Source organism: Magnolia sinica, chromosome 3 (genome assembly GCF_029962835.1).
Source record: "Magnolia sinica isolate HGM2019 chromosome 3, MsV1, whole genome shotgun sequence".
In the NCBI taxonomy this organism is placed as follows: Eukaryota; Viridiplantae; Streptophyta; class Magnoliopsida; order Magnoliales; family Magnoliaceae; genus Magnolia; species Magnolia sinica.
Window position 1 is genome coordinate 120273428 of NC_080575.1, and position 72089 is coordinate 120345516.

Sequence of the window (72089 nt, forward strand, 5' to 3'; positions counted from 1 at the left end):
CTCATGCCTGGGAGCTTGGGCAGAGGGACCAAGTCAAGTGTGTGGCGAGACACTCGTCAGTAGATAATCTGGAACGGTGATTTTCCTGTCGAGCGGTTCGCCATGTTGTTAAATGAAAACTCTACTTGAGACAATGCCAAATCCTACTACTTCGATTTTTCTCTTGAAATACATCAAAGGAGGTTTCTCAACATGTGATTCACAACTTCAGTCTGCCCATCAGTCTGTGAGTGGTAGGGGCTATTGAATTGAAGTCGTGTATCGAATTAAGTCCAAAAAGTCCGCTAAAAGTAACTAATGAACTTCGTGTCATGATCAGAAGTAATGGTCTTGGGGACCCTGTGTACTTGTACGACCTCCATGAAGAATAGATTCGCCACGTGTGTTGTATCAAGGGTCTTCTTGCATGGGATAAAGTGCGCTATTTTGGAAAAACGATCTACCACCACAAACATAAAATCCATACCACATTATGTTCGTGGGAGACCAAGCATGAAGTCTATAAATAAATCCTCCCAAGTACCATCAAGCATAGCTAACGGGGTGTAGAGGCCCGTATTATATATGAGATTGCCCCTTGGAGGTCTGACAAACATAACAATGTTGTATGACTTTTTCCACATCACGTACCAATTGTAGCCAGTAATACTGCTCTTTCAGAAGAGCTCACGTCTTGTCTTACCCAAGGTGTCTATCGAGGCCACCTCCATGTAACTCCTGCATAATCCGCTCTATTTTAAGAAGAAACTGTCCTGTATATGAAAGTCATTGGGGTGGCCTTCTTGACACTTCATCCAAGAATCTTTAAAGTCCTCATCCTTGACATACAGCTCCTTGAGACAGTCGAAGCCGACTACCTCGTTGCTCATCGTAATAAGTAGTGATGCACGATGGCTAAGTGCATCAGCCACCTTGTTCCGCTGCCCTGACTTGTGCTTCAAAATGAATGTGAATTCTTATAAAAATGCAACCCATCTAGCATGCACACGATTCACGTTAATCTGATTATTAATAAACTTTAATACTTGATAGCCAGTATATAGAACAAACTCTCTTTGAATCAGATAATGTCGCCAATGTTGCAGTGCCTGAACAACTGCGTACAACTCAAGCTTATACGTCGACTACTTCTTTTGGGCTTCGCTGAGCTTCTCACTGTAAAAGGCTATCGGCCTGCCTTTCTGTAATAATACTCCTCTAATTTTGACATATGAAGCGTCACACCCAACCTCAAACAACTTGTCGAAATTAAGAAGCATAAAGACCGGTGTTGTGGACAAACGATGCTTGATCTCATGAAAGCTCTTGTCAGCTTTATCGGTCCACTGAAATGGTCCTTTTTCATGCAATCTGTAATAGGCGCGACTATTGTGCTAAAATTTTACACGAATCGACGATAGAAGGTTGTCAACCCGTGAAAACTCCTCACCTCATAAATGTTTGTCAGGATCGGCTATTCCCTAATAGCTTGTACCTTTTCATCGTCCACATAGATGCCCATGGATGTTACAATAAATCCTAAAAACAACAGGCTGTTCGTTAAAAAACTACACTTCTTCAAGTTGAGGTACAACTTGTTAATTTGTAAGACCTACAGCACCTGCCTGAGATGTTTCCCGTGCTCCGTCTCATCCTGACTATATATATCAGTATGTCATCAAAATATACTAACACAAATCAGCCAGTGAACAATTTTAGAACTTGATTCATCATACGCATAAAAGTACTTGGTGCGTTTGATAGGCCAAAGGGCATGACCAGCCACTCATACAACCCTTCTTTAGTCTTGAATGTTATTTTTCACTCATCACCGGTCGGATACGAATCTGATGGTACCCGCTCTTTAGGTCTAGTTTAGAGAACACTTTAGCCCCTTCTAGCATATCGAGCATTTCGTCCAACCGTGTTATTGGAAACCAATATTTGATAGTAATTTTGATGATTGCCCGGCTGTGGATACACATGCGATAACTTTCATCTTTTTTTTGGCGTTAATAATATTGGTGCGACACATGGGCTCATGCTCTCCCTCAAAAGACCCTTACGGATTAATTCCTCCACTTGCCCTTGAAGTATCTCACACTGCTTCGGACTCATTCGATAATGAGGGCGGTTGGGCAGGCTAGCCCTAGGGACGATGTTTATGTGATGTTGGATCTCCCTCATGGGGGACAATCCATGAGGTAAATCTTCAGGCTAGACTTCTTTGAATTCATTTAGCAATAGTCTTAAACTTGGAAGAATGTTTGAATGTTCAGATTCCTCGCCCTTCACCACTATGGCGTATACCTTGCCGGTTTCCTTGAATTCCTCCATGAAATTTCGAATGGTCAAGAGGAAACTTCCCTCCACTTTAGAGGCTTTATGGTGGTTCTCTGGTGCCATAGGGGTAAGGATTATTTTTCGACTATCATTAACGAATATGTAGACATTGTCTCGTCCTCTATGGGTTGCATCACGGTTTGACTACCAGAATCGACCGAGTAACATATGTCATGCTTCCATATCACCTACATCACAAAGTATTTGATTCTTATAATTTTTGCCAATTGAAAATGAGATAGTGCATTGTTCAGTTACCTTGGTCTCATTCACCTTTTTTTATCCAGCCAATTGAGTATGGAGAATGATATTTTATCGTTCATAGCTGCAACTTGTCCACCATCACTCTTGAGACGATGTTCTCGCTACTACCATTGGCTATGATCACATCACAGACTTTCTATTGACAGTGCACCTCGTATGAAATATATATGTTGCTGTGGATGTAATTCCTTCCGTGGGGTATACAGTAATTGCCTCACAACTAGAGATTCACCACGATCCTTGCCCATCAATTCATCGCCATCTGTTATTTCCTCAGTGGCTTGTTCATGTTCATTAAAGTTAGGATCTTCTTATACGGCCTCACATTCAATGCCCCTTTCGTTTATGATCAAGTGTGCTGTGGGACGTTGAGGACAAGTGTTTGATAAGTGGCTTTATTGGCCACACTGATAACAATTGTTCGACCTTGGTCGAACGTAAGGATTTGGAACTCTACTCAGGCCTGCTGTTATGGGTGTTACACGTTAAGGCCTAGATGAGCCGCTTCTCATATCACGGTTTGCGGTTGCAGAAGGTTGATAACTTTCTCCTACTGATTTTTTTCCTCGTGTTAATACTGGATCCTGCGCGAGACCCATTATGAGGGGTCGAGTTTAAGGATAAGCTGATTCGAAACTCTCGCAATCTGCGTTTCTGCCCTACCTGCCAAATGAATTGTTTCACCATAATCCCGACTGGGTGCATCTTAACTCAATCTTGAATTGTCGATCATAACCCTCCTATAAATCGTGCCATATTATGTGACTCAGATTTTAACAGATCGTTTCATGTTACCAACCGCTGGAATTCTTTAGTGTAATCTGTGACGGTTCGATTTTCTTATCGGCAATTCTGGTATTACTGAAATAATATCTGCTCATAATCACTCAGAAGAAATCATGATCGAAGAAGATATCTCATCTGTGGCAATGATGAAATGGGCGCCTTGTTTTGGCGAGCTCGTGAAAGTTGTAATCGCTTCCACCATGCAGAAGCACTGGATTTTAATTTAAGGGCATGTTTGGGCAGTGGGATTAGAAGGGATTAGGTGGGATGAGATTCATCTGGTCCTGTGCCAATTCCACTCCATGTTTGGGAAGAATGGAAAAGCTTGGAATTAGATTAGATGGAATTGCATTGGGTCTCGTGCCAATTTCACTCAATTTTAACAAGTTGTGTGGGTCTCACCATGATGTGTGGGCTATATCCACAGTCCACCCATTTTTCGAGATTATTTTAGAGCATGGGCCAAAAAATTAGGTAAATCTAAAGCTCAAGTGGACCCTACCATAGAAAGCAATGAGGATTGAATACTTACTGTTGAAAACTTCTTTGGGGCCACATAAGTTTTGGATCTACCTCATTTTTAGGCCCGTGCCATAAAATGAGGTTACAAAACAAATGAACAATTTAGATATAATACATGTGTTATTCTCATTAATTTCAAATGATGGTGGGTATATCCATTCAATGTACCACCGTATTACCAACAAAGCATGGAATTAATCTTATCCCATGGCAACAGGGGACAATCCCTGCCATGGGTAGTAATTATGTTTTCTGAATCCCATCCCACCTAATTTCTTCTAATCTCATCGCCCAAACACGCCTTAAACGCTACCAATTTTACCTTTTTATGATCTAACACGTTCATATAATCAAAATATCTCTCTACTTCGGCTAGCCAATCGAGGAAATCTTCTATGCGTAATGAACCATTAAAACTAGGAAGTTCAGCCTTACCTAGATAGTTTCTTTCAGCTTGATCTAGATGATCGCTTCCATGGATTGGTCGTCGGGCAAAACTTTCATTAAGGTCCTCGTCGCTAGAAAAATTCCTACTTAGCCAAATTTCCCACAGGACGAAGCTGGGAAGGAGACCGGAAAGGGTGGAAGCTCGGGATGAACAAATGGTCGCAAAATATCGTTGCCTGATGCGAGGAAGAGCGGATTGTTGGGGGATAAAAGGGATGCCGAATAGGTGATGGAAATGCTTCCAAGCTCTGTTTGCAATTGTCCCCTGACTGAAGAGATGACCAAAGGATTCCACCCCTCCCCCTGTTTGGGCAGCAGAGTCTCCCTGTTGCTGACCGCCTGGTTAAGCAGATTAAGGAGACGCTACGGAATAGGAGACAAGTGTTATACAACATTCGCACGTGGAAACCATGTTGACGCCAAACCTCTGCACTGCTAAGTCAACTGGGACTGCTCTGTGGACTGATTTCCATATAAAAATAGAAATTTTCGGAGGGAGAAGTTTGTGCCAAAGCCACTTTGACCAGGGGACTTCCAACTAGTGCACTCTCATAGTGTTCCAGGTTGATTTTAGTGAGAATTACCTACCTAACAAGGCTAACTCCCAAATGAGCTAGTCTGTTCGGTTGGACAGGGCCACCTAGGTAGCTGGTAGCTGAAATGGACTGCATACCTGAAGGAGAGATGTAACCTTAGATGTCTGAAAGCCTCCATCAGCCAATCGCTGACAATAGCTGATAGAAGATGGGGAGGAACGGCTCTGATGATTGCACCAACGAGAAGACCACAAACCGACCAGTTGTGGATCCAAAAGCTAATTTTTCCTTCGCCAACGAACCACTTGGAGTGATGGAGAGTAAAAGGGAGAGCTTTGAGGAGCTCGTTCCAGGCTGGCAATGATGCCGAGGATGGAGCTCCTTTTTTGAAGATAAACTTCCATAGATATTTGGCAGAAAAGAAAGAAGCCCAAAGAGATTTGCTCTCCAAAAGATTCCAGCACATCTTTACTCTGAAAGCAAGCTTGAAGTCTTCTATTCGCAATAATTCAAACTAGAAGAGATGTGTGTTTGTGATTGTCACGAAGAAAGATAACGAAGCCCTTTTCAGAAAATTTTAAACTTCTACTGAGAGTAGAAATTAAAAATTGCCAATTTTCAATCAGTATGAATAATACGGGGAGTTACTTGTTACTTGGGCATATCATAGTTCATGTGCAGGCACTCAAAATTTGTATATATGACATGCATTAATACCCCAATTCTGAAATTACCTATGAGACTAACAAACTTGCACGACAACAAATAGGCAGCAAGAAGACTAGAATCTTTCTAATTCTTTGGATAAATGGTCTCACGGCAATTTGTGGGGTATACATGAGAGATATATCTCTGCCCAAATCTATGTGGAATTATTGACAAATAATCATGGTTAATTGTTAGTATTATACACAATCATCACATGGGATATACCAGATCAATCAATGATCCATCCTTGCTACAACGTGTAGGCTAACATGATGTGCTTCTTATCATGTTGATCATGATCATCTCATAGATTCGAGCACAAATCTTATGTATGTACATGTGCATCTCATCACGGGATGTGGATTTCCTACAACTACGATTGCAAGGAGCCCCCTAACCCTAAGCTCTGCAAGGCCTAGTATTATGTTCACGTGACATCATCTTCGTCCATGATTTAATGCGATGGATCGACAGTGGGCCTTACAAAGCTTAGGGTTACAAGGGTTCCCAGTAAGCTATAATTGGATTGCAAGCAGTAATTAACTCCCTCAACATGCCTTACTCTTATTATGCATACTTGCACAATGGTCTAAGCTGTGCGAAAAATACATGAAGCTTTTAAATGACGATAATCTGCTACATGTCATTGTGTTGACCACGTCAAGTACACACAATCCTCGCATGTATGAATAGTCATATCTACTTATGGAAACGCATGCATGGAATAATCAACTTAATAATATAATGAAAATAGCATGTGCCGACAATATTGATATGATGTACCACACATAATCTGGAAGTTTCTCCTAATATTAACAATTGTACTTGTGGGTCCATCTTTTATGAAGGTCGAGGGTCGTTGTTTGGTGGGCCACCAGACAATTATCAAACTTTTTCCCGAGCTATCAAGAGGATGAGTATGAATAGGAATTGCATTTATGGCATACAAATAATTTAAATAAAATTTCCAACTTACTTTCATTACCTGACTAATCCAATTGGTGGACATTCAAATATCCAATGATCCTATTGCAAGGACGCGGATTAGCTCCTGACAAGCCGAGTAGCGAGACTTGCTACTGAAGTAACGTCACCATGATGTATGAGTTGTATCCACACCATCCATCCATTTGGATGGATCATTTTCGATCAAGCTCGAGTGGACCCCACCACAGAAAACAGTGGAGATTGAACTCCTACCGTTAAAAGCTTCTAGCGGCCATGGAAGTTTTTGATCAAGCTGATATTTTTGTTTCCCCTTCGTTCATGTCTGTGTTAACTTACGAACAGTTTGGATCTCAAATAAAAATGATGGTGGACCTTAGGAAGGTTTCAACGGGTATCACCCTCCCCGCTTTTTTCTGTGGTAGGTCCATTGGAGCTTTAGATCTGCCTCATTCTTTGGCTCATGCCCTAAAATGATCTCTCCAAATGGATGTACAGTGTGGATATAACACATACATCATGGTGGGGCCCACAGAACTTGGTGACGTCACTTCAATGGAGAGTCTCGCTAATCAACCTGTCAGCAGCTAATCCGCGTCCCTAATGCAATGAACAAGTGTCTTATAATCAGAGGCCAGGAATGTTCAACCTATCTAGTTTTAGGTCTGTGACTCAGCGTCAGTGGGTTGTTTAACTTTATTGGTTTTAAGTGCTCGAGTATCAAGCGTCGTACTCCGTCCGAGTGTGAAATAACTCCCCGTTTCCTGTTGTCAAAACATGATCTGTAAAGCAGACCCCGAGTGACTAGGACAAGTCCGTGATAATGACAATGATGATTGATCACAGCGTTGGGCCCCAAATCTGTAACTGTATCCTTATCACCATGATGAGATTGGATGGACGGCCATTATTTTTCTATACAACGCGACTGGTAATAATATACGCTATACGTTGGAATCATTCCTTGCCGAAGAGAGTGGAAGCATAGACGAGCTAATTAGGGATTAGTGCCTTCTCACGTCATTTCTAAAGCTCTATAGTAAACATGGGATTGTCTTTAATAAACGAAGAAATATAACATCCAAGAAAGGGACCGGAAATTTCGGAGCCTATGCAACAAAGAGGTGTGGGCCCACCGTGATGTTTGTGGCTTCCACACCGTCGATCTTTTGCAATAACTCATGTTTGGACGTGAGCCCATAAATCGGGTTGATTCAAATCTAAAGTGGACCACACCAAAGTGAACGGCGGGGATGGGATGCATACTACTGAAACTTTTTTGAGCTCATCATGATGTTTATATGCCATCTAACCCATTCATAAGGTAAATCCCACCGAGATGAAGGGAAAAACCAAATATCAGCTTGATCCAAAACTTTGGTGGGCCCCGAGAAGCTTTCAACGGTGGCTGTCTCCATCTCCATTATTCTCTACGGTGTGGACTAATTGAAATTTGGATTGGCCTGATTTTTGGGTTTACTTCCTATCATAATCTAGCACAGATGATGGACAGGTGGATGTCACACATCTCGGTGGGCCCCACATGCACGGTGGAGATGCTGGAGACAAGCAAGCTTCCGTTAGCAAGGTGGGGAAGCTTCCAAGCTTTTTTAAGATATACTGTTTATTCTTTTCAAACGAAATGTGGCATAAAAGGAAAATAAAAGTTGTTTAAAAGTATTTTTAGCCGTTGCGTTAGACGTTAACAACTTTTTCTTGTCAAAATGGATAAGACTGATAGTTCAACACCATTTAATTTGTGGTGTCTCCAGTTGATTGCGATTCAATGGACAGTGAAAAAATAAAATGACCAGCACCCCAGATGAAATGAGATAAATCAGATGGTTATGATGATTCGATTAATTTGAATTAACGTCTTCTTATGAATATGCATACAAACATAAAAAGGCTTAATACAGGATGAGAGACCGCCACTTATAAAATGGTGTTGAACGGGCACCAGAGTCTAGACGGTCAAAGATATTTGAGAGGTAAATACATATTTATTCTAATGCCGCCTCCTACGGAGCCCTTGTGGAATAAGCTTAGTCTACATTTGGGTGTATGTGGGCCACCATGATTTAGGGACCACATCTAATAAGTCTGTAAGGTGCATCTCTTCAAGTTCACTCCTTATAAGTAATAATAATCAGTGCAATCCAAAGCCAGCGGAATAGAAAATAAATAGATCAAGGAAAGCAGTTTCAACGAGGGTTACGGAGTCGCTTTCCTTTAAAAACTATTCACTTCCTGTGCCAATTGAATAAGAGTCTTCTTATCCAGGTCACAAGCAATATGTCCCCAAGATATAATAAAGCCCAATTCCATGTAACTGATTTATAACGATCAGCATTGGTAATCAAATCCCAAACACAATTTTTGCTACATGCGGCTTATTACTTGTGAGTTTTTTCTTTTGTTTGATTCCACTGTAATTCTGAAAAATCCTTTCTTGGGGAAGGCAGGCGTCACCCATTTTTAGAGGAAGAATCCCACCCTTCAAAAATTGCCTAATTATTATAAAATGTTATAAGTAACTCAATAAGCGATTCATAATGGGGTCTTATATGTTCACGTTGAACATATCTGCCTATTTTGACGCTTGGGGTCGAAAGTTGTTTGGTTTGAATTGAGCTCTTATATCAATTCAAGCGCGCCTGCTCATTTAAACACTTTACAGAAAACAAACTAGAAAGAGAGCGCGAATAAAAAGTTTTAAATCAATTCTTTTTAAAAAAGAAAAAGTATAAATGAAAATTTTAAAAATATATATAATTTTTAAATTTATACCCTCATTTTTAAAAATGAACTATCAAAAATATTTTCTTATGGTGAGAATGCCCAAATACAAGTGAGTTCCACCCTGGCAAAAATTGCGATGTCAACACCCACCGTTAAGACCTTTCAGTTTGTAAGTGGGGTACCATGTTTTTTATATTCCCTTAATTCCATTGAGAAGATGAACCCCACCGGAATGAATGCACACTCCAAAAATGAGGCCATCCTAGAGCTGAGGTGGCCACACAAGTTGATTTCAGAAGTTTCGTGCATGATTTTATATGGTTTGGTCCACCTGAGTTTTGATTGTCCTGATGTTTGAGATCCAAGGTGAACAAGAGCAGGCACACATGATAGATGGATGGACGGATAGGATGCATTTACAGATCATGGTGTAATAAGCTTATTTACAAACATTGTAGAACCCGCATCACTCACTATTAAAGCGTAATTCCCACCTTAACTTCCTTACGTACGGCACCTATCACGAATCGTCTTTTGATTTTTCCCGTGCGTCCCTCTGATGATATAATTCGCATTTGTTCATCTGGAGCTGGAAATGGAAATAGAATTTCCATCTAACCACATTAAAAAAAGGACAATCCATAGTCCTGATGCCTCGATATGAAATATATAAGGTCTTGTTGGCCGCATATTAAAAGTCTCCCATGCACATATGCTGGGCCCCACGTGTTAGGTGAGTTCACTATTCTAATGTTTTGATTGATTCCTAACACAATCCAATTGTCGAATATTTTTCCACTTGGCCAACCAGGTGGGGGCCCTCTCATTCCTTTCCACCATATGCTATTTTTCACCGTGCATAGGTAGGGGCCCACCATAGATGGAGATATCTTGAAAACTACATTGGTCAAAAACTTCTAACCATCGAAATAGGTGAATAAGTGATGAAGCCAGTCCATGTGGATGGACTCACGTTGCCCTGAGTCCTACAAACAGGGCCTGAGACTATTTTTTTTTAATAGGGCGATTTCCATTCAAGTTAGGTCCTGTGCTTGACTCTTTCTAAAGGCTCAAAAGGATGCATTGCCTCAGTCTAATCCACGCAACTCTATCAGGCTCAGCAATGGCAAAGGTGGGTGAGGGCCCTGGGAACGGGCAGCAGCTTTGAGTAGCCACCGTGATGTATGGGTCTTATCCACACTGTCTATATATTTTTTTCGTATAATTTTAGAATATGAGCCCAAAATTGAGGCAGATCCAAGGCTCAAGTGAACCACACCACAGGAAGCAGCGGTGATAATTATTCTCACTGTTGAAACTTTTCTGGGGCCCACCGTGATGTTTATTAGCCATCCAACCTATCCATAAAGCTACATAGACCTGGATTAAGAGAAAAAATAAATATCAGCTCCATTCAAAACTTCTGTGGCCTCCAACAAGTTTTCAATGGTAAAAGTTTAATCCCCATTGTGTAGTCCACTTGAGCCTTGGATTTGACTCATTTTTGAGCCTATATTCCAAAATGATACGAGAAAAAAAAAAAGATAGTGTGCATAAGACCCATACATCACGGCGGCCACTCAAAGCTGCTACCTGTTCGCAGCTGGAGACAGGCCACGGTGGCCACTCAAAGCTGCTACCTGTTCGCAGCTGGAGACAGGCAGGGGTGGGATGCAATCCGCATCCTTACACTGCTAGCCCATCATGCACCTCACGTGTGGTCACGTGGAAAAATTGCAACGTGTGTGAGGAATATGAGCCACTAGGGGTGCACATCAAGCTGAGCCGGGTCAAGCTGGCCTCAACTTGACTCACTCGGCCACTACCTGCCCTTAGATCGAACTCTGCTCGGCTCGGTCCTTGAGCCCAACTAGCCAACTTAGCTCAATTTGGACAGCAGCTCGGGCATGATCAAGCCAAGTTTGTCTATGCAACATTTTCACAAACACATGGACTACACCTTCAAATTCTCACTAAATGCAAAACACAATAGCCACACATCAAGTGGGGCCCACTTCATACATGAACTAGCATAGAAGTTGCAGCCATGCATTAGGTAGGCTAAGTAATCTGGTTGGTGACACATGCAAAGAGAATAATGGACCGTTTAAAATCTTTCAAACCACTTTCGACGGAAACATGCCGCATGCCTGATGAGTGGATGGACCTAAATTCTTTGCCAGCTCATCCACGCGGTTAGGGCTACTTAATGCATGGCTCGGATGTTACATACAAATGCCATGTGCGCACGTGCAGTAATAACATGGTCAGTCACCAAATGGTACCCACCAAAATTATGCTCTGGTCTGAAAAGGTGGGTCCACTCATCAAGTCGGCCGCAGTACGCACGTGTCTGTAAAAACTAAACGGTTTGTGAAATGACCATCGGACGCAGATTACCCGCAGTGGGGGCTGAAAGGGGAGTAGACGGCCCAAAGCTCGGTGGGGGCCACTGTAATGTATGCCTTCACTCCGTTCATCTGTTTCGCCAGCTCATTTTAGGACATTAACCCAAACATGACCCAGATACAAAGCTTAAATGGACCACACCACAGGAAACAGTGGATAAATAAACGCCCACCGTTGAAAACTTTTTAATGGCTACAAAAGTTTTGGATGAAGTTGCTGTTTTTATTTTTTATTTTTATTTTTATTTTTTTTAAAGACTCTTTATCGAGGTTGGAGTCAGCTTATGAATGGGTCGGATGACATATTACCATCATGGCAGGCTTAAGAAGGTTTCAACGATGGGTATCTTTGTACCCACTGTTTCTTTTGGTGTGGTCCAGTTGAACTTTGGATCTGTCTTGAGTTTGGGCTCATGTTCTACTATGAGCTGTCTTAACGGATGGATGGAGTGGATAAAACACGTACATCATGGTGGGCCTTACAAAGCTGGGGGCTGCAGACTCCATGACCGACAGCCTGTATCCATTACAAACGGTGCCCACCTGGTTAGTAAACCATGGCAAGTTCCAACGGATTAATAGCTCGAACTTCAAACGTGATCCAGGTTGGCACGCCAATCCCCTCTTCATTCCATCGTCGCCGGAATTGGCCAGCTTTAGTCTTTTTCTCGGGGAGCAGTTGGTGGATGGCTGAGAGCACTTGCATATGAAATCTTGTGCATAAATTTCAGTCAAATTAAACCGTCCAAATTACATAGATTAAAAACCTAAAATAGTATGAATTTAGCAATTGTAATTGTAATTTTTATGATTTAGATTTCGGGTATGTAGTGTACATTTCGGACCCAAGATCCGTGTCATGAACTTAACAGTACAGGGTTTAGTTGATATGTTTACATAAAATCTCACAACTAATATTATTTACATAGAATCTAATTTCTATTCATATCAAGCTAAATTTCATATGCTAAAAAATTAACCATCCATTTTAATCATTTGTTATTAACTCAGTTAAGGATCCTCGTATTTGGGATCTTAAATAACTAAACGTTAAACAATTAATCCAATAAACAAATTAAATCATATTCAACATAATTCAAAGAATCAAATAACATCCCAAAAATATCAAATGAAAATAAGAAATATAATCATGGCTAATCCAAAGTAGCAACATCTTCCACTGTTAAACAGAGTCACGTGTCCCATGATTCCTTTTTTGTCTTGACCATGTCTTCTTGTTCTTGAGCCAATGACTCATCTTCAGTCATACCTGTAGAGTTTTACATCAATACAAGGTAAGTTGACTAAGCCTAGTAAGAAGTTGCGACATGGTTCTTCGCATTAATTTAAAATATAGTAGCAAGTAATCACATATAATATAAGTTCAAAATAAATGCAAATATGATGTAATACATGAATGCTCAAGTGGATTATAGTCCACCTACTTGAGTTGGAAACCCGTCAACCCACATCCACCCCTTGGCAAGTTTCTACTACTTGGTAAGCATGTGCAAGAGCCGCATCTACTCATTAAATACGCTTTCACTAAAATATTGGGCATCTGGTAACGATTCTATCATGTATACCATACAGGGAAATCCCTTAGGAATTCAGGCACATATTATGCATGCAGGAAATGGATGCACAATAAAGTGCTTGTAAATTGCGAATTGTAAAGATTGTTCTAATTCTCATATTAGGATTAACACAATTTTTATGGTAACTGATAACATCATTACAATCATCAATTCATAGTTATATCAATTCAAAAAAATTAGACTTTAAGTTGTATTTATATAGAATATTAGATCTTTAATTATGTCAATATGTTTAATCAATCATACATCTAGTTATAATTATGATTCCAGTTATCAAATCAATGTCCAATCAAATCAAGTAAAAGAACATAACAACAATATTAAAGTAAGCATATAAACACATTAAACAATCAATCTATTTTAACTTAATGGAGGAGAAACACATCGGAATCACTAACCTCAATGCAGTGGAAATGATTCTGTAAAGTTGATTTGAATTAAAATTTTCTAAAATCACATAAATAAAATTAACAATTGATATTACTGGTTCACAAGGTAAGGCCCACTTTTAATTGATCTGGATCCCACAACGGGTTCCACAAAAGAATCAATTACGATTGGATTAGATCCTTTAGACCCAACCCTTAACTTAGGGTTCTCAATTCTCACAGGTTGGTGTGGGACCCACTTAATCAATTAAAAGCAGTTGACCACCTTAAAACAATCCATTAATAGTCCATTTGCACACTATATTATATGTATCATAAATTTACTAAACTAATTATCAAAGTTCGAAAGTTAACAAAACTGTCCAGATGTTTGTCGATCGAATCGATGAATCTGTCGATTTAATTGATTTTGATTGAAGGTCTGTCGAACATACTTCGATTAAATCGAAAAAAATCAAATTTCATATAGTTTGGTTGCTGGCGAAGCTCATATCAAAGAAAGCCAAACTTGAATAAATTATGACAGATTTAATAATTAAAAAATTGGGGATTATTTATCTACTTTAATGATTTAGGATCCAAATTATGTTTGACAGATGGATCAAGACCAATAATTGATCGTCTCTTGATCAATTTCAAAGTATAATCGTTGATCAACTCAATTCAAATCATACATACATCAATTTATTACAATTCTTAATGATCAATGCAGCCCGCTTGATGGTCAAATCGATCATCAAATCTAGGTATCAACATAATCTAATGTCCAAATTTTGGTAGTCGATCCAGATTGGATCAGATCTCAACCATTCAATTGATCAACAGATGTGATCATTATATGATTCTTAGGCTAAAATTGTATCAAATCTATGTGGCTCATATAATGGTCCAATTGGCCTGAGATTTATGGTTCTAAATAATTTATATTGTAGAAATTCACTACGTGAATTTAATCAAATGTCTTACAATAGGTCAATAAAATTATCTACAACAAGTCACAACTTGTGCAGAGAATTATACATTTCTGATATTAATTTTATTCTTTTATTTAAGAAAATTTTTGGTCAACCAATGATCAGTACAGTCCATTAGGGTGTCGGATTAATCCGATTCCTAAAATTTTTGCGTAGTTGTATCTTACAAAGCCCATGAACTCTATGGATCGAATCAATCATCATCCACAACAATTTTTTTTTATTAAAAAACCCACCTTATGTATATAAGCCCTAAAACTATGCGCACTAGTGTATGTTTTTATCCGGATGATATATATGTACGCAATATACATTTGGTTAATCACATCCATCCATTGTGTAGACTAATGTCAAATTATATAGGTAGAAAGTAAATGAGAATTGTGAGCTAACTTGATTTTAACATTTCCACGGCTTCTTTCTCTCCTTCACACACACACACACACTCTCTCTCTCTCTCTCTCTCTCTCTCTCTCTCTCTCTCTCTCTCTCTCTCTCTCTCTCTCTCTCTCTCTCTCCACGGTCTCCCCTTCTTCTTTTTTCTTCTTTAATTTGTTTGAGTCTAAGTATAACTTTCCCTCTCAGGTCCATTCTTTAAGAAAAATGGTTGGTTGAGTAAAGAGAGATACCGGCTACTTGAAAAGGATCTACGTATCTTTCTCTCCCTAATTGAATTCAAATTTGATTTTCAAAAAAGTTAAAAACTTACTCTCTTTTTTTTTTAAGAAAAAAAAAGTCAGTAATCACTGATTTATGAAAACTTGTCTACTGAACAAGAACAGTTAATTACTTTTCGTGTTGACCCTCCATTAGATATTGAGTAATCGACCAGTTAAAGTATAACTTCAGTAAGCCATCTAATAGTACGGCGCTATCTGAATGGCTCGATATTACTTAGACGTAACTAATATGTGCAATTTATGAGCCCTTGTGTATCATCCATTCTACTCTGCCAGAGTATCAAAGATTTTCTCTCCACCGAGATTTAACGCTTAGACAGGACAAAATGCCTATTTTGCAGCCGATCTCTCGCTGGAACTCTTCTCGCCTCCCTCGCGTATAGAACTACGTGCGTCTCCACTCACTAGGACCCATATTCTTAAGATGGTCCTTAATTTTAACTGTCCATGTTTTCTTCACTACCATAGACAAGCCACTTACTCAAAATCATGCTTAAATTTTGGTACTCACCTTTGATTTCTAGAGTTAAATGATATCCATCGAAACTTTCTTTCATTGTTCAAAATTCATCAACTTATACTGATGGAAAAAATTATCCAATATTCTCAAATTTCTAATGGTGGGCCTTACAGCATGGATTCTGAAATTATGGACGGTTCCGATTTGGAATACTTTGCATATGGGCCTCAGTGGGTTGCGACAGACACTCGATCCTGTGTCGCAACAAAGGCAGAACTGAACTTGTATTGTTTTCCAGAAAAGCAGAGTCCTGCAGCAATTTTGTGTCCCGCGTCAACGTCCCATGAGCGAGAGAAAGCGGGCCTATCGTAGAAAAAAAGAAAAAGAAAAAAAGAGTTATTAGATACTCCGGCTGCATGCGAAGCTTGATACGCAGGCACTTAGAAACTGTGCACGTGTCATAAATTGCCTCAAATTAAACCCACTAAATTGTGGAACTCGCTATCCCTAATTCACTTTCAGAAAATCCTAGTTTGACTAATCCTAACTTCTGATTCCTAATTCGTAGACACTGGTTTGTTAAAACATAACCATTGGATGTTTTCATTTTTAACCGTTCCTTGAAATGTCCACCAATCCAACAGTCAGATTATTAAATAATCTTAAGATTTTGATCCATAATATATCTGACCAGGAACCATATTATGGACAGTCCAATTTAAATTATTGGTATGCAACACTGATCTCCAAGTGCCAGCGTATCATATATACCACTCAGCCAAAAGGTCAAAGTTCATCGCTACAAGAAAGTGGGTTCCGGCAGGCAAAATCCGCCCGTGGAAAAAGCTGCACGTAATACGTGGGGAGCATACGGTCGGAATTAAATGCGATGGATCCATGAAGAGATTAAAAAGAACTACTACATGGACTCGCGCGAGTACGTGCCTCTACTATTCTCTCTCTCTCTATGTCATCATTGCACATATGTGAGATATCTAAGCCGTCCATCAATCATAAAAAAATAATATTTAAGTAGTTAATGTATGAATTCATGCCTATCTTCTTGTCTTATAAGCCACACCTCTACATTAAATTTACACGGTTGGTCACTTCCTTATAACCGCCGTCTCTTTTTCTGGATGTGTTTCCAGTCAGGCTGATTCTTTTTAATTTCAAATATTCATGATGGGACCCTCTGATACACGTCTTGGATCTTCACACGTGCATCTTTTGGGGAGTGCGAAGAACGTGGAACTGGACTTGCAGACGCTCGTGTCGAGCGCTGTTAGGTGGATCGAGAGGGAAGAGGAAAGAAAAAAGTAGACGAGCTCGCGGACCCAGCATGAAAAGTTATGCACTGCTGACGTCAAACGTACGTCAGCGTTTCATACATCGAGGCAGATTCCCTCTAGTTTTTACCGGCTGGCGCAGCCCGTACACGTAAGAGGATAAAAATGGGTAAAGATCATACGATGCTCCGGCTGAAAGCTTGTATCAATGGGACCAACTTTTACATTGATCTATACCGTTCATTTAACGTTCCTCACCTTGGATGGCCATGAAACAAAATTCAATCATATTTGAAGATTGTATCCGTGTGAAATATCTGGAGTTTCGTTTGGGTACGTAGTACGAAACGCTGCTGTATTTTCTCTCCTAACTGCCTGTTCATTAACCACCTATGGAAGGGTCTGCCGTAAGCAGGCCATCCAAGGTGGGGCCCACAGTATCAACTGATCTTATCACTAAACCGTTGGTCCTACTTTCCTCCAGAGGTACAAACCGAAATCCTAACGATACTGTACAACCTTTCCACCTGACGATGGACCAATGTACAGTCCGTCAAGGAAAAAGCGGCTATCCTCCGCTTCGGCTTTCGGCTCGCTCGGCTGGACAGCTCGTATATGGCAAATGCACGGAGACTCGCCCCTTGGGACATACGAAGTGATGATCCAGGCCGTTCATCTAGAAGGATCCATTGCAGATTGGTCACGTGGAAAACACCTTACCCCTTATAGGTGAATGGTCGCAATCATCACGTGGTACGGTGAAACTAGTGCAGAGCTGGCTCGAATCCCAGACCTTGAGGTTGAAGGTAAAAGCACCTTCAATTGAGCTACAAAGCAAAGAAGGAATTGAGTCAGTAATAATCTAGGTTTGGGCTGCGTTTGGATGGGCTAGTGAAATGAATTAATGTAATATTTTGTTCGAGACAGGACACCCCTTCCACCTGTTTTCGTCCTCCAACTCTCTGCACCATACACGTGTAGAAAGTGGGAGGACACATCTTACACCTATTTCCGTCCTCCAAGTCTACACCACACACGTGTTCCGTAATCTGAAACGTTTGTTCATCATGGACAACCACAAATTGGGTCAGTAATTTTTCTTTTTTTTTTTTCAAGAAGTTTTGTATGGCTTTTACGACATTAAGACAGCATGATTCTTTTGTGTTTCTTTAATGACCCAGAAAGGTGGCCTTATGATGAATGAACGGTTGGGATCATCATACGCGTAAACATTGGAGGATGGAGATTCGTTCCACAATTCAATCAAGTAGAGATTGTCAAAATGTATTTTACCTTACTACGCATATTGAAGGACAGGAGTCCTCCAATCATGCTATTTGCAATTTTATGGCTACTTTGTTGGCATAGACAATAAGTAATGTCACTAGAGCTTCAACACGAGGTCATGGGTTCGAGTACCCATTGTAGTGAAAAACTAATGTGGTATTAGAGCGTGGGTGTGGGGGAAAAAAAAGAGTCACTTGAATAATGTCATTGTAATCTTGTTGTGTCCACTTGATGGAATTGAATGTTCACGATTGGCCATCATATTCTAGCCGCATCGTCAAGAGTTGAACTTCAGGATTCATCATCAGAATCCAGTCATGTCCTCCTGGTTGAATTCAATGTTCATGATTCAATTTACCTCCTGCTGAAACATCAATGTTAGAGTCTAGAATCAAGGAATGGTCAGTTGGAAACTGAATTTCTTACTTTTATGACAGCTGTGTTTTGTTCTGAAACATCAATGCTAGAATCTAGAATCAAGGAACGGTCAGTTGGAAACTGAATTTCTTAATTTTATAACATCAATGATACAACCATCTTCTAGGTCTGTAGAAGAGGTTTGCTTGAAAACATCCCAACTTTTTATTTTAGCCATTAGATTTGGGTTTTTTCAATGACCCAAATTAAGTATTTATTTGACAAGGCTCCCCTTGGATGGATGATGCCTGCAAAACTCTTGAATTGAATACTGCATCCCTTAATCAAAGGGTTAAAATAATTCAGTTGATAACTTTTCTTTTTTTAACTTTTCATCATAAAAAGTCTGACTCTTCATATAAACGGCTTGGATCATTGGAAGATCACCCATATTCAAAGGCTAAAGGCCCTACCTGTCTTATTACAATACATCTGGATGTAATAGAGCAAACCTCCCGTAGAGTTATTAATTATGATATCATATTAGAACCATTTCTTTCGTCCAGTAGAAATAGAATTTTTGTTTAAAAACAAAAAAAATACATATTATCATACTCAAATAATTCGAAAAACCATTCACACGGATAAGATTACAAAGTCACATCGGCTTGTAGCAGTCATCAAAGCAACTGTTACATACGTGCAAGAATTTAAATGTGTTACATGTAAAACTTTTACAGAGAACTTAAAAAGTTTGAATTGTTATAGATCCAATTTATGTATGTGTTTATATCATGGATGCAACCTACATCTTTCTTTCTTTCTTTCCTTTCTATTTATTCATGTTTTCTTTGGGAACCAATAGCGTAATTACCTGTTCAAATTTTACAATTGCCGGTTCATGTTTAATCTTTTACTTCAGCGACAACTGTTAAAAGTAAAATCATGCACCATCACTAGACTATAAATGTGAACTGCTGAACAATGTACATAAGCATGTATTGCAAGATTACGGATCCTTTAAAAAGGATATTTTGCGATTTGCTTTTCTTTTCTCGGAACCTAGACCAGAAGCCCATGGTTGCAAGAAACAACTCCATACAATATTAATTTATGAGACTCGATTCTGTACTTCGTATAGTAGCTTGCTTTAATTACGAATTCCGTCATTCTACATTGTATCATTTTTCAAATGGCCAAAAACATGTACTAGTTTAATTTTCGAATCAAGTGTTGGATAAAGTGACAAAAATACCCACTAGTATTTACTCCATAGATTCCCCACCCACAATATGATATTATTATTATAATTATTAAGTACTACTACTGCAATGAAAGTTGAGTTGCAACAGCTTGCATGGTACCTTCCAATGCAAATTAGCCCAGATTGGTAGTTATAAAATGTTGGGGATATTCGGGTGAAGTTGAAAAATCACTTGTTTCTTTGGACTCAAAATGATTATATATATATATAAACAATGGAAAAATCCAAATTACACGTTTTTGGGCCATCTGATTTTCAGGTTGAGGAAATCAGGTAGTAGGACCCACCAACTAATGGTTTGAGTGGTTAGCATGTGTGGACCGTATATATCACCATTAACAAAAAACAAAAAACAAAAAAAGGGTTGGGAAAAAGGAAAATGTATGTGTTTTTAGGTGATTTAAGCATTTTAAGGTACTTATATATGAATGCAAATGAAAAGGAAAGATTTTTAAACGTCCCCCAAACAGGCACCTAAAAGTATTTCAAATCCTCTTTGCACCATATCTCTCACAAGCACATTCAAATTCCCTCCAATGTGGGTTTGCATGACTTCAATACCTAAAGCACACCTGCAAGTTCAAATCTTTATTTTCTTCCTTTTCTCTTTGTTCTCTACCAGATGATGCATCCAAATCCGAAGTGCATTTGGAATTTGGAACCACCGTACTTAGATGGTGGAAGATAATCATTGAGACATTTTCACTTTATTTTTCATTATTATGATAGAGCAAGATTTATCCAAGTACTATAGATACACACCTCCACCGTATGTGTGGGAGGAGATACAGTATATCATAACCGTCCATTTAGTTGAGCATACGAAGGATGGCCTATTGTTGCAAAATGACACAAACTTCATGATCCTACACATACAATTGATGACCTTCAAATAATGGAGACGAACAAGGTTGATCAACCAGGGACATCCCATGATGAAAGGTTAGAAAAGCAATGGCTAGGAATTTATTTTATTTTTTCATTTCCTGATGACCATGCAACATCCACCGTTGAGCCCACTAGGTGTACGGTAGGACCCACCACCTCCCCTCCACGTGTACGGCAGAAAGGTTCTCTTCCACATTATGATATATCGACCTCTATCATATCATTTCCCTATCACATATATTGAACCCGGCTTCTTAAGGAATTGGGCTGAGCCATGAGAGGCTGGGTGAATGCTACGAGGTTAAAAAAAATAAATTTGTTCCCTGGCAGATTGTGATGGATGATACGCAGGCTATTAGAAATTTCATAAGTAGTCAAATTAAGCTGTCCAAATTATGGTACCCATTGTAGATCTATCATGAAAGAAAAATAAGCTTGTCTGATTATTTGATTATTGGATCAGTGGACATTTATTGGACGGTTAAAGGGTCCTACTTCCACAAACAAGTGTCCACAAATCGGAGGTTAGGATTTTTCAACCAAGCTGATCTTGGGTTTGTAACTTGGCTACAGTGGGATGCATAATTTAGCCGGTTTAATTTGAGTTGACATGTGGCCATTTTACCATTTCCGAGTGCATGCGTATCAAGCATCATACGCAAACAGAGTATCATATAACCCCTCGCGTAGCCAAAATACCGGAGATGGGCTGGACCTTTAAAAAAAAAAAAAACACACACACACACACTGCTGTCATCACGGCAAGTATCAACCGTTGGATCCTTTCGGGGTATTGGGGTTATTAGCAGCCTTTGCTAAAATACCGTAGATATGCTGGACCTGAGAAAATGTTGCTGTCATCACGGCAAGTGTCAACCATTAGATCGTTTCGGAGTATTATTGGGCTATATTAGGACACCGTACTCTCTCTCTCTCTCTCTCTATTATATATATTTTTTCTCTCAATACAAAAATCAGTCAATGGAGAGAATACTCGTTCATGGTCTCCTCCCATACTAATTATTTATTTATCGTTTATTATCATTATTTCCATTTCAATCTCTTCCCTTCCTCTTCACACCCACCTTCTCCTTCTCCGGCAGCCGCCACAGCTCAAGAACATCAGTCGATTGATATCCATAGAGATAAAGATAGAGGGAATTAGAGAGTGAGGGAGGGAGGGTGGGTGGGAGGGAGGGAGGGAGAGATGGAGGAGACGGTAGAGATGAGTGGTGGTGATGGTGAGAAGAGTGTCGAGGGCAGCACAGAAAGCGGGAACCGGTCGTCGATAGAGAGGAAGAGACCAGCTTTTGATTTGAATGAAGAAGCAACGAGTGAAGAGAAGGATGAGACAGCTGGGACGGGAGGGAGCTCTAGTAACAATAGCAACCCGGGAGAAGGAGGAGATCGGACGGCTACCGTTAGGCAATATGTCCGTTCAAAAATGCCCCGCCTACGGTGGACACCTGATCTCCATCTCTCTTTCGTTCACGCGGTCGAGAAGCTCGGCGGGCAAGAAAGTGAGCGTTCCACTGCTCTTGTAGTTATCTTTCTTCTATTTTCTTGATTTTGTTCTCATTTTCTACTTTAATGTTTTCCAAATGAAGGTGAGGTTCTTTTTCTGGAATGATGGGAGGTTTTTATGTGGGATTTTGATTCATTAAAAAATGGAAAACTTCTTTTTTATTGGGGATTTTACTGACTTTCTTTTTCTCTTTTGATTTTGTTTGGGTGGTGTAGGAGCCACACCCAAGTTGGTTCTTCAGATGATGAATGTGAGAGGCCTTAGTATTGCGCATGTGAAAAGCCATTTACAGGTAAGAGGAATAAAGATTAAAGCAGGTGGACTGTTTTATGATGTTTTTAATTGAAGGAGGAGATTGGGTTTTTTTTTTTTTTTTTTAATTATCTTGAGCTGATTTTCATTTCTCTTGATTTTCTTTTCTTCTTCCTTTATCATGCATTTGTTGGTTCAGATGTATCGGAGCAAAAAACTCGACGACATAGGACAAGGTAAATCCTCAATTTCTTTTTTGATTAGTTTGATTAGTTTTCGGATATTTGTTTATGTTTTCAATTAAAGAATTTTAGAAGAAAAATGAAAAGGTGAATTGATAGGAAGATATTCTATAATACATTCCCAAAAGATGAAAAAGGAGATTGAAAGAGAAATAGATATTCGATTTTATTTTATTTTAACTAGGAAGTATTTTTTGAAAGGGGTTTTACTTAATTTTCTTCTCTTTTTCTTGTTTGAAGGAAAAACTCAGATTTTGGGTATCTTTCATTACAGTTATATCTCCAACAGGCAGGCCAATGCAAGGATGTGATCGCCTTTCTGAGATGTTTTATCAACGAACGGGTGTTCATCAGCACTTCAGAATGGAAAATGGAGGCCTTTTTTCATCTAAGAACATTCACGAGCCCAATCATCTCTACGGCCTTCTGCAACGCCCTCTCTCCCAACAACCGTTTGACTTCAAAGCTGGCAATTTGAGGTAAATACGAACCCATCAATCTCATGCTAAGAAACCCTGGGAAACTTGCTTCATCTCCTAAACCCTAATTTCATTTAATTTCCTCTCTTTTTTTTTCTTTGTAGACAACAAGAGTGGGCTTTCAATCAGCATGCCGCAGCGAGATCAAACTTGCAAGCATGCAAGGATCAGGGACCAGCCAAGGGTCTGATACATGACATGATCTTCCGAAACAATGGCAAGCCATCGACTTCACATCTGTTCGATGTGAGGGACGCGATCACCGGAAGTGGACCAATTAGATCTCATCAATTCATAGAAGAGAAGAGGTGGCCCCCGCGTGAGTTGGTTGGAAATCAAAGAAGAGACAGGAAATTTCCTATGAATATAGAGTGGATCAGTAGGGACTCACAGACTCCGCCGCACTTGAATCCTTCTACAACCACTTCCATTGACGCCATCTATGCTATGCAGGCATTTCGAAGAAACAACAACAACAACAAGCATGAATCCAACTTGCGCAATCCAATAATCATCCCAGATAGCCTTGAACCCCAATTTGATACCCCACTTCAGCTTGAGGTAACCTTCTTAATTATATTTACAATGCCGTTTGAGATATGTAACCAATATCTCCACGGTCACTGCCATTGAATTTCATACACCCATTTTAAATTTTGGGGATTATAATACTACACTCCTGTACCATTTTCAGTTCCCAAAATGGAAAATGGTTGTATGAAAATCAATCAAGTAGGGCTTAGCTAATGGCTTCATGAATATTTTCTCAACTACCCGGAAAGATTTTGTGTATAATTATCATTTCTTGCTCAATTTTATTCATTTTCGATGCTAACCTTCTTTTGCTATTCTTCTCCCTATAGTTACGAGCACGACCGGTGAACAACACAATGCACACAATGGAAGATGTTTTGGAAAATGACAGCATAGAGAATAAGGCGGCGATGATGAAGAAGGGCCGGATACCCAACTTGCAGTTGAGTCTGAGTCACAGCTTGGGAGATTCTAGTCGTGGTGAAAACATGAAAGAAACTGGCAGCGAGGTGGTCTCTCTTTCATTGTTTCCTCCATCTTCCATGCAAGAAATGCAGGCTAGTGAAAGGAATCTGGACCCTACGCAAAGTGAAATTCAGTTCTTACAAACAGATAGCAGCAACAAGGCCAAGCTGAGGCTGAGTACTTTAGATCTGACCATGTCGATTGGAGCATTGGAGTGAGATCTTTCAAGTACTTGTTTCAAGGCCCTTAGGACCTCATAGTCATGGCTGCCTCCAATAAGGTATATTCCCAAATGATTCCTTTTTGTTCGCACCCAGTGCATGTTAGCATCATGTGTTTTTTTTTTCTTTTTTTTTTTCCCTTTTTCTAGAAGATCATGCAGTGGCTGTTACAGCCATCCTGGATCAGTTCTTGTCAATGTGGGTCATATGGGAAAACCAGTTAGATTCTACTAAAAAGAGCAAAGGAATGAGTTTCTATCCTTGCATGAATTTGATATGCTAGAATAGCCCTTGCAAATTCTGAATAGTTTATCTATTTCCTTAATCAATGCTGACCATGAGATGAAAGAACTTGGACATAAACCTACTTGAATAGGGGATGTAAGATAGCAATTGCTTAGACGTTTCTATACTTTTCTAGACATGGATGATTCTCATCCCATTAATAGCTGAAATCTTCAGCGAAGGAAATATTGGAATTGATATCTACATCTACCCCTATTTGATTTCACACACCCATTTTTTTTTGTTGTTGAAATTGAAATAGTACTAGAATTGGGTAATATTTCAGTTCTAAAAATGTGTTAGCTCCCAAAAACTTTTGCTGATGTAATGCAAAGAAAAAAGAAGGCCATGCAAGCTACCTTGTGGAGCCCTGTCCCCACCCTTAGATGCGATCTGCACCGTTCATTAGATAATGCATACGCGTGAATATGCCATGTACCAAAAATCAGAGTGGACTACCAAGAAAGTAAGCCACACGTGTTCATGAATTTTGACCAGTGGAATGTTTTTCTAACCGCCCTTTGTTCTCATATAAATGTCCTGATCAGCAAGCCATTTTTATTTTTATTTTTTTCCATGCTTTCTTTTCTTTCTTTCTTTTTTTAATTTCTTTCCTTTTTTTTTTCTTTTTTTTTGTCCTGGGATGTTCACAGTTCACACTGCACACTGCATGATGAATGGTCTGGATCTCCAACTTGCATGCCATCCGATGGTGGGAATGTGGCCCACAAGGGAAAAATGAGTCGGAACTCATTTCTCCAAACAATATCCTTTCCCTTGCGGTTTTTTTTTTTTGACCAGCGTTTGCTAACCCAAACCTACAATACCGAACGCTGAAATATGGGTCTCACTTGCAAAGAAAGCTTGTCCCTTTCCCTTGCGGTTCACCTTTTCTGTTACAGCCAACGTATAAATGATTTTGGATCATTCAAACACGACCTATCATCTTTAAACGAGTCATGTACATTGAATAGAAACTACTAACAAGTGTCTTTAAACCGTCCTTGCTTTCATATAGTCATGGCTTACTTGGTGATTGGACCTGGCTGGGGCAGGTCGAGCCATCCTGTCCATTGCCAGCCCCAATTCTATTGTATTGGTTTGATGATGACCGTTCTTTCGTTTTGGGTATACAATAAGCAATAATTAGGAAACAATGCTCTCTTAGCTAGTGATTGCTCAAAATCAAGCTACTCATGAGATGAAAAATGGACTGAATCCTCAACATTGCCAAACATATGCACTTTTTTTACTACATCATTCGGACCTTACGCAATATTTTCTTATTGAATGTGAGATGCCGCGAGCTTCCGATGAAAGTTCTACTAAGAGACATGTTTTCAACTCTTTACTATTGGTGGAGTTATCATTGCTAATTTCCTTGATTTGGGTTTTGAAGTTCTTTTTCGTTTCTGCTTAGTGCATTTATGTGGGCTTCTTGATTTTCAATTCATAGATATTTTACAAGTTCCATCACCCTAATATCTGTACCACCATTTTTTTTTCCTTAAGATTCATTCGATTGAGATATGTTAAAAATAGGATTATTATTATTATTATTATGTCAACTCCTCCTAACCCTCCCTTCAGTCTAAGGAGGAAGCCGCATCTCTCATTCCTCGGGATTTTCAGTCTTAGATGGTAATCCACAGTTGCTGAAGGATGAGCCATCGACATTAGCATGAAGGCTTCCATAGCACAGTAGGTATCTTTTATAGAAAGATTTCCAAGGATGAGGCTGTGAGTTTAGCCTGTCAGAGTCAAGATGGGGATGTGCACGGGCAGCCACAAAAGTGATAGAGTTGTCAGCTGAGATCGATAGAAAAGCACTCAAAAATCCCCGTGAGTGCTCAAGCAATGAATTAACTAATGCCCCGATAATGAGAGAACCATCAGCATCTCAATAGGGTCCAACCACTACCACAAGCATAAATGATACATGAGTGACTTGAGTTAGATCTATTCGAATTCCTTCAAGATGTAGGGTAGAAAAAACTGAAGAACACCTTAAGGCTATGAAAACACAAAATTAATTCATTTTAACTCCATAACATATCCCAGTTACATGTATTTGTTGAGTTAATAGAGGAGGTAACCTCTCAATCCTGCTAAAATCCTAACTAATCTCCAATTTGGAATCTTAATCTATCTAGCAACTAACAGATAGAAGTCAGATAAAGTTGAAATGCAATCTTCATGTGGACCTAAAATGGGGACCCATGGTAAATGCATTCTTGGCCTTTCATCATGTCTACATCAATTAGCCTAAGTTAAGGTGGTTAGAAACTTTTTGTAATTGTCCAAAGCAAGACCAAGCTGCATAGCAACATCATGTGTAAGAAAAATGTAATAATAACACATACAAAACACTAAAATAGAAAAGAACTTATGGCATGTTTTTTTTTAAAAAAAAAAAAAATAACAATCATTCAGACGGGAGCCAACAAAAAGGCTCAGCCCCCGTCTATCATATATCCCCAAACAGAAAGAAAGGCCACACGCTGGCATATAACTCAGGGAGCTAAAACGATCTAATAATCCCAATCCCCGTACTGTCTAGGACCATAGAGCCCCTGATGTTGCGGGGAAGGTCCGCACGGGCTGTGTACAGCTGGTTGGGGCACCCATCCGAAGCCATTCTGGCCAAGGCATCCACTACCGAGTTGCCTTCCCAGTAGATGTGATGGAAGGAGAGGTGAATAGCGCGGCTATACTGTAGAATGGAGCCCAAGACGTACCAGATATTCCGGGGGGGGGGGGGGGGCAGAACCATGGGGTTGAGACTGCTTCAACAATAATCCTCGAATCTGATTCAAATCTGGAAGCATTTCAACTCAGTCATAGCTCCCAGGAGATGAACGTTGAGGTGAGACCCAACAATTGCTCGAAACGAGATGATTTTGAGGCTTTGGAGGACCACTGCTGGATTCTGCACTTGATAAGCTGGTTGGGGATAATAGGCATACCAAATAATCGAGAGAAATGCGTTCAAACCTTCATTGCTGATTTGCCATGGCAAAAGAGGGGATCGAGGTCCTTGACGAAATGATTTGAAGACGCAGGGGAGGCTAGCAGGAGCTGAATCGACAGAGGAGCAAATCCGCTGAGGGTGGGCGTTGGGGCTGCACTGACATGGGGAGCCCTACAGCACTCACAACTGGAGGCCAAACTGATGCCTGATTTTTGGATCGCTGAGTCCACAGGGATCGCATTGTGTATGATTTTCCAAAGGAGGGCTCCGATCTTGGGAGGAAGCGCCTTGTTCCAGGCCCACTTAGTCCAAGCTAATCTCGGATAGTGGATCCTAAGACCATTCCAAGCTGACTTAAGGGTGAAAGCACTAGAGGTTGAGAGATCCCAAGCCAAGACGTCTTCTCTATCCGAGAGTTCTGCTGGGTTAGACTTAAGCATCTGAAAAATAGGAGGAGGGAGGAGCGGACGGACGTGGGAAAGATTCCAAGAGCCGGAGCTAGGGTGGAAGTCTCTCACCAAAGCATCCCGAAGCTGAGGCGGGATAGGGGACAGGGTGGCAGCAGCTAGGAGACCCCTCCCTGTCCAGTTTTGGTTCCAGAAATTCACCTTCCCCTCACCGATGAGCCACTTTGAATGCTGGATAGCGAATGACAGCATATTAAGCATTTCCTTCCACACCTGGGAGGCTGCCTGAGAACTCCTACCTTTAGATTGAAGAAGAAAGGGAAGGTATTTGGCTGAGATAAGTCTAGCCCAGAGAGATTTTCCTTTCAGAAGAGACCAGCCCATTTTTATGCTAAATGCTCTCATGACATCTCCCAACCTTCTGATCCCCAATCCTCCCTCGAAAAGAGGTCTGCAAATTCGGGCCCACTTGGTCCAATGCTTCTTCTGACGACCCTCTGCTGTTCCCCAGAAAAAGTCAGCAAAATCGGCCTCCAGGGAGTTGCTAACAGCTGCCGGGATATTCAGAGCGGACAAAATATGGATCGGTATGCTAGATAAGACGTTCTTGATGAGGATGGCCTTTACCGCTGGGTTGAGAAGTTTGGATTTCCACCCCTCGATCCTGCGGAGAATTTTCTGGATCAGCGACTGCAGGAGGGGGGGCGAGTCTTACCCCTGATGAGAGGTGCGCCAAGAGAAGTGCGGGGGAGACTTGCTTGCTTAAAGCCTGTTAGGTGGGCAAGCTTACGGGATTTAGCTCTTGAGGCTGTCTTTGAAACAAAGAAGGAGGATTTTTAGGCGTTAACCTTTTGACCAGAGACTACTTCATAATCATGAATGAACTTTAGAAGCGGGTGCAATGAGGACAGCCCGTCATTCAGGAATAAATAGCGTCATTAGCAAATAACAAATGAGAGACGAGAGGGCTGTTTCTAGAGAACTTGAAAGGCTGGCAAGTCCCTGACGTGAAAAGGTTTGTTAAGCCACGGCTGAGGAACTCGACAGCGATAATAAACATTGAAGGAGAAAAAGGATCTCCCTGTCTCAAGCCTCTGGAAGACTGAAAGGAGCCAAACGCCTTCCCATTGATAAGGACGAAAAACCAGCTGCCGTACCAGCAACGCTGCACCTGGTTGATCCAATGCTGGTCAAAACCAAACTTTTTAAGCATAATATCTAAAAAATCCCATTCGACGCGATCATAAGCTTTTTCCATATCCAATTTTATGATCAGATTGCCTCTAAAGACCCTACGATCTAGGTCATGAACCATCTCTCTCACAGTGGATATGTTCTCTGCTATGGATCTACCCCTGACGAAGGTGCCTTGTTCGTCTGAGATGATGGTGGGGAGGTGAACAGCCAATCTGGACGCAATGACCTTGGAAAATATTTTCACTATGATGTTGCAAAGGCTGATTGGTCTAAAGTCCCCAATGTGTTCCGGATTGCTCTTTTTAGGAATTAAACAAATTAAAGTGCATTGAAAAGCTCTTGGCAGAGGGCCCCCTGCAAGAAAATCATTAGCAGCAGCAAATATATCATTACCAATTACATCCCGGCAGGAAGAGAAGAAGGAACCACTAAAGCCATCCGGGCCAGGAGCGCTATCCTGGGGGATAGAATCAGCAGCGGCCTTGACTTCTTCGATGGTGAGGGGGCACAAAAGATCCTCGTTCATCTGAGACGTCACGATGGTTGGGATGCAGGCCAAGATGTCATTGTGGATGACGTTACCAGAGGAGGTGAAAAGGGCCTCAAAGTAGCCAGCAGCTTCCTTACATATGTCATCTATACTATTAAGGAGAGCCCCAGAGGAGGATTTAAGCTTTAAAATGGAGAGTCTTCTCCCCTTCTCCAACACCGAATGGTGGAAGAAGTTAGTGTTTCTGTCTCCTTCTGATAGTCATTTATTTCTGGATTTTTGTTTCCAGAAAATTTCTTCTTGAAGCTGAACTTTCTTCAAATTTGAGTGCGCTCGATTAAGCCTTTTTAAGTCTACATCTGATCTTGAGTTTTGGAGGATGAAGTCAGCTATGTTGACCTCGTCCTCAACCTGCTGCATCTTGCTGACCACATTTACAAAGATGTTGATGTTCCAGTCTTTCAGAGCTTTCTTGAGAATCTGCATTTTGATCAGAACCTTGTACATCGAGGCTGCTCCGACGTCCGTCTCCCAGCTGTGTTTAACAATTCTTTTAAAATCTTCATGGGCTGTCCGCATTCTTTAAAACTTGAATGGGCGGGGGAAGTTAACTGAAGCTTCTTTGAAAGTTAGGAGAATAGGCAAGTGGTCGGAGTGGGACCTTGTCAAATGATTGACCTGGAAAGGCTGGAGAGATTGCATCCATGGCGCATTGATGAGCATTCTGTCTAATCACGCCCATCTGCAGCTCCGCCCTGATCTATTATTACACCAGGTGAAGACCGATCCTTGGAAACCAGCATCAATGAGTGCAGTGTCATTAATGGTATCTTGGAAATCCTTCATTGCACTTGAGACCAAGGGCTCTCCCCCCAGCCTTTCGTCAAGGCTGACTATGGTATTGAAGTCCCCACAGACCAACACGGCCCATTGACAGCGGAGGAAACGCTTCTTAAATCATCCCATAGCCCTTTCCTTTGATTCCTGTCACAACTAGTATAAACAACTGATATGGAAATAGGGACATCCATTCCAACAATAGTAATGGTTAGAGTGATACACTGTCTTGACGCCTGGGAGGTTTGAAGCTGAAAGGAGTTTTTGGCAATCACTCAGATTTTGTTGTCAGTGATGTCCTTCATGCATTCAGTGTGAAAACCTAATTTAGCAGCAAGCTGGGCTCTTTTGGACTGTCTGATCATTGGCTCTTGAAGGAGAAGGAAAACAACTTTGTGTTTTCTAACCAGACGCTTCAAGTGGCGAGAGGTGGGAGAATTACCGACTCCCTGCACATTCCAAGAGAGGATGTTATACATCGGATAAACATTCTGACATCGCAGCCCTTATTCGACTTCCAATGGCTCTCCGATTTTTCCTCTTGTAGACAGAAAGTAGAGGCCTGCCCGTCTTCTTGAACGCGGCCTTTGAGGTGGGATTTTCCGCTTCCGAGTGACTGCTGGATTCAGAGGAGTGGGTGTCGTTCACATTGTCTCAATCATTCATATCGACCCAAAGTGTTATGTCGTTTCTATCTGCATTGGCAGAGGATGGGTTTGTATGGGTGCTTGCTAATAAAATATTGCCTGGGTGAGGTTCCCTGGGAGGGGCTGCTATTCGGGGGTCATGGCTTCCCGAAGGTTCAATGGGAAGTGGTTCTAGGCGACCTAACTCAAGCTCCTGCCGGTTGTCACGAGTGCATATAATCTGGACTTCTTCTTGAAATGTAGCTGTAGGTCCCTTGTGACTTTCGGTGGAGAGTATATGTGGGTGGTATGGAGATCCTTCCCTGAAGAGCTGCTGGACACTTGATAGCCAGCCTTCTCAGGCGTCCATGGCTTGCCTGTCCACTGTTGTCCCTGGCTGAGGCTTCTGGGGCGTTAGAGTGATCAAATGTGGCCCTGGCTGAACAACATTTCTAGCAATGGGGAGACTATCCACATCCATTGAGGGAATTAGCGGTTGATGCATTTTCTGGTTCATTTCCTACACGGAGGCCCGTTGGCGGTGGTTATCGGGAATAAAATGATGGCAGGCTAAAGGCTGATGGAGGGCACAATCCATAATGTTGGGCTGACCATTGATGCGTTCTGCTGAGAGAGGAGCTACTTGGTTCCTCTGTCCCTGGGTGTTGATGGTGAGCTGTGGGAGCAGTATAGGAGCCACTCCATTGGAGTTGAGATGGGGGGGGGGGGCGCTGATTGTTTCCCTGATTGACGGATTAAGCCTGATGCGGCTGAGTGCGGCATTAGGACGAACATGTGGCTGACAGTCTGCATTGGCAAGAGGAGGTTGCTGAGGTTGAGTAGGGAGATAGCTGTGGTGGAGGCCCTCTTCATCATGATGTCTTTCTTCATTCAGGGTCTCAGGCGGTTGATTGGCGAAGGATCTGATCACCCATTGCTTGGTGCTTTCTTGGCCTGATGGGGCTTTGGCAATCTGTTTGTCTGGAGAGTGATGAAGCTGGTCGAGAGATACAATGATCTGATGGGGCTGACCCTCGACTAGGAGGGTGGTCTGCTTAAGAGGGGGGGCATTCGGGTGTGGGATGATCTTTGCCCTGGCATACCAACGGTTGTGGCCTTCCGTCGAACACTTGTTGAGCTCTAGAACTGACCCCATCTGGTCAGCGATCTGACGAATGGTTTGCTCACACCAGGCAAAGATAGGGATGCCTTCAATGCGGATCCAATAGCCCTTGCCAGGAAGTATCATGCTCGGATTCCACTGGCGAAGGTTAATCAGCGAAAGTTTCTTGGGCAGGTTTCTAGCACTGATGAAGGCATGAAGACTTATGGCATGTTTAGATGCACAGAATCCACAAGAAAATGGGAATTGTTTTCTACTAACAAGGTAGTTAGACTAGCTATTTAGATAAGTGGGTTTCACGCAGTAATCATTACTCTTATCTACTATCAAAATTCTCTAACAAACGAAATAAGGCGACTGTCCTCTAATAAATGTGAGATTTCTACTTGTTGCGTGCAATTTATTTTGGAGGAAATAAAGAATCTCTTATATATATATATATATATATATATATATATATGGCATAATCTATTTTTATATCCTACCTTTTACTATGTCCATGACAAATATACTTGGGTAATCATTATGTTATCCATGGAATCCAAACAGAATCCTTGTATCCAAATGCGTACTTTTTGTTTTCCTTAATTATTTTTGTTAATTTGATTTATATATTAAAACTTCGAGGCAAATATGTAGAGTTAGAGATTGAGGTCACGATAAGCTGGCTCCGCCTCCTTTTTGTTGTGATGGGCTAGCCCGAATTGTATCCAAATGCATACTTAATATCAACATGTAAAGAATAGTTGTAATGTCTTTGGAATGTTTACGAATTTGAATCTGGAACCAAAATAGCTTGTGTAGCTTTCATAAGTAGGGCCACATGGTAGCTGATATTATATAGACTCCAATGTCCCATCTATGGTAGCTTGCATACACAAGGCATGGTAGTTGAAATCTTTGACCCACTAAGCCATGCGTCCCTACTCATGGCTTAGTGGTAGACAATCACAAGAGTTTCAACACTAAGGTCATCGATCGGTTCTGAATACCCATTGTGCTGTGTGTGGATGTAAGGGAGTGTGAAGAGAAAAACGAAAAACAGAAAAAACAAAAGAATGGAGCATAACTGAAAAATTGCACAGAAATGGTAATGTTAACCATATGATTTTTTTTCTTAAATTTGTAGTACTCGTTGTTTAACTTCTAACCATCCATTTTCTAGCCATCAATGGATGGTTAGAATTTGTTTACGAGAATGATTTTAGATATATACATCATCCTCAATGGGACTCACAATTTGGATGGCCTGGATTTTCTGTAAGCCATGTGAGAGGATGAGTCGCGACCATTTACCCAACGGTGCAAACCTAACGTAAGCCTTAGTTATTCTTCCCGCGCTGTGCTGTCTTAGCAAAAAGTCATACCTTCCGTGTACTCAAGTAAAGTAACTTTAGCACTGTCCATTTGGATCTGGTTTTGGAGTTTGGGGAACATCACTTAACCCTGTCGGGGTCATAATATCAACGGTCTGGAACATTGGGAGCCCCACCAATTTCAAAACGAGCATACTTCCCCACCAATTCAAAATGGTGGTGAATTCTCACCAAAAATGGCGGTGAATTGTCAGCAACTTCAAAACAGTGGTGAATTCTCGCCAAAAATGGCGGTGAAATATCAGCTTAGGTTATCCTCTCTCTCTCTCTCTCTCTCTCTCTCTCTCTCTCTCTCTCTCTCATGCGATCTATAGATGAACCCCTTTTAATTTCTGGTAACACCATAGGACTACTTTTCCGAAACTAGAGAGAAAGGTTGTTTCTATAAAAATATAATTTAAAAAAAAAAAAAAAAAATTTAAAACGCCAGATCTGAATAGAACTACAAAGTCCAAACTTAATAAGAAAGTAAGAGCCCACTTCAATGGACCAATGGAGAGGCGGATTGCCTGTGCAAAGTTCCTGCAGTTGGAAGCTATGTGGGGCTCACAGAGATACTCATGACAAATCCACTATGTCCATCAGTTTTGCAAGACGGCGGTAGGACATTAGTCTAAAAATCAGGCGGATCCAAAACTCATGTGGGCGACACCGCATGAAACATCAGGGATTGAACTACCACCATTGGAAACTTTGTGAGGCCACATAAGGTTTTTTTTTTCATGATGATTGTGCCTACGGTTTATCAGAGTGGTAATAACAATATGAACAGTTTGGATATTATATAAACATCATGTTCGACTTCAGGAAGGTTTCAATGGTGGACGTTTCTACAACAGAGTGGTGTGGCCGCATGAGTTTTGGATCAGCCGATTTTTAGACTCCTGTATGTAGACACTCCACTTAGAGCTAGCATCTTGATCATCGAGAAGCTTGAAATGTGATTAATTTCTGGCTCCTGCGTCTCTTAAAATCTTTATCCAAAACTAAGTCAAAGCAAGTCTCAAACCTAAGCCAGAGCCAAGTCAAATTGAAGCTAAATTCAAACCGAATGCAAGCCAAATTCAAAGCTTTAATTAAGACCCAAATCAAAGCCCAGGTTCCTGTATGACCCACTTCTAGCCCAAACCCAAAAATCCATAGCATTCACAATGCCCACCAAAACATCGACTACAAGATGAGGCTGAGCCAAATGGCAGGCAACACTCAATATGCCACAGGGAATTGGTAGGAGAATGAGGTAAGAGTTTCCTATCTTTCGATTTGGGTGCACAACCTCTTTTCCAAAATACCTTCACCCTCTCTCTCAATTTACCTACACTTTGGCCCCGAACAAATAAACAAACCCTCCAAACTCCCCTTTTACCATTCCCTCAGCTATAAAAATCATCTCCCCCTCTCATTTCACACACACCATTGTTGGGATTTGTGCTGCGGAATCATACAGATCTAAATCTAGGATAGCAATACAATGACACCAAGCACACACAAGAGAACACAGATTTAACATGGAAAACCCTTACGGGAAAAAACCACGGCACAAAGCGACAGATCTCCACTATGAAAATAGAAATTACAAAGAGAGAGGACTTACCCGATTCGAACAACCTCGAATCTCACCCTTACTACACCCTTTGATTTCCCTAAAACCCCTTTAGAAAGACTTAGAATTATTTCTCATCCCCTAGAAAAGCCCTAGGAACACCTATTTATAATTTAAGCAACTTCGAAGGGACCTTTTCGCATCCCAGTTGCAAAGGGACCCTTTCGCATCCCAGTTGCGAAAGGACTTAGATTTAAGACATATCGCAACAATCTCCATCATGTCTTCAATCTTCAACCGTGTAGCTTCTTGATCTTTTCTCTTATTTCTGCATCACATCATAGCTTCTCGTACACACTCCGTCTTCCTTTTACACTATCGCCAAGCCCAGAGAAGTTTTACAGACCTTAAACTTCTCTACAGGAATGATCTAGGAGAGCATGTCCATTGGATCAAAATCTACATGCCCAACCATCTTTACTCCTGTCTTCTCAAAAGGAAAGACGTAGTCTTCTTACCATCTCACCGCTACCCAATATTGCTTACCGGGGTACTTGCTCACAACACTAACAGCCTGTGAAATAACCGGTCTAATCCAGACCATGCCATACACTGCCAACCGCATTCGAATACGGCTCATGAGATATCCTGTTTTTCCCCATCTATTTTGGGACATGTCCTGAAGAAAACTTGAGGAGAGACGTGTAGGGAACACTCTCCGGCTTTACCTGACCTATCACATCCTTGATCAATACCTACACACAAGGTATTCCTTCTGTGATTACCAAAACCTACTCCTTCTTCAGTCTCAATGCCGAGAACCATCTTTGCAGGCCCCCGATCCTTCATCCCGAATGTCCCACTTAACCGAGTCTTTAGTACATTGATTTCAGACATGTCATAATTGGCGATCTACATGTCATCAATTCCTGACTCACCATGAAGGAATCAAACCACTGCCTAGGCGACAGGTCGAACCACGACCTCCTGCAAAGTCTTTTCTCAACCCTTTTAATTTCGAACTGCTCTGGTTGCTTCATGTAGATCTGCTCTTCACTTTTCCTTACAAAAGTGCAGACTCTACATCCTTCCGTCCTGCTCAAGATCAAATTGGCCAACCAACGCCAATCACGGATCTAATAGATACCTACTATACCGTCGGCGTGAATATCTCTGAGAAGTCGATCCCTTCTCTCCGAGCATAACCATTCGCTACCAGCCTCGCCCTATATCTATGATGTATCCTTCTGAAGATCCACCTGCATCCAACCGCTCTCCGGCCCACTGGAAGCTCCACCCGCTCCCATATGTCGGTTTGGTACAACGAATCCATCACATCATCCATAATCACCTTTCACTTCTCAGCACCAGGCTCACCTAGAGCCATCTGAATAGAAGATAAATTTTCTGCGATATTGGAGTCGTCCATGTACCTTGCTGATATCCTGCAATCATGCCGTGTGATTCTTCTCACAGGTGGCTGCTTCACTTGCTCTGTATCTCTATCCACGCGTCTCAGCCTTCCTGCCCTGTCTGCTCATGTGGCTATGCCCAACATGCCACACACATGCAGAGGTGGAATCCACTACATCCACTGCAGTTCCACCTTTTGAAGTGCTCCTGATCAACCTGTACAAGTTACCGAGTCAATGCATTTTCATGATTACCTATGCCCCCTTAAATACCTTAAGAGCACTATCAATACATGTGTACTTACATCCTTTTGCCTCAAGTACACAAAGAGAAATCAGATTCTGTTTCAAATCAGGAACGTGTCTGACATCAATCAAGGTACACTTCACCCCATCAAACATTCGGATGTGCACCGTACCAACAGCCACAACATTACAGGCAAAGCCATTGCTCATAAACACCTATCCACCATCGCACTCTCTATAGCTGGTAAATCATCTCCGATGAGGAGTCATGTGAAAAGATGCCCTTGTGTCTAGCATCCACTTGTCCTTACGATCATCATATGGCCGTCTGAGCGAAGACACAGATAAAACATCACCATCACATTTACTTGATCCATCTGACATGGCAGCATTGGCCTCCATTTATGAAGCCTCAGAATCTTCTCTCTTCGATTTAGGATTTTCACAATCCTTCTTCACATGTCCTTCCTTCCCACAGTTCAAGCACTTTACTTTTCCTTTGCCCTTGCCTTTGGATTTAGACCTAAAGCCTGAAGAACCTGTACCTTGTTCAGAATTCCTACCCCTTTTAAGCAGTGCCTCAGAAGATAACCCCAGGTCGACGTTAAGTTTTCTCATAGCTTTCCCTTGAAGGGCCGAGATAACGGTGTCGACACTCAGGGTTTTATTCGTACTGCACATAGTGTCCTTAAATGACTCATACGACGTCGAAAGAGAATTCAACAACATACATGCTTGTTCTTCATCTTTCATCACTTTCCCCATATCCAGCAATTTACAAACTAATTTATTAAAATTACTAATGTGAGCCTCCAGATTTTCACCCTCTACCCATAACTAAGTTGCTGCTTTCTTCCTCATGACATTGTAGAGAACCTCATCCGTGAGATATAAACGAATCAATGATAAAGCTTTCTTATCAAGAGTATTCCAATCATTATTAGTCATAGTAGACTTTCGCTCCTCGAAAGCACCATCTTCGCCTTGCTTGATTAAGGAACTCATCATCTTGATCTTTCATAACTCAAAATTATTTTTTCCTGAGTACTTCTCAATCTCATACCTAGTACTTCCCATTATTACTAATCCTGCAGATTCAGATCTGTGCCCCAACGATTTCTCTGATACCACTTGTTGAAATTTGTGTTGCGGAATCACACAAATCTAGATCTAGGATAACAATACAATGACACCAAGCACACACAAGAGAACACAGATTTAACGTGAAAAATCCTTGCGGGAAAAAACCACGGCACAAAGCGACAGATCTCCACTATGAAAATAGAAATTATAAAGAGAGAGGACTTACCCGATTCGAACAACCTTGAATCTCACCCTTACTACACCCTTTGATTTCCCTAGAACCCCTTTAGAAAGCCTTAGAATTATTTCTCATCCCCTAGAAAAGCCCTAGGAACACCTATTTATAGTTTAGGCAACTTCCCTTTCGCATCCCAGTTGCGAAGGGACCCTTTCGCATCCCAGTTGCGAAAGGACTTAGATTTAAGACATATCGCAACAACCATAAGGGAGAGGGAGAGAGCCTCATTTCTTTCATTCCCACACCATCCCATATTAAGAGAAAGAAGAGAGATTTCCCGTACATTCCAGCCCCTCTCTAGTCATCTTAGCTCAAGCTTAGCACTTAGTGTTGGGAGCGTGGCACAAAAACCTTAGGATCTCAACTCCCAAAAACACCAGAATTATAGGATATAATAAAGCAATGAAATAAATCAAAGCATAAATCACACGATATAAGAGATTTTACGCGGAAAACCCTCGAAGAGGAAAAAAACTACGATACTTATCCAAAGCAATAATTCACTATGAAGTAAAACGTTACAACCGATCACAAGCATACACCGCTTGGATCAAACCTTCTTCATTCACGCATGAGTGGATGAACAATAAGAGAATAAAGAAAATGGAGAGATCTCACCGATAACTAGGACGTAGAAGCACTAAGACGTCAACTGCGCAGTAAATCACCTCTACGAGCAGAACTCTCCCTTCCACAAGCTTCCTCTCTCTCTTTTTTTTCTCTCTCTCTCTTCCTCTAGATTCACTTTAGGAAGCCTTAGCATCCCTAGAATAGCCCTAATGACCCTTATTTATAGTTTAGGAAACTCCCATTCCGCACCTCTGCCAAAATCGCCTCAAATTTACGTAGTCTACACAAAATCGCACAGAATCTGCGTAACCCTCGACTAGTCGAGCCAGGTCCTCGACTGGTCAAGTCAGGCCTTCGACTGGTCGAGGCTAAAAAAATAGGGCTTGCTAGACTTTGAGTCGAGCGAGCCTCGATCGGTCAAGCAGCTCCCTTCGACCGGTCAAGTCAGGCCCTCGACCGGTCGAGCAACGCGGTCGCTGCACTACCTCTCCTCTAAACTAAGGAGTAAAATCTCATCAAATCTCCCCCTTTCTGACTCATGAGGAATTCGCTTTCTTCAAGCCAGTCAGGTTTCTACAAACCTCAAACATACCCTTGAGCAATGCCTTGGTCAACATGTCTAACCCATTATCGTCCGTGTGGACCTTTTCAAGCTGTAACATCTTCTGTTCCAAAGTATCTCTGATCCAGCAATATCGAATTTCTATGTGCTTCGACTTGGAGTGCTGACTTAGATTCTTACTCAAGTGTATAGCACTTTGACTATCGCAATAAACCATGTGTTGCTCCTACTTTAGGCTAAGTTCCTGTAGGAACCTCTTCATCCAAACCATCTCTCTACATGCCTCTATGACCGCGATGTACTCGGCCTCTATTGTCAACAATGCTATGACCTTCTGTAGCTTACTCTACCAAGAGACCGCTCCCCCTTCAAACATGAACATGAACCCTGATGTAAACTTCCTGAAGTCTATGTCACCTGCCATATCTGCATCTGTGTAGTCTTCTAACACAGGTTTTTCGTCGCCATAGCATAAGCTCAACCTGGATGAGCCTCTTAGATACCGCAGTATCCATTTCACCACTACCCAATGTTCTTTGCCAGAATTGACAAGATATCGGCGAACAACACCAACCGCATATGTTATGTCTGGGTGCGTACACACTATAGCATACATCAAACTTCCCACCACTGATGCGTAGGGTATCTTCCTCATCTCATCTACATTTGTCTTCATCTTTGGATACTGCTTGTCGATCAATTTGAAGTAATCATCCAGTGGAGTACTGACCAACTTCACCGCTTTCATATTAAACTGCTTTAGAACTTTCTCAATATACCACTCTTGTGACAACCAAAGCTTTCTGCTGCTTCTGTCACAAGTTATCTCCATTCCTATAATTTGTTTAGCCGGGCCCAAGTCTTAGTTCTACTATTATACGTTGATGACATGCTCATCATGGGTAAAACTTACGCGTGAACACACAGTGGTCCGACTCCGTTTTGTTATCTTTATGCTTTAACATGAACGAGTTGAACTTCTTGTACCATTGCCTTGGAGCTTGTTTCAGCCTATACAAGCTCTTCCTTAGCCTACAGAACATATGTTCTTTGCCCTTGACTTCGAACCCCTCTTGTTGATGCATGTAGATCTCTTCTTCCAAATCACCATGGAAAAAGGCAGTTTTAACATCTAACTGCTCTATCTCTAGATCCATGCTAGCCGCCAACCCAAAAAACACTCATATGGATGTCATCTTCACCACTGGTGAGAATATCTTCTCGAAGTCTATACCTTTCCTCTGACCAAACCCTTTCACCATAAGTCTGCCCTTGAACCTTGTTTGTGAATTCTTCTTCTCAACCTTCTTAACACACACTTGTTGCTCAAAACTTTCTGGCTCTTGGGTAATTTCACCATATCATAGGTGTAGTTCTTATGCAAGGATTTCATCTCCTCTTGCATAGCTTTCAACCACTCCTCATTATGCTCGTCGATTAGGGCTTCAAAATAATCTTCTGGCTCTCCTCAATCAGTCAACATAATGTACTCATGCGGCGAGTACCTCTTGGACGGTTGTTTATCCCTAAATAACCTCCTCACCTGTGGCTCAACAGGTGGATCAAGTGGGGGCTGCTCCTCTGGTCCATCTTTTGTAGGAACTCCCTCATCCTCTACACCTTGTTGTACTCCCCCATCATTAGGCACCACAGGAGGAATAACCGGATCCATGTCCTCTAACTCACCTAAACTAGGCTGGGTCTTCTCTGGCTTACAAATGTCTTCTATACATTGATCTTCAAAGAAAACCACATCTCTGCCCCTGACAAGCTTCTTCTCGGTTGGATTCCACAATCTGTAGCTAAACTTTTCATCACCGTACCCCAAGAACACACATTGCCTGATCTTCGTATCGAGTTTGGACCTCTCGTCCTTTGGTACGTGAACGGATGCCCTGCATCCAAATACCCTGAATGACTGTACGATGGATCTTGTTTAGTCTACACCTTCTCAGGTACTTTTCCATTCAATGGGGCTGATGGAGACCTGTTTATCAAATACACTACCGTGTGCATTGCTTCTCTCCATAACATTTTGGGCAACTTTGTATGGGATAACATGCATTGATTCTCTCTACAATTGTGCGATTCATTCGCTCAGCCACACTATTATGCTAGGGGGTCTTGGTAACTGTCTGTTCATGCCGTATACCCAGGGACTTAGAATACTCATGGAAGTCACCAATGTATTCACCACCATTGTCAGTGCAGATGCACTTTAATGAACTACCTGTCTCTCTCTCGATCATATCATGAAACATTTTAAACACACCAAAGACCTCGTCCTTGGATTTCAAAGTATAAACACATACCCTCCTAGATGCATCATTTATAAAAGTGACAAAATGCAATGCACCGCCCAAGGTTTTTGTCCTCACAAGACCACAAACATCATAATAAATCAAATCTAATGCATGCATTTTATTAACATAGGAAACAGATTTAACAAATGAAACTCTATGTTGTTTCTCTAATAAACAATCAACACAGGTTTTGAGAAGTATACCTGTCACATCTAGGAGAAGCTGCTTCTTTTCTAGTAGCTGAAGCCCTTTTTCACTCATGTGGCCTAGACGCCTGTGGCACATATTAGTAGTTGAATCTTCCGCTGCGTTCAATCCACCCTTACACACACTGACACTTGCCTTGTAAAGGGTGTAACACTTCTTTCCTCTGGCTGCGATCAACGAACCCTTGATGAGCTTCCAGCGCCCACCAACAAATCGACTTTCATAGCCATCATCATCCAACCTTCCCGTCAACATCAAGTTGATGCGAAGATTTGGAATGTGCCTCACATCTCTAAGAACCAATGTGCAGCCCACATCGGTCTTCACACAAATATCACCGACCTCTACGATCTTCGATATGCCAAAATTTTCCATCTTCACGATCCCAAAGTCACTTGACTTGTAACTTGTGAAGAAATCCCTACGTAGAGTCACATGAAACGAGGCTCCTAAGTCTATCACCCAGTCGGTGTCTTGACTCATAGCGTGAGACAAATATCACAATCTGCTGATAGAATAACTACAACGTCGCAATCTAAAGCGGCCGTAATGGAGTCTGATTCATCTTCCTTCTACTTTCCTTTTCCTTTCTTGTCATTCTTCTTTTTACGACATTCATGCTTGTAGTGGCCCTTCTTGCCACAATTCCGGCATTCAGCATCGTTCTTGACACACGACTTGCTTCTTAATTTATCTCGGGCCTTCCTGCCCTTTGTGTTCTTTCGTCTCCCCCAATCTTATGTCACAAGGGCTTCTTGTTGAGTAAACCCCTGAGACTTCCTTCTTGTCTCCTCATTGAAGAGACAACTAGTTACATGTTTCATAGACACCTTTCCGTCTGGCGCGGAGTTACTCAGAGACACCACCAATATCTCATAACTATCAAGCAATAAGCTAAGCAATAGTAAAGCCTGTAGTTCATCGTCCAGGAACATCTTCATAATAGAGAGTTGGTTCAATATGTTGTTGACCTCATTCATGTGCTGAGCCACAGAACCACCATATTTGAACTTGAGATTCACAAGTCGTCTTATCAGAAAAAATCTTATTGTCAGTTGTCTTCCTCTCATACAAGCCTTGCAATTTCAGCCATAAGCTAGCGGTTGAGGTCTCCATAGACATATGGTGGAATACAGAATCGTTCAACCATTGTCTAATAAACTCCACCGCCTTCTGGTCCAACTTCTTCCAATCATCATCAGACATATCCTTTGACTTTGCTAATATGCCTAGAATTGAAGCATACGAGTCCTTGCAATAAAGCAAGTCCTCCATCTTAACCTTACATATGGTCCAGTTAGAACCATTAAGACTGATCATTCTTGATGAGCTACCTTCCATAATTCAGAACTGATCTCACTCTATTCAACCAACCTAAACACTTTGATACCACTTTGTTAGGAGCGTTGCACAAAAACCTTAGGATCTCGCCTCCCAAAAACACCAAAATTATAGGACATAATAAATATATGAAATAAATCAAAGTACAAACCATACGATACATGAGATTTTACATGGAAAACCCTCGAAGAGAAAAAAACCACGAGACCTAGACCAAAGCAACAATTCACTATGAAGTAGAACGTTACAACCGATCACAAGCACACACTGCTTGGATCAAACCTTCTTCACTCATGCAGGAGTGGATGAACAATAAGAAAATAAAGAAAATGGAGAGATCTCACCGATCATAAGGATGTAGAAGTGCTAACACGTCAACTGCGCAGTAGATCACGTCTACGAGCAGAACCCTCTCTTCCACAAGCTTCCTTTCTCTCTTTTTTCTCTCTCTCTTTCTTCCTTTAGAATCACTTTAGAAAGCCTTAACATCCCTAGAATAGCCTTAAGGACCCCTATTTATAGTTTAGGAAACTCTCCTTCCGCACCTCTGCGAAAATCATCTCAAATTTACACAGTCCGCACAAAATCGCGCAAAATCTGCGTAACCCTCGACTAGTCGAACCAAGTCCTCGACTGGTCGAGCCAGGCCCTTGACTGGTCGAAGCCAAAAAATAGAGCTTGCTGGACTTTGAGTTGAGCGAACCTCGACCGGTCGAGCAGCTCCCTTCGGCCGGTCGAGCGGCACGGTCACTGCACTACCTCTCCTCTAAACTGAGGAAGAAAACCCCATCACATAGCCCCTAATCCCTTAGCCTAAAGTCTAAGCCTCTTCATGTCCTTGCGTACACCACTCCATCTTCTCCTCCTCACCACCTCCACTCCACCCATCTACATCCAAGCCACCCCCACATCCTAGTCACTCCATGTCCAAGCTGTTCAAACCCTAAATTCTCCTACCACTCTATCCATCTAACCATTCCAACCATTCGACATCCACACACCCATCGAATGAAGCCATCATCATCTAAGTAATGAAGTAGGGTTGGGTTAAGAGCTCCAATCAACTCTTTTCAATAAGAGCGTCGAATTCTTTCCTCCTTTTAAACCCACATCTCCCTCAAGCCACAAGTCAAGCCTGGGCTCATCATTTCTACTATTGCATATTGCATTCTTCATAACCCCTTTGCTTGACTAGATATTTTTGGGTGTATGCTTTGAAGGTTACTGATTTCTTGAACCCTACCACATCAGAAACTTGGCATTGAGTAGTCCCTTTTTTTTTCTTTTTCTTTTTAAACTCTTCTTAGGTATCAGCTGATGTGAGCATCAATGCACTTCCACTCTAAATTGAGCTCTAGCAGTAACATGGTACTTGTCCATAGCTAACTAGTAAATAGGTCTGCTTTTCCTTCTTTTTTAAAAATTCTTCTTGGGTACCCTTTTTTTCTTGAGTATTGGTTGATGTGAGCATTGTGTTCTCACTTTCACTCCCAAGTTGACCTCTAGCAGAACGAAGTGTTGTCCATGGCTAACTAGCAATTATCCATTTTCCTTTATTAGCATTAACGAATAAAACAATACTAAAACTTGTTAATCCCCTAAAATTTTACTAATCCCATAAAGTAAAGATCGTTGCGGACACAAAGGTGTCTAACCCCTTCTTCTTTGTCACCATGGTTTACTTAGAATCCGAATTACAAAATTAATAGTACAAGTCATTACAAAATAGAAAGACTCCAAACTTCTTCATATTTAAAAATTCTGTAGGATCTAGCCAACTGTGAAATCCTAGCTAATTAGTTGGTGTTGACTCCAAGTCAAACATATTATATCCTAGAATCAAACTGCAACCCACTTTACAAAAGACGCAAAGAGTGCACGAGAAACCTACAAAAAGCCCGTAGGTGCGATCCCAACAATCGCACGATCCTATCATGGACGTGCAAAATTGATGGATGAAGTGGATTTGTCGTAAGCATTTTTGTGAGCCCCACAACTTTTGACTACAAGAACTTCCCATACTCGAGGGCACTGGCAATCCATGTCCCCAACGGAGGACACGACCTTCCAGTGTCACCAATTCATAAGGAGCCCCCATGAGTAGAAGCTATGTGGAGCCCACCTTGATGTCTATTTGACATCCACTCTATCCATCTGTTTCTGAAGCTCACGTCAGAAAATGATCCCAAAAATGAGGCAGATCTAAAATTCAAGCAAACCATAACATAGGAAACAATGGGGATGGAAGTGCCCACCGTTGAAACTTTACCAGGTCCACCGTGATGTTTATATGCCATCTAAACTGTCTACAAGGTTGTTTCCATTGGGATGAACTGAAAGCCCAAATATTAGCCTAATACAAACCTTCTATACCCCCACGTTGTTTCAATGGCTGTCATTCAATCCCCACCTTTCCTGTAGTGTGCCCCAGTTACACTTTTGATCTACCTCATGGTTGGATTCATGTCCTAAAGAACCCAACAAAACTGATGGACGGAGTGGATGTCACACGGACATTCTGGTGGGCCTACTTAGCTTCAACATACCGGAACTTCCTGCAAGTGGGGTTCACGGGCAATCAGCGCCCACCAATGGAGAGTTGGTGCTTACAGTATCTCCCACTGTATAAAAATAGTTGGCTAAAATACCTTGTTTGGTAGACGCATAAAAGTGAGTCTATCTCATTTTAGTTAATAATAATTATGTTTTAGAGATTTACATGATAAGTTTATCTCATTTTTGTTAAGGTCACATCTGGATTAGGGGAATTCGATCGCCTCAGTCTTCCCGTACTCACAACCCTCACGTTTCCAACGTTTAAAGAATGATGGGCATAAAAATCTCAATGATTTAAATACCCGCTGAGTAGAAAATGAACACTTATTATATTAAAAAAGACGATGGAATTTCACTCTAATACACATTTACGATTTTCCATATCTTACCTTAGGTCATTGAACCAAAGTTAATTTTTTTCCAAGACGGATAGGCAAAAAAAAAAAAAAATTTCAAGGTGAGAGCACACTTCCTTACCTGTGACTTTTTGGATATTGTAAAACATATACATCTTTCGGTCGGCCACCACAAAAAACAGACAGGCCTCACCTATCATATACCCAAAGACCAAGTGGAAACTTTCCAAGTACAACAAAAACTGAAAAAACACCCGAGAAGGCCAGCATATATACATCACTGAGGGGGACCCGGCTTCCACACAACTGACCTACCGTATACCTCATAACTGAAGCATCTCCAGTCGACAGAAAAATAAAATAAAATCATGTAGAATGTATGCTTGAAGGCCACTGTGCAAAAAAGCAAACCCACCAGCCATTGCACCCACCAAACAACTAGCCCTTGCACCCATCAAGCAACCAATCTGATTTAGAAACCATGCCAAGACAACCTCCCCACCATGCAACAAAAGCTGGAACAGCACTTGTAACCTGCAATTCTTGCACTAAGCCAACACCCAACGGATGACCCAGGGATGAGGGAACAATCAAAGTTCCTATAGAGCCACCTCCAGACCAATGAAGCATAGGCTGCATCACCCCAATACACTGAAAAGAGCCATCCCACCACACCTAGAGCTCAGGTTAGAGATGCACCCAAACTAGATCATCAGGCTCCTAGAAAAACTCCGGCAACAGATGAAACAGAACAGTAGGAATCTCCACACCTTGGGGGCAGCCCAGAACTCCAGGAACGAAATCACTACAGCCACAAAGGCTATGGCAGAAAGCCTCTAACAATAAGACTGTTGGATTCAAACCAAGGCCTTCCCTTGTGCGAAAAAAGAACTCAGAATACTGCATCAGGCCACTTTCAATTGCAAAGACACTCCACCAATCTCTCCACCTAGAGGTGACCCCTACATACACTGTCCACAGCCTCAATAGATAGGACAGCAGCATCTAACCCACTATACAACAACAAGACCACCTCAAACAGCATGAGCAACCTTAACCAATAGCTAGCCACACAGCAGCCCTCTCCCAAACAAGCTCTGCCCGGACCCATAACGGACCAAAACATACAAACCTGGCCCTTTATGATTATACATTGCTATGCCCTATTTCAGATGAGCTCCTAGAGTCAGCCCAAGCCGGACCTGAATAATAAACGAGCTTAAACTTTAAGCCTGGGCCATATCCTCAGGCCTACTATTTAAACCAAAGCAGGCCTAGCCCAAAAGCCCAAAGGTCCAGTCTGGGTCGTTGACAGCCCTAGTTCAAACATTCAATTCTTGAACAGCTTATCATTATATGTTGGATGGGCTGGTGTATTTGAGTGTAATCCACGTTGGGCCGGTTAGGGCTGAGCTTAGAGTCCCACTAGCCCCGGCCTGAAGTTTAACCTTATAAACAAATGGTCTGGGCCTTGGTTTGATGTTTTGAGTTTGCCTAAAGTACGGGCAGGTGGCCCTTACCTGGCCCAACTAATTTGAAATTGTTGGGCTGCGTACTGGGTTAGTGGGCCTGGTTCAGATGACGCCCGGTTCTTAGCTTGCGATCTGGTGACAGGATATCATCAAGCGGCTTGAGTTGTACCACTGATCCAGACCACTTATCTTATGGAAAACACCATGGATGGACCGTCCCATGAAAATCTTCCTATCCAGACAGTCCTAGCCATGCCATGTTTGGCGCCTTTTTTTCTTCTTTTTTTTTTTGCTGATGAGTGATTTTGAACTTAATTCTTTTTGGTCCACCAATATGAGGGTTAGGAGTCTCTTGTTGGGGACATTTTCGAAACATGTTCCTTGATTGTTGGTTTTCATCAGATCAACGGTCAAGATCGTTGAACATGACTTTATGGTGAACAAATCCAGACCATCAACCTAACGGTCCACATGGATGGTTGACAATACTTGTCCAGACTGGAATGTGGACCTTTGAGTATTTCTTTTTTATGAAAACGTGGACCTTTGGGTAAACTAATCTTCTGATCGATGTAAATTTAGTGTGGGATTTTTACTGCAAAATTCCTCTTGTATTATGATTTACTGAATTTGAGGTGCTTCTCGAGGTACCAAAATGCCTCATTTCTTTAGATTTGAAATTTGTGGGGGGCCATATATGACATCTAATCCGTTCAACACATGCACCCCACTCTAATTATCAGGTAAAACCAAAAATCCGGTCCATCAAATTGTCAGATGGGCTACATGTAAATTTGAAATTTTCAGTAGTGCAAATTGTTTTTTGTGATGTAACCCACCATTATCCGATGGATTACATTTAAATTGGATTTTTGGGTGGTGCAAATTGTTAATTGTAACGTAACCCATCTATTGTTCAGAATATCCCTGATATTAGTCATATATCTAGCTCGACGGAACTGATAATATTATCAATGATATTAATAACATTGATAATATCAGAAATTGTAAATATGGACGATCCATCACTAAGTATCGCCAATGAATCACTAAGTATCGTTGATGTATTCGTATCAAAATTTCCAAGTGTCGCTTGTATCGCCAATGTATTTTTTATTATGTAAATTTCAAATGTCACTTGCATCGCCAATGTATCAACATATTTCAGTACTATAGTTATCATATGATATTGTCAAAATTTTGTATATTAAAAAGAAAAAAGCATTTCAAATTATTATTTTTACAAGTGCATGCTTGTATGTAATGTTTATCGACAATAATATTAATTATATCACAATATTATTATTAGCATAACATAGGCAATAAAGGCTACAATCTTTCATTTCCCTTTTAGTTATTGACGATTTCTCAATAAAATATCATATTGTCAATATTTTGAATTATTGATGGATGTTTGGCTGAAAATTTAAATGGTCGGATGGATAGATGAGATTGATGGGATGTTTGGACCGATTTCTAGGAGACATGATTTTAAACTCCTATTAGGTAGAAACTAGTATTTTAAACAACGTGTAGCGCATAGCCTAGTAGTTGGCCCTCTAGCATGTAGCGTACGTTATACAATAATTAATATTTTAATTAAAATTATAAAAATTTGTAATAAAATTTATAAAATGTGTGATTTTTTTGAATTCTCAACTATGAATCTCAATCATCAACCACATGTGTTTTCATACAAAATATCCATCCCTTTGCCTTTGGGCATTATTGAGTGTGACCTGTTTTTACTATTTATTGAAACAACATGAATTCATGAAATGGACCACAATTTGGATGGTCCAAATTGATCTAGGTGCTCTATCCACGATATGAACCACAATTTGGATAGCCTAATTTGGTCTAATGTAGTGCCACATATGCTGGAGATGAATTACCACCATTTTAAAATAGATGTTAAATTAATAGAAAATAAACATTAAAAAAAAAAAAAAAAGGAGATTTCAAGTAGGTACTACCTATGCTACATGCTATGTCGTGTAGCTTATGCTACCTAGCGTTTTAGCTACATGCTACGCCACAAAGCATACACTGAATGCTACTGGAAACATTGATTGAAGCTTATTATGTCTACATTCTTTTTATAGTTTTTATCTCTAAATATACAAATGTTTATTTTAGTAACTCCTGAGCTTTCACTGAAATATATTATTGACAACATGATGTTGTTTCTTCCATATCCCCATCAGCAAAACTTATAGGCATTGGACCTACCTTACAATTGAATAGGTCAGATTTCTTGCTCATGGCCCTACGATTCTCAACTTAAAAGGAACATTTTGATCAATTCAGCTTTCAAGCATTTATTGCAATCCTAATACTTGGGTGAGGTCACCGAGACATTGGCCATTGTATCGTGTGTTAGTGATCCAAGACTCGGTCTCTCGTTGCATTATCTTAAAATAAAATAAAATAACATTTTAATATAGTTATTAAATGTTATGAGTCAGATGGGACACGTTAGACTCAACTCAGTTTCAGTCAGATGGGAGACGTCTGAGTCAACTCAGACTCACTCAAGTCCGATCTGGCTCAGCACAGCCAGTTGGGATTAAGAATAAGGTGTGAGTTGACTCGACTCAGCAAGAATACCCCCACCAGCTGAGTCTCTGGATACGACCCGGGAAACAAGTCACTCAAAAAAAAAAAAGATGGATGGAATGGATAAAACAAATACATCATGGTGGGGTCCACAGATCATCGATCACCAGCCATTGGCTGGTGGCAGAGGGAGTAGATAATCCGTTTCCGTAATATATCCTTAGTCACATATTGCAATGATCCAAACCGTTTATATAAGTGGCCTCACCGTGGATGATGACACCCAAATGAAAAACTCTCACATTAGAATATTCCAACCATATGTGGACCGTCTCCTCGTAGCTTTGGGGGCAATTGATAGGATCTTCAGATGTCGTAGATTTTTTTTCTGGCATCACATAAATGGTCTGGACCATTGCAGCATGACCCCAGATCCAACGGCTAGCAATACATTGTATCTAGATGGTTGCTTGCCAAGCATTTGCACCTAGAACTTAAGGCTGTTAATGGACCAGGCTGGCCTATTAGAGTTTGGGCTTTCGCATGCCAGCTTGGGGAAGGACTTCGGCTCCTATACCATGCCCGACGACTGGGCCCACGTTACAATTTAGGCCCGTTTATAATAGTACTGAGTAGGCCTGTGTCGAAGAGCCCGTTAACCTGACTCAACCCAGCCAAGCCCAGATAGTTTAAATAACCCACTTCTCAGTTCTTACTCAGGCCTGGGCCATACATAATCATCACGTGCTCGAGCTTGTCTGAGTAGCTAGTCCTGGAGCCATGCAATTTTCACCCTTGTCGATTGAAAACGGGCCTGGTCCATGCCTTCTCTTCGCCCAGTAGTTGAAGGGTTAGATCGCCTTCTCGAGGAGACTTGAGGACATGGTCCACGTCCGCACCATGTCCGTCAATGATGGTGGCGGACAAAGAGACGCACTAAATAATAATAACTGATCCGTGGGCCCCACTTTTGAATATACACGGTCTTCCTTTCAACATCAATCAACACAAAGGCTTCTCAAGACCACAAGTTTAACAGTATTTTAATATGGCGGCTACACGTCCCATGTCTGACACAGAAACAGCAAAGACCACAACCCACAGCCTCAATTCCTGACCAATGATCAGATGGTGATGCAATGTGGGGCCCACTACAACCTACCCTTATCTATAAAAACAAAAATAAAAAATAAAAATAAAAATAGATAAGTAGTGGACCCACATTCGAGACGGTCGTGATCATGAATCATGAACCAAACAATCGTGGGGTCTCCAATAGCATTCTCTCATAATCGTTGGCCCTGTTCATCTCAGCTTCAAGGACTTCCATTTGCCTCTCCAAATCCCTCAGCTTCTGGTTCATGTTATCCAGCCTCCTCTTTGCAACTTCATCTGCACCGTACATTCCACATGTTGGTCAATCATGGCGGCTATGAAAATTGAGAGAATTAAACAGGAAATAGTGAACTCCGAAGGTGGGCCCTTCCTTATATAAAGTGGTTAGGATTCAATGGTTAGGATAATTTATTAAAGTGACTCTTGTGAGTCGTAAGCAATACAAGATGTGGCTCACCAATGACTGATTTTGCAAAAGATTAATCTAGAGCGTTGGATGATCATTTGACAGGAATTCGCAAGACTTTTATTAAGTGGGGTTATGTGATCAATGGCTTATATTGATCAAACCAATTGACCGTTGGATATTTTGATTAACCCTACCAGAAAGGCTCTTAGTAATTGTATTCAGTTCACATACTAAGGGGTGGTGCGTTTGGAATCCACTACTTATCTAAATAGTTCAAATAGACATGGGCACTACAACATCTCGGTAAAACATGGACTACAACACTCTCAAAGGAGTTGTGATGGGTTCAATTACTCTATCCATCATTTTTATAAATAAAGTCTTGGTTCCCTTGTCCATACGGATATTGACAACCTCTTCTCCCATCTTAGTTCTTTACTAAGGTTTAAGATATAAAACATCAATATTTTTCATCATCTTTCGGTATTAAACATCACTTCCCATTTAGGTATATGATTTAGATTAAGTATGAAATCTGTTATTTTGAAACGAAGATCGTTGGCTCAATCTATTGAATTGGATTTTCATATATATATATATATATATATATATATATAGAGAGAGAGAGAGAGAGAGAGAGAGAGAGAGAGAGAGAGAGTCATGCTCCCCTGCGTCCAATTTGGACAGTCCATGTGATGCGGAATCCCATGAAAGCTCACGTGAGAAATTTTCACCCTAATCTAAAATTCTGGTGGGCCATAGCAAAGAGAAATGCAAATCAAGGGAAGAAACTGTTTTAATTTTTCATGGCCCATCAAAGTTCTAGATCAAGTAAAACTTGGTCCTAGAGGGTTTCACGAGGTGCTGCTTCACATGAACGGTTCAGATTTTGGATCAACATCATGTATGATGGGTTCTCAAAAAAGTTCGTATGTAACAGGTACAAACTGGTTCGCAGGTGAGCGTTTCCGTGTGTGTGTGTGTGTGTATCTTTTATTTCATTGCATTTCAAAGCGTTATCATAGCAATCACACTTTGTGATAATCGTCTAAATTTTTCCAACGATGTGATCAGATTCCATTTGGCACGGCATAAGGGCATACATAGAAGCAACAAAAGTCTTAGACTTGAGTTAGTGTCAGGTTAAACGTTGGATCTATTAGATATAGTTTTAATGTATTTAATAAGACGCAATTTAGTTTTTATTTCTCGTTTAAACATATGTAATTATATATTTAAATTTAAAAATTGAAACATTGGTATTTATCGTTATTCAAATGTGATTGATCTGATACTTTAGTTGATCATAAAGTCTCACAAGTTTACATCATTACTTTTTTACATGAAAATGAAAGTGACATTAAATGAAGCTTCGGCAATGAAATTCTTCCATGTTACAGCAAAAACAATTAAGTTACAATTCTCTTAACAAGATGTAAACGATTGTGTGAAAAAGAATTCTTTATTCTCTAAACTTTTTAGACATTGAGGTATGCATTAACTACAATAAGGAAAAGCAAACCAGGGATGAGAAAAAGAGTATCACCAGGTGCGTAAAACTCTTAGAGATGATACATACATCTACAAACCATTCTTTACTACATCTTGAAATTGGCTAAAGTATTTTATCACCTTTATAGATAACAACTCTCGTTATTAATACATATATTTTATAAATGAGAAATTAGATGTCATATATAAATTAAAAATTTATAAATTTGAAGTTAAGAATCAAGTCAAAAAATAAAATAAAATCAAGGTTATCAAATTTGACCATTGTGGTCAATACTATGAAAGGTATAATGAATCAGCATGTAATTTACGGCCCTTCGCTTAATACCTAAAAGACATGGTGTGGAGCATGACTAATAATTCAATATTGCTAAAATCTTTATTAAGTGACGCAGTTAAAATTATAATTATATCTTTAATTAAATCTCAAATACGGTTGTTTCAAAAACCCTATTTGAATTGTGGACTAAGAGTAAGCCCATTTTACAACATCCTCGTGCATGATTATCCTACCAAAGCCGACCATTTAAACCCATAAGAAAGAAAACTTGACCCAGTACACTTAATTATTAGATACACAATTATCAAAAGTTTTCACAATTAATTGTCTTTCTATTATTGTGGATACTGAAAAAGATGAGTTTATCAAGGACACTGGAAATAATGGGAGTGTTAATTCTACCTAATGGATTAATGCCATAAATGATCAATTGAAATTTATAACAGATAATAAAGTCTTGAATCTAAAATATTCTTTAAAGGAATTAAGTCAAATTTATTGTAAACTAGACTTTAAAGATAATATCGAAATACATAAAGCCAAATTAATTGTTATGGATTTTAATCAATACGAAAGTATTGATTTAAAGAAGACTTTTTCTTCGGTAACAAGAAAAGAGTTACGTTATTTATAATAGACACAAGACTTTACACTCACGTATAAAAGTTCTTATCATTTAAAATTAATTAGATGCCCAAACATAATTTCCACCTCAAAATTTTTTGTTTACAAATTATGGAACAGATTCCGAAACCATTAATAATGTTTATGGAAATTTAGTTGTAATTAAATTTTTATATGACAATAAGAATTTATTCAAGTCAAAGCAAATTAAAGTATGAGAGGGTGGGGTACAAATTTGTCAAGAACCCGTGGAACTCATTGGCTCAAAGAAAATGATACATGATCAATTCTTCATATGCCTCTTTATGTATTATATAGGGAACAGGTCTTCCATGAAAGTTGTGGATCTAAGAGAAGTATTTGATCAGTAAGAGTTTCCCCATCTATATAAAAAAAAAATTGTTACCTCATTTATTTTGATAATTCTATTATATGGTTTATTTTCCCGCTTTTTCTTAGTGTGCACATTTTTTTTAATAAATGAAATTGGGTCTCATCGAAGACATATAAAGCTCTTAACAAAGACAATTGGACCATTTGAAAATACGCAAATGTGATAACAATAAGTATGCAATCTACATACCACACTTCCATGTCTTTGATCCATATCGTTGAGGTTACTAATATTTGTGATTCATTTAACTTCAAAAAAAAAAAAAACAATTTACATTAAATGTTATAATAACTACTATGATTTAATATTATTAGTTTTGGTGAAGAACATTTGAGAATATTTAATCGTATTATCCAATAGTATTGATTTTAAATTTTAATAGGTACTATTAGAAGTTTTCAAATAAATTATATGTTTTATAAAATATTTTAAAATATATTTTCTGATATTAATTATTATAATCCAAGTAATATATATATATATATAACTTCCATTAGGTGGGCTTACATAATCAATAGCTCATGTTAATCAAACTTATTAATCATTGGATATTTTAATTGAATATACCAAGGGCCCCATTATAGTTATGATCGGGTCAGATCTATAAAGAGTAGACCGCTTAGACTATACCACGTGTCCCAATTACTTTGGACGATTTAGATAAACATAAACTCTAGAGTAATTCAATTAAACATGGACTCTTAGATGAAAAGTAATTGTGATGTATTAAATTACTTTAGCCTATAAAGATTTTGTACTAACTTACACAGATACAGAAAACCTATTCTCTCCTCACAGTTTTATGTTAGTGATTACTTAAAAATAGATTAATTATGTTAGTAAAGCAAATCAGAGGAACACCCTAGCAGTGGGCCCCAGTGGTGGCAACAAACGCTGGATCTCTACTCAAAACTAAGGTGGACTGCAACATCGGACCCGAAGATCCGCCACTGAAGATAGAAGAAACACTGTATTTTCCAACTAATACGAAATTACCTACGCATCTGAAGAAACGGGAGTCAAGGAACCTACCGAATCCGGCCACGAAGCCCGTCACCGCAGACGTGTTAGGGCCGGCGGAATTCCACGTGTCTCGTGCAGCAGTAACTGCCACATCTGGCTTCTGATTGGCTTCTTCTCCCCTCCTCGTCGACATAACGAACAAAACGCAAGGCAACTTGCAAGAGCTTTCCATGACCTAACTCATCTATATATCGAGGTGAGAGGAAGCATGGAAGGGGCAAATTTGGGAAAGTAAAAGATAGACCCTTTGACGGGTACGGCTACGTCATGAAGCATGCGGAAGATGAGATAGACCGCTTCCCACTGCCTTTCTCCCCACGCCTCTTCTAGGACCAGTAAGTTTTTTATACTCTGGCAGAGTGTAGTGAATGATAAGCGGGTACTTTAAAATTGCATATATGGCATAGAAGTAATCAAAATGAACCGTTCAAATTATGTGTTCCATTCTAGATATAGGAAGAACCAAAAATTACACCTTATTGATTAGCTGAGTATCAGATTGGTGGACATTTATTCTACAGTTGAAAATGAAAATTACCCAAGGTCTTGTTTCAACAAACAGTTGTCCACCAATCAGAGGCCAGGTTTTTTTTTTATTATTGTAACTTAGAGTGGCTTCAACAATTTAGCCGGTTTAGTTTAAATTATTTTCTGCCACGAGCACCATTTCTCAGTGCCTGTGTATCAAGCTTCCTATCAAGCCAGAGTATCATCTAATGACTCTATAAATTATATTTATATTATAATAATGACTCCACGGAGTTTGATACTCCGGCAGAGTGTGATGAATGACACTCTCGCACTTATAAATTACTTTAAAATAGCACACGTGGTATATAAGTAATTCAAACTAAACCGTTCAAATTATGGACCACATTTAGATGTATCATGTACCACAAACTATTGGATTGATCGACATTTACTGGACGGTTAAGAGAAATTTCCTACTGTACATCCCACCTTTTACCAAACGCTCCCAAACTTTACTTTCCCAGAAAAAACCATTCTGTACGGATACACTATTTTCATACGAAAATAGCCTTGAATTGAGCATGGTTGCACTGCGCATTCTGTAGCTCTATAGCTACGGATTATAACCGTAGCTTTATAGCTTAGATCTACACCGTATACTGTGCAAAGGCTTGCTACTCCAATAGCTTCGCTACAAATAGCTACGGTTATAAACCGTAACTATTTGTCCACGGAATAGACGATGCATCTACGCTGGTTGCAAGGCTATTTTCGTCTAAAATTTGTGTGTCCGTACAGAATGGTTTAGTTTGGGAGCGTCGAAAAGACGGTGGGTAAAAGGTGGGGTATACAGAAGGAAATTTCTCGACGGTTAAAAAGAAATTGCAAAAGATTCTGCTTCAAAGAACAAGTGTCCACTAACCAGAGGCTAGGATTGTTCAACCAATCTAGCTTTAAGTTTCTGTCTTAGGTACATTGGCATTCGTACAATTTCTCAGTTGCATGTCAAGTGTCATGGTCTGCCAGAATATCAACTGACCTCCCTGATATTCTCCTCGCGAATTCTGAGCAGTGGGGCCCGTTGTTTGGTAATCCAGACCGTCGGTCCGCTGTTTCCTCAGATGATGGAGATTGTCTGAAAATATTCCACACCGGAAGATTTCAGCAACGGGAATTAGAACCTCACATTCCGTCTTTGTATCTCAACCGTCTATCCATGCGACACAACCGAATAACCAATATTTTCTCACCACGAATCACGGTAGAACAAGACAAACAAATGATAAGAGTGCCAGAAACTTCGGGCCCACTTCTAATAGTTGAGAATCCATGTGACCGGAAAAAAGCGTCAGCTGACACGTGGCGGCTCCGTTCACCATAAGAGGTGGTGCCTTCACCAACCCACTAGATCGGGGCGTGGACTGCTACGTGTCGGTAAGAAAGGAAAGGGAAGACGGGACGCGGACTCAGTGGATCCGTGACTGTGGGGCCCACCGGTGATGTATGTGTTTTATATCCACTCCGTTCATCCATTTTAGCGGATCATTTTTAGAGTTTTCACTAAAAAATAATAATAATAATAAAGCAGTTCCAAATCTCAGGTGAACCATACCACAGTGGTGATTGAATGCCCATTGCTAAAACAAATTTGCGCCACGGAGGTTTTGGTCACGCTGATATTTTCTTTTTCCTTCTATTCAGGTCTGTGTTACATTATAAACAGATTGGATGTCAAATAAATAATTTAGTGGGCCTGAAAGGTTTTTAGCCGGGGGTGTTCAATCACCACTGTTTCCTATGGTGTGGTTAGCCTGAGACTTGGAGCTGCTCCATTTTTTGACTCATGCTGAAAAATTAGCTGAAAAAACTAATTAAGAGCGTGGATATAAAAAAATATACATCACTTTAGGCCCACGGTCAAGGATCCAAGGAGCTCAGTCGTTCCCGGGCAGCTGAAAAGTGGCGTGCAGAGAAGTCATACCCTTTATACACGTGGCAGGTGTAATATATAGGCCAAGAGTTCCTAACCATCTGATTAATGGATCATCGTTCTGCATTGGCCATCTAAATATAGGACTTGTTCGCACAATTCAATTTATACGTGCAATTATGTAATGTGGGCATATTAGAGTCGCAATGGAATTAATGTTTGATTGAACAATTGTGAATCTGGACTGAAACAATTGAATAATTAACAATTAGCAGAAAGAGTAGGGGTGAGTCTTCTTTAATAGATTTTTTTTTTCCTTGACTTTTCTTTCTTTCTCAGACAAATGAAGATGAACAAATAAATAAAAGAAAGCAAAAATAATATTGATTTTATTAATATTTGAATTTAACTCATTACAATCGTCAGAATATAAATCAGAGAAATAAATAAAATGAGAGAAATGCCTAATTCGTCTATAAATAGATGGTCGAAGCGAATGGTGAGCATGATGTGATCAAAAGATCGTCTAAGTAATAACTTCGTTGATTGGGATCCGGCAACTTGGGAGTTGTGGATATTTAATCTAATTTTAAGGTATTGTGGTGGTAGTGTTGGACTGTAGCAATCTATATTAAGACCAGACTATGTTAAAATAAATCTTAGGATAAATGAAAAAGATAAATATATTATATTTGGCATGTGCCTCGAACTCTCCATCGCGTGTTCCTTTTATAAATTATTGAGGCAGTAAAACCCTTGCTAAGTTTCCTTGCTGATCTTAAATGATTTACATTTACAGCACGCATTCTGAATAGGAATGTATTCATCAATTTGGAATCATTGGTTTTTAGATCTCCACTTTTACTTAAATAGTCTCATATTACATCCTTTAGATCCCTGCATTTAGATTTGGGATTAATCACGGAAACCTCTATCGTTGATCCCAAGCATGAAATCGTTCATGATCATGCATTTGAATGACCCAATCAAATGTCCTCCTTCTCACATTCTTTTAATTTTAATCGATGTACAGCTAAAGACCTTATCTATTTGGTGTCCATCCTCTCCTGATTTAAGTTTGTATTACAACTAATTTATTTGGATATCTGTATGATCTTATGATTTTTGGAATCTCCACAATTATTGTAAAACTTCTACACTCATAACCAAATCTATGATAGGATTCTTTCCCTCAACGTTTCCCTCTGCCGCAGGCATGTGTAAGAGTATGTGATATTTCACTAATAATATAATGGTATCTCCAAAGGAAGATCAACTCGAAGATCTCTTTGAGTGTAATTATGATTTCCAGAATCTCCACAATTATTGTAAAACTTCTGAACATCTTTAAAAAGATTTCTCACTACACTCATAACCAAATCTATGATAAGATTTTTTCCCTCAACGTTTCCTTCCCTCACAAGCATGTGTAAGAGTATGTGATATTTCACTAATAATATAATGGTATCTCCTAAGGAAGATCAACTCGAAGATCTCTTCGAGTGTAATTATGATTTTCAGAATCTCCACAATTATTGTAAAACTTCCGAACATCTTTAAAAAGATTTCTCACTACACTCATAACCAAATCTATGATAGGATTCTTTCCCTCAACGTTTCCCTCTGCCGCAGGCATGTGTAAGAGTATGTGATATTTCACTAATAATATAATGGTATCTCCAAAGGAAGATCAACTCGAAGATCTCTTTGAGTGTAATTATGATTTCCAGAATCTCCACAATTATTGTAAAACTTCTGAACATCTTTAAAAAGATTTCTCACTACACTCATAACCAAATCTATGATAAGATTTTTTCCCTCAGCGTTTCCTTCCCTCACAAGCATGTGTAAGAGTATGTGATATTTCACTAATAATATAATGGTATCTCCTAAGGAAGATCAACTCGAAGATCTCTTCGAGTGTAATTATGATTTTCAGAATCTCCACAATTATTGTAAAACTTCCGAACAACTTTAAAAAGATTTCTCACTACACTCATAACCAAATCTATGATAGGATTCTTTCCCTCAACGTTTCCCTCTGCCGCAGGCATGTGTAAGAGTATGTGATATTTCACTAATAATATAATGGTATCTCCGAAGGAAGATCAACTCAAGATCTCTTCGAGTGTAATTATGATTTTCAGAATCTCCACAATTATTGTAAAACTTTCGAACATCTTTAAAAAGATTTCTCACTACACTCATAACCAAATCTATGATAGGATTCTTTCACTCAACGTTTCCTTCCCCCGCAAGCATATGTAAGAGTATGTGATATTTCACTAATAATATAATGGTATCTCCTAAGGAAGATCAACTCGAAGATCTCTTCGAGTGTAATTATGATTTTCAGAATCTCCACAATTATTGTAAAACTTCGAACATCTTTAAAAAGATTTCTCACTACACTCATAACCAAATCTATGATAGGATTCTTTCCCTCAACGTTTCCCTCTGCCGCAGGCATGTGTAAGAGTATGTGATATTTCACTAATAATATAATGGTATCTCCGAAGGAAGATCAACTCAAGATCTCTTCGAGTGTAATTATGATTTTCAGAATCTCCACAATTATTGTAAAACTTTCGAACATCTTTAAAAAGATTTCTCACTACACTCATAACCAAATCTATGATAGGATTCTTTCACTCAACGTTTCCTTCCCCCGCAAGCATATGTAAGAGTATGTAATATTTCACTAATAATATAATGGTATCTCCTAAGGAAGATCAACTCGAAGATCTCTTCGAGTGTAATTATGATTTTCAGAATCTCCACAATTATTGTAAAACTTCGAACATCTTTAAAAAGATTTCTCACTACACTCATAACCAAATCTATGATAAGATTCTTTCCCTCAATGTTTCCTTCTTCCGCAGGCATGTGTAAGAGTATGTGATATTTCACTAATAATATAATGGTATCTCCAAAGGAAGATCAACTCAAGATCTCTTCGAGTGTAATTATGATTTTCAGAATCTCCACAATTATTGTAAAACTTCCAAACATCTTTAAAAAGATTTCTCACTACACTCATAACGAAATCTATGATAGGATATTTTCCCTCAACGTTTCCCTCCCCCGCAGGCATGTGAAAGAGTATGTGATATTTCACTGATAATATAATGATATCTCCTAGGGAAGATCAACTCAAAGATCTCTTCGAGTGTAATTATGATTTTTGGCGGCGTTGATTAGTAGTCGACCGTGGTGGCTTCGTATTGATCCATGTTGGTACACCGATCACGAGTTTAAACAGGACCCGCTACATGGACTATCCTCTTGTCAGACCTGATTTAGAGGGACGTGAACTACATGGTGAACCCAACACCACGCAGATCCGTGGTGTGAAGACTCCGTGGGGCCCGCCGTTGATACGTTTTCATCCACACTACTCATCCTGTTTTCCAGCTTATTTTAGAGTATGAATCCAAAATTAAAGCATATCCAATGGTCAGGTAGACCACATCACAGAAAACAGTGGGTATAATGACATCCACCGTTGAAACCTTCCTAGGGCCACGGTGATGCTTATTTGTCATCCAACCTGTTCATTAGGCGATGAAATATCAGCTTGATCCAAAATTTTCTGTGGCCCACAAGAATTTTTCAATGGCAAGCGCTCAATTCCCACTGTTTCCTGTAGTGTGGGTCACTTGAGCTTTGGAATTTCTTCAATCTTTGAGCTCATGCCCTAAAATGAGTTGACAGCACGGATGGATGGCGTGGATAAAATCACGTTTGGACTCCACAGTCTTCACAACAGGGAGCTGCAATCCGCGTCCGGGTTGGAGAAGGGATGACCCGCCGCGATTTAGTGAATCGTGGCGAAATCCCATCGTAGCCGTCTGAAACAACCGTTTTCAATCAGATGGTAAAACGGGGGAAAACGTCGACAATACATTAGATGGGCTCTCGGAAAAGCGCCAGAGACTACTTTGGCTGGGCCTGGATCTTGACAGCGGGGGAGGAAGGGAGCTGAATTAGTGAGCATTTTCTGGCACTGAGAAGCAGACCTGAATTTGCTCAACCCCATAGCACATCGGGTTGGAGTTTTCCAACCCTAACCCAACCTTAAGGACCTTGGCAACTAAAGTTGCAGTCGTAACTGGCAATTGACAGTTCTGATGTTTATATATTTCCACCCAAACAGCATTTTCTCATAGTTCATAAGTTTATCCTTAGTTACTTCCGAACCGTCTGTAGAACTTGAGTTGCTGCTCCAAAGGCAACGATATATATGCTCAAAAAGCTAATGGAGGGAAAGGGAATTCCCAGTACAAAGATAACAGTGGCGATCTTGCTAGATCAACCACTACGGGATTAGGATGACCGGTACAAAGATAAGGGCAGTTTGCCTCTAGTGTTACACCATTACTGTCTATTGGCACCAATATGTATGACGTATGCATGTTAAGAGTAGTAGTCATACTCATAACTACAGTGATTAGAGGCACCAAAATTCTGTAACCAACCTATCGCTGCTTTTTTAGCCAAGTGGCCATAATGGCCCACTTAAAAAATTAAAGATCATGTTGAAGTAGCCACCTTGAAATGATAGTTCACAAGAATGAACTGATGCGGACATGCATGCAGACATCTGCCGTCAGGCGGAGCACAATGCATGTAATAAACTACCATATCTATGGATTCCATGCAGAATTGTTCACAGTTGCCACAGGTTGATTTGAGTCGTACAGGATTTCTACCAATATTCCATCAACAAGTCACTAAGTCCACCAGCAAATGAATTTTATTTTATTTTTTTTAATTTTTTATTTTATTTTTTTTTTAAAAAAAAGATGATGCCAAACAGCACCTACAAAAGACTCAGAAGCAGAAAATGAAGAGCAGACAATCTGGTGGCCACTGCCCAAGAATCAACAGAGAAAATAGCTGAGGAATCTGCCTAAGAGCAAACAAGAAGTTTGACTAGTCTCCCAGATGGCCTTTCTGGGTGCTGTACTGCATGTTGTTTGTCAAACACCCTGGAATAGGGAAGAATCATCTTTCTTTCTTTTTTATTGTTAATGAAAATTTCATTAAGGATCCCCAAAAGAGCAAAGGGAAACAAAAACTATCAAGGCAATGGTTACTAGTCCCCAAAGAGGAATGATCATCTGGCACATGTAATGCATCGTGTACATTAGCACATTGGCAGATGTCACATATGTGGGCTGCATGTAGATTGACAGTGGCACATGTGGCACATGAAGATTGATGTCAGAACATGTGGCGCACATGGAGAGCTTGAAGATGGATAGCAGTACAAGTGGCAGACGTGGGGACACTTGAAGATTGAGGTCAGCACATGTGGGGCCCTTGAAGATCGACGATGGACTTTTGACCACTCAAACCTCGTCTTCTAATGAACCCATACCCACCCCAACTTCCACCCTTACACCCATATTCCTTGACAATTACCTTCTTTGAAGAGCATCATGTTCCTCTCCAGAAACACATAAACACTTCCCAAGAAGAACCTTGTGTTTTCTTTAATGTTGTCAATCCCAGCCTCTACATAATGGGCTTTACACTCTACATAATCATGTCGATGCTTCTCCTATTTTGTCCTTTACATAGATGACTTCTTCAATCCTCAATTCCATCTCAAGGAACAAGGGATTCTAGAAAGGGATGGGCTTGAAAACCTCCTCACACTCTACATAATGGTGTTGATGCTTCTCCTAGTTTGTCTTCTACATAGATGACTTGTTCAATCCTCAATTCCATCTCAAGGAACAAGGGATTCTAAAAAGGGATGGGCTTGAAAACCTCCTCACACTTTACATAATGGTGTTGACGCTTCTCCTATTGTCTTTACATAGATGACTTGTTCAATCCTCAATTCTATCTCAATGAACAAGGGATTATTAAAAGGGATGTGTAATAGACCGTAGGATTGCAAGGGTGGGGGTTCTCCCTCCAAAGAACAGGAATTCTTTCCGCGACAAAGTTCTTTCAATAACGGGGATCCTAAAGAACTTCTGAGGGAACCCCAAAATGGGCAACTAAGGCAAGCAACAGGATATTACTCCACTTAACATCATTTACACCCAAAATTCTTTGCAAATTCGTCAACCCTCCTCTCTCACGCCTATACAAACCAGCGAGTTTCAAGCCAAGTTCACTCGTACAGCCTCAGGCAGCTCCAAAGCAATGAGAATTTTCCCCTAAATTCACCTCTTGATCCAATTAGCCCCATGAAACATAATGAAATTGCCTGGAAAGCATAGTTGAGAAATGGAAGGAGATCAGCTTACCACTTTAATTGTGCCGAGGGTAAGAGCCCCATATTTCTACTCAAAGATATTGTCTACTAGGAGACCATTATCCTCCTTCAGCATATTCTCCCAAACACCATGCTTCCTTTTTCAAAACAGGCATTCCACATCAACCATACTTCTTCCTCCACCTACACTGTCTACCCTTTAGGAATAGAGACAGGTAGAAGCAACCGTATCACCTCAATCATTCATTACCTTGTCACTGAGACAACCTTGAACTATCATCTTCCCCCCAACAAAGAGGTTTTCCTGCCTTAAAGGTAGAAATATCCCTCCACGCATAGACATAAAACCAGGTCATGGATACAAACAGGCAACTTCCACTTCGATAATAGATGACATAAAAATTCCACTACCCACGCCCTCGACCAGTCTTGGAATAGTATTTGGATTCTCAGCCCACGCATTAACCCAAACAACTTCATCATGGCTCCTAAAATTGAACTCAGATTGATAGCTAGAAAACCTACATAGAACTCCCCAATGTACTTTAAATAACTCTATAACCACCAACGTGAATGGGAATGCAATTAACTGCTATGAAGTCCCACTTGGATTAGAATTCCAAGTAACCTTACCTAGGACAAGATTTTGAATACCAATTATCCAGCTTCAACAGGTAGCCACAAAACTCTGATCTACTTCTGCAACTGTAGAGGCCTCCTCAGAGACAAAATAACATCCTGCCCAGAGAGAAGACTTTCACAAAAAGGTATAAAACAACTATCCTGAACCGGGATCCCATGATGCACTTGTTTACTTCCAGATTCACTAGCATTTTTTTTTCCATTTTGTTAGGAACAATGACCAAATGGCTACTAATAGAAAGGAGTAAGAAGTAACATTTTTCTAACAGTAACTATTTCCAGTTGACAGCTTACAAGCCACAGTAAGGTCTAATACGTCTCATAACCTGACAAAGAGTGAAGATTTAAACTATCAAATGCAAGTCACCAGATGGCAATACATTAGGGAACAGAGACTAATATATGCATCATATAATGTTTGATCTTTTGTGATTGTAAGTTGATATGGTTTTTGCTATTTACATATGATTTTTCTGATTTTTTTTCTTCTTTGGAGAACAATAGCATGCGATCGACTACACCATACAGTCAATTGCATGTGGGGCCCAACATGATGCATGTCAAATATCCAAACAATGCATCAGACACACCCCAAAAATTAGCTGGATCCAGAATTCAGGTAGGCTACACCATCTGGAAAAGCATAAAAAAATGCCTAGAACCTCTAAAATCACATGGTGGGGCCCACCTCAGATCTAGAATGGCCTTTTTGTATGTACCTTTTCCAGGTGGTACGCACACCATGAATAGATTGGATGGCATATAAACATCATGGTGGGCACACAGGTAAAACAACAGTCGGTGTCCCTCTCACTGTTTCTTGTGGTGGGGCCCACCTCATTATGGTTTCAGCTGATTTTTGCGGCCTGGTCCTAAATGCCAGGACACACCTGATGAATGGCTTGGATTTCTACAATACATCACAGGGAGCCCCATGGAGACATGGAGGTTGACTCTACCTTAACTTACAGTATAGTGGACAGTGTTGGATGAAAATCATTCTCTTTCAACAATAAATTCGGTTCTACATTGTACCTAGTTATTGGCAATAGCGAATTATGCAGTGTATGGGGCTAATACTTAGAAAAAGCTCTGAATAGTTGACCGAATGAGAAGGGCATTCAATCAAGTGATCCAGTTCTTCTCACACTGATGGGAAGGGCATTCAGTCAAGTGGTCCAGTTCTTCTCACACTGTAAGCACTGATGAGAAACATGCAATTCTGTCAACTCATTCAACACATTATCTTGCCAATACTAGTGGAATATCAAGCTATTGCATAAGTATTAAGTATCATGCAGTTGTTCATGTTGATTATGGAAAATTCAAGCTCCATAAAACCTGCTATTTCATTAAGCATGCATTACAGCATCTGTACAGAACTAGTGCAACAGAATACTCATTTATTTCAGAAAAAGCTGTTGTGCATTTTACAATGATTGAATATACCAAATAAAAGTTGCCAGCAAGCACTTGGATCATTTTTACACAGATCCACTTGGCCAGGTGTGACTATTGGTCACGTCTCAAGTATGAGAGGAGAAGAAACAGTAACCGACTTACCTGTGCACTTTAAAGTATCTGAAGGAATTAGAATCCTGAAATTACAATCACCTATTGTTAGGAAAAGTTAAAGATTAACTTCAATTTTTTTCTGAGAATTGAAAGTTAAAAGTTATAGATTAACATAGCGACCTCCAAAAATTAAAATATAAAAGATAGCATAACTGCAGTTACCTCTACACACATTGACAGGACAGCTTGCAACACCATGGCATGCGAATGAGCCAGAGGAGTAAAACTGTAAAAGGTACCTTCCCGTATTTTAAGTTTTAGATTGCTTGGCAGGTGTTTTCAGTTCCTGGAGACATGGTAACAAATATTGGCATGACATAGCTCAAAAAGAAATCTATCATAAACATTAACATGAATGGTGCGAATACCTCTGAAAACCGCAAATGGCCATGCTGAACATTAGAAGTTTTTACTATGGTCTCCCATTTAGGATCAACAGAGGATGCCTTCGTAACCTGTTTCATAGAACGGAACTGAATACCAAGATAAGGCCTGCAAGATGGATTCGTGGATGAGACAGAAGGCAAGGTACGCCAAAGCCAAGATTCAGAGGGTGATTTTGGTAAAGGGGGTGGAAGTGGAGACTGAAAAGGATTGGCATGTGAATTTCCTTGATCTTCTTCTTTTAAAGACTGGGGATCATCGAGACTCAGATTCCCACTGATAAGAACTTTCGAAAACTCCAACGATCTGACTTCCTCATCTAAAGCATCATCACGTCTGAAACCCTCTTTGTTGTCTGTGTGCCCACCAAGAATTGATCCATCAGTGCAAGATGAAGGATTTGCTTCAAAAATTTCAGATATCATAGGTCGCAATTTATTTCTCCCATTCGAACTGTTTAGCTTGCTCCCCTTTGAACTGTTTCGCATGTTGACATCTCCTAGACGAGCTTCTAGAACAGGACTGTTTTCCGACCTCTCACTTTCTACCAGAATCTCAAAATCCTTTTCTGCAGAATTTGCCAGGTCCTTGGTATCTGAAGAGCTCGACCTTGAATTTGGAGTCTCGAGCATCTGAATAGAATCTACATACAGAGTCTTCTCAATTGCAGGACTCCCAGAGCCTGACCCCTGTTTACTGCTTTGACGGGATAATGTTTCCTGGTTATCATTACGACCTTTGCTATACATGTTGAGGCCATCATCCTTAAAATCCCTGCCTTGTTTAGGAATGCCTAGAAAACCCATTCCTTCATGAAAAGGTGACTGAGGTGTTTCATTCCGGTAAGGCGATATTACATCACCAGTAGAGCGCCTGTAGGGGGATGATCCTTCAGGTGTTTGCGAATCACTCCAGCATGTTAGCTGGTTGGATTCACTCGTTGGTTTACTCCCATTTTCACGGGCTTCAGGATGTTCAAATCCACGTGCCAGTTTGTGCTTATAGACTGCTTCCCAAGTGTTCTGTAGAGATAAAACACTATCAATGGTCAACAATAATCCATAGCATATAAAACAATGATAAGATACAAAATTAGCTCACCTCATGACCGGGCTCACTAAGATATCCAGGGCCTGCTGGCTTGAAATGTGTGTCAAGTTTACGACCAACAGGCGATAAGGGCATGCCGCTCCGAATCTTGATCCCTGGGACCGGATTTAAAAGGCAAAAGGAGTTCTTTAAGCAAAAGCGAGGTAGTAACCCACATGCTTTTGCTGTTATGTTCCCAGTATCATCATAATCCTCATCTTCATCTTCATCTTCACTATCTTCCTTCTCCTCATCCTGGGTATGGTGTGGTACAACATATGTCCCATATTGATAGGTCATAGGCTTTCTATTCCTATCCAGCCCATTCACTGGCCTCACTGGCTCACGTACCACAGGTTGCTTTCTCGAAGCATACTGAGGTGTCTCAGAAGCCATTGCCTTTGCAGCAGGCAAGAAACGGTCCATCATAAATTCACGAGCCTGCGGATCCGTCGTGAAGTTTCTGGAATGTTTTGAGTCCAGACCGTCCAAAGCACTCATGCCAGTTAGGCTACAGTTCATGAAGTACGAATCAGTACGAGATAGTGTATCAAGTGCATCTGAGAAGGCATCATCATCACAATCATCCAACTCAGGATCATTCTCTTCTTTCACAGTACCTCTGGAGGTTTCCAACTTTACATTGCCACCTGAAGACAATGTATTGGGACAAGAAATCAAATTCCCAGCTTGGGGCAACCTAGTTACAGCTGAAGCCTCAGATTCCTTGTCTTCTGCACATCTTATAGAAGAAGACCGATTAACATCCAAAATCCTCCCAGGTGGGAGCTTCGGTGCCAATGGAGGCCTTTCAGAAGTTTTTGAGCGCAACCCGCCTCCGTCCTTGGGTCTCCCAGGGATCTGCTCCCACAGAAACGGAACTGCACCGGCATTTCTCACTGGCCCTGATTTCAGTTCTGGTTTGTAAGGAGGGAGAGAAGCTTTCTTGGATTGGGACTTCTCAGTCCTCTTATTCTCTTCTGCAAGGGTAGCTGCAGGAGGTGCAAATCGCCTCACGGAGAGAAGTGGTGCATTGAAATCCAGTTTCTTTTCCTCCATTAAATTCCTCAGCATCTCAAGACCATGCAGACTCTATAAAACCTCCACTTCAAACTACAAATCCAACCAAATAAAAATCAGACAGCATAAAACAACTAAAATTCTACTCTTGAAAGAAGCCCAAAATCAAACGCGAAATCCCCAATGAAAACAAAGTAGATCTAATAAGTGACTCGTGTTCCTGAATTTCTAATGCAAAATACAAAATAGACAAGTACTAAGATCAAAGTACTTCTAAAAGGTAAAATTTGTCAACATAGAGAAGAAATAGTTTTGGGAAGAGAATGAATTCCCTGTCTTCTACTAAACTTGGATCGGCGAGAAATCAAAATCCTAAAACAATCCTGATTTTCTCCAGAAAAACAACTAGTCAATGGAATTAAATTCTAGAGGAGTAGAATTCCAATTTCTAACTGAAATTGGAATGAACGGGAAAAAGGACATCTAATTCACATACCAAATCCAAGAAAAGTAAATATCTGCACAACAATCTGAAAATTCTGCGTTTTCTACTGAAAACAGCAATCAAATAAGAGAGCCAAATGAAAAAATTTTAAATTCTAATTCTTATCTAAAGTGAGAAATAGTCAAAAGAGGAAACCGCATCAAGAAAGCGAGGCTTAGCCCTGCTAATTTCCTACTAAAATTAGAGTCAAAAGAAGTCAGCACCCTAAAAGAAGATCTAACCTTTCTCCAGCATCAGCACCTACAAAATAAAATCAAAATCCGGGAAAACAGCTGAATTTTAGCTTCACTAACAACTAAAAAAATGATAACAAAATTAAAGACTGTCAGAATGAAACAAATACATATTCATTCTTCTTAATCGAAACAAGAGTCCTAATTTTTCTCCAAAGCCACCTCTCAAGAACAAGGTAATTAAATCTTCAATTCCTATCAAAATCCAAAAACAAAACATAATTATTCAAATACAGTATTATTGGGAAGAAAAATAAAATCAAAATCTCTAAAATTTGCTAAATTCCAAACTCTCGGACTGATAAAATCCTAATTCAACTTCAAATCATCAAACCATCAAACAAAACAAATCTAATCTCAACAGGACAAGCTGCATTCCTGAATTTCCACTGAAAAACAGAGACCGACAACAAAAACATCCAAAATGAAACCCTAAATCCTTTCTCAAACAGCACAACAATAAATCAAATCTCGCTGATGGGAAGATTCCGTTGGTCATATCTTAAAAGCAAAAAGAAGTCAAAAATCCTAATCATCTGGCAAAGAAACCCAATCAAAACCTCAAAAACCCGCTAAACTACACTACTAATCACCACATAAAACAACCATAATCGCCACAGAACGATCCGCATTACTAATACCCACTTGAGAAAATCAAATCAGCAACAGCAATCAAAGATCCAAAACAAGGACCCTAATTCTTCTTGGAAAAAAAAAAAAAAAAACAGCTGAATTTCAATAAGAGAAACTCAAATCACAAAAACGAGACTGTTCCGATCCTCGTTTTCTGCTCAAATCGTAGTCAAACTAGTCAAAATCCAAAAAAAAATAAAAAAAACTAAATATCCTCCAGAAATCATCACCATGTAAGAAGATCGAATCAAAAGCCTCGACCGATCGACCGAGAGAGAGAGAGAGAGAGAGAGAGAGAGAGAGAGAGATGAATACTTGAAAGAAATCGCTGATCTGGAGAATCCTTTTTTTCCCGCGGAGAGAGAGAAAGAGGCAGTGGTTTTAAGGGCAATGTAGGGGTTTGCTAAAATACAAAGGGGGAAAAGGATAAACTCCTTTGTACGCTTTTGCTTAGCTTCGTCTCTGTGGCTTGCGCAGCTGCGTTAGTCTTCAATCACGTATTACCCGCCGCGAGAATGCAAGGAAAAATATCTGGCATTTTCATCTTTTTTTTTCCGGAAGAATTACAGGGTCTTGGTGCATCGGAGCGTCCTTTTGTACATGTAGGGCCCATCAGCGATTATTCGAGCATCTCGCCCGTTGATCCTAAGGAAATCATAACCTGTAGGTAATGAAATAAACATTTTCTTGAATGGTCATATTCTAACCTTTGGATGAGTGGCATAGGTCAAGGAAAAACACAGCAACGGATTGAACTGACTGTCGTAGAGTGGAGGGATTTTTTTTTTAAGACTGGAATGGAGGGATATGATCATACGATCTGAAAATATTTTATATGGTTATCTATCCACGTTGATGAGAATCGTATCAACGGTCTGGATCAATGAATCATAGGCTTCACTTGTGCAAATGAATTCATAGGTACACTATTCGGGCCGGGATGCAACATGACATTACAATAACTCTTCTGACGCGCTTTTCCAATTCTAGCCACGCGATGACTCGGTTAGTACCGAGTTCGATCAGGCTGTGATCTCGGGCCCACTTGATTCTTTTTTTGTATATCCACACCGTCCATCCGTTTTTCCAGATCATTTTATATCATGGAACCAAAAAAATAAAAGCAGATAAAAATTTCAAGTGGATCACACTATGGGAAAAAGTAGCAGTTAACCATTAAAAACTTCTTGTGGGCCAAAAATTTTGGATTAATCTAAAAATATATGTTTTCCCTTCATCCAGGTCTGCGTGACCTTATCAACGGGTTGGATAACCTGATGGAAAATAAAAATTACGGCGGGGCCTAGGAAGCTTTTAATTGTAGGCATTCATTCACCACTGTTTCCTGTGGTGTGGTCCATCTGAGATTTGAATCACTTCATTTTTCTCTCATTTCCTTTAAATGAGTTGAAAAAATGTACGGACGGCGTGGATATACAACAGATGGATCAAGGTGGGCCACACGGTCACGGCCAGACCTAACTCGGTGCTACCAGATCTGACCGAATCCGCTCTAAGTGTATAACTCTCCACCTCGAGAGTAAACCGGTTTTGAGAAAACCTTGGATAGCCTGGCAGAATTTGATGGATGATACGCAGTCAGTCACTCAGTGAGAGTTTGGAACGTAAGTTGCTTAATATAAGCTACCTCCGTCAAAAGTAATTTATTT

The 72089-nt window shown here is 40.2% G+C and overlaps 4 protein-coding genes across 7 annotated transcripts; 1 reads left to right on the forward strand and 3 right to left on the reverse strand.

The window, feature by feature from the left end:
- Positions 1-22083: 22083 nt before the first annotated feature.
- On the forward strand, positions 22084-26297 carry LOC131240987 (two-component response regulator ARR10-like). Its single transcript, XM_058239575.1, has 6 exons — positions 22084-22386; positions 22607-22683; positions 22843-22879; positions 23160-23364; positions 23469-23925; positions 24228-26297. The coding sequence occupies exons 1-6, from the start codon at positions 22092-22094 to the stop codon at positions 24579-24581; spliced, it is 1425 nt and encodes a 474-aa protein (XP_058095558.1). The 5' UTR covers positions 22084-22091; the 3' UTR covers positions 24582-26297.
- Positions 26298-27857: 1560 nt separating this feature from the next.
- LOC131239131 (uncharacterized) lies at positions 27858-30513 on the reverse strand. Its single transcript, XM_058236689.1, has 4 exons — positions 30334-30513; positions 29198-30141; positions 29038-29095; positions 27858-28937 (listed from the first exon to the last, which is right to left on the reverse strand). Exons 1-4 carry the CDS (start codon positions 30511-30513, stop codon positions 27858-27860), a joined length of 2262 nt encoding a protein of 753 aa, XP_058092672.1.
- Positions 30514-51359: 20846 nt separating this feature from the next.
- LOC131240991 (uncharacterized) lies at positions 51360-56010 on the reverse strand. The gene is made up of 2 exons (XM_058239583.1): positions 55712-56010; positions 51360-51736 (listed from the first exon to the last, which is right to left on the reverse strand). Exons 1-2 carry the CDS (start codon positions 55872-55874, stop codon positions 51591-51593), a joined length of 309 nt encoding a protein of 102 aa, XP_058095566.1. The 5' UTR covers positions 55875-56010; the 3' UTR covers positions 51360-51590.
- Positions 56011-66366: 10356 nt separating this feature from the next.
- On the reverse strand, positions 66367-70911 carry LOC131240988 (uncharacterized). 4 transcript variants are annotated; one of them, XM_058239579.1, is made up of 7 exons: positions 70735-70911; positions 69897-69981; positions 69775-69793; positions 68041-69141; positions 66924-67961; positions 66718-66841; positions 66367-66578 (listed from the first exon to the last, which is right to left on the reverse strand). In XM_058239579.1, the coding sequence occupies exons 4-6, from the start codon at positions 69100-69102 to the stop codon at positions 66806-66808; spliced, it is 2136 nt and encodes a 711-aa protein (XP_058095562.1). In that variant the 5' UTR covers positions 69103-69141; positions 69775-69793; positions 69897-69981; positions 70735-70911; the 3' UTR covers positions 66367-66578; positions 66718-66805. The 4 variants fall into 4 exon arrangements, with proteins under 4 accessions (XP_058095562.1, XP_058095561.1, XP_058095559.1 ...); XM_058239578.1 differs by lacking the exon at positions 69897-69981; XM_058239576.1 differs by lacking the exons at positions 69775-69793; positions 69897-69981.
- Between the last annotated feature and the right edge of the window lie 1178 nt (positions 70912-72089).

Excerpts from the sequence above, each read along its gene's own strand:
- LOC131240987 (XM_058239575.1), top strand. The coding sequence starts at position 22,092 with ATGAGTGGTGGTGATGGTGAGAAGAGTGTCGAGGGCAGCACAGAAAGC. Across the intron at positions 22,684-22,842 it reads ATGTGAAAAGCCATTTACAG|ATGTATCGGAGCAAAAAACT; the intron begins GTAAGAGGAATA and ends TTGTTGGTTCAG. Across the intron at positions 22,880-23,159 it reads ACTCGACGACATAGGACAAG|TTATATCTCCAACAGGCAGG; the intron begins GTAAATCCTCAA and ends CTTTCATTACAG.
- LOC131239131 (XM_058236689.1), bottom strand. The coding sequence starts at position 30,513 with ATGCGGACAGCCCATGAAGATTTTAAAAGAATTGTTAAACACAGCTGG. Across the intron at positions 29,096-29,197 it reads AGCCCTCTCGTCTCTCATTT|GTTAACGCCTAAAAATCCTC; the intron begins GTTATTTGCTAA and ends TCTGGTCAAAAG. Across the intron at positions 28,938-29,037 it reads AGCCTCAAGAGCTAAATCCC|TCGCTGATCCAGAAAATTCT; the intron begins GTAAGCTTGCCC and ends CCCCTCCTGCAG.
- LOC131240991 (XM_058239583.1), bottom strand. The coding sequence starts at position 55,874 with ATGGAAAGCTCTTGCAAGTTGCCTTGCGTTTTGTTCGTTATGTCGACG. Across the intron at positions 51,737-55,711 it reads GGGCTTCGTGGCCGGATTCG|ATGAAGTTGCAAAGAGGAGG; the intron begins GTAGGTTCCTTG and ends TGTACGGTGCAG.
- LOC131240988 (XM_058239576.1), bottom strand. The coding sequence starts at position 69,102 with ATGCTGAGGAATTTAATGGAGGAAAAGAAACTGGATTTCAATGCACCA. Across the intron at positions 67,962-68,040 it reads TTAGTGAGCCCGGTCATGAG|AACACTTGGGAAGCAGTCTA; the intron begins GTGAGCTAATTT and ends TTATCTCTACAG. Across the intron at positions 66,842-66,923 it reads GCCATTTGCGGTTTTCAGAG|GAACTGAAAACACCTGCCAA; the intron begins GTATTCGCACCA and ends CCATGTCTCCAG.